This window comes from Sceloporus undulatus, chromosome 10 (assembly GCF_019175285.1).
Source record: "Sceloporus undulatus isolate JIND9_A2432 ecotype Alabama chromosome 10, SceUnd_v1.1, whole genome shotgun sequence".
In the NCBI taxonomy this organism is placed as follows: Eukaryota; Metazoa; Chordata; class Lepidosauria; order Squamata; family Phrynosomatidae; genus Sceloporus; species Sceloporus undulatus.
In genome coordinates, this window is record NC_056531.1 from 11,163,022 (window position 1) to 11,233,341 (window position 70,320).

The 70,320-nt window shown below is 43.4% G+C and overlaps 5 protein-coding genes across 5 annotated transcripts; 3 read left to right on the forward strand and 2 right to left on the reverse strand.

Annotated features, from left to right (window-relative positions):
• The first annotated feature begins 6,475 nt into the window (after positions 1-6,475).
• Positions 6,476-8,727, forward strand: CLDN5 (claudin 5). The gene has a single exon (XM_042441332.1). It carries the CDS (start codon positions 6,585-6,587, stop codon positions 7,239-7,241), a length of 657 nt encoding a protein of 218 aa, XP_042297266.1. The 5' UTR covers positions 6,476-6,584; the 3' UTR covers positions 7,242-8,727.
• An 18,005-nt stretch (positions 8,728-26,732) lies between these two features.
• On the reverse strand, positions 26,733-46,478 carry CDC45 (cell division cycle 45). Its single transcript, XM_042442199.1, has 18 exons — positions 46,343-46,478; positions 44,936-44,995; positions 43,881-43,973; positions 42,905-43,042; positions 42,091-42,231; positions 40,894-40,949; positions 40,108-40,156; positions 39,637-39,698; positions 38,900-38,950; positions 37,068-37,187; positions 36,125-36,256; positions 32,709-32,807; positions 31,523-31,684; positions 30,974-31,112; positions 30,137-30,220; positions 28,830-28,948; positions 27,916-27,992; positions 26,733-27,143 (listed from the first exon to the last, which is right to left on the reverse strand). Exons 1-18 carry the CDS (start codon positions 46,391-46,393, stop codon positions 27,079-27,081), a joined length of 1,698 nt encoding a protein of 565 aa, XP_042298133.1. The 5' UTR covers positions 46,394-46,478; the 3' UTR covers positions 26,733-27,078.
• A 720-nt stretch (positions 46,479-47,198) lies between these two features.
• Positions 47,199-60,087, forward strand: UFD1 (ubiquitin recognition factor in ER associated degradation 1). The gene is made up of 12 exons (XM_042442067.1): positions 47,199-47,554; positions 49,585-49,717; positions 50,941-50,973; positions 52,019-52,140; positions 53,405-53,535; positions 54,290-54,362; positions 54,657-54,725; positions 54,908-54,973; positions 56,099-56,146; positions 57,279-57,367; positions 57,982-58,063; positions 59,284-60,087. Exons 1-12 carry the CDS (start codon positions 47,552-47,554, stop codon positions 59,356-59,358), a joined length of 924 nt encoding a protein of 307 aa, XP_042298001.1. The 5' UTR covers positions 47,199-47,551; the 3' UTR covers positions 59,359-60,087.
• A 1,461-nt stretch (positions 60,088-61,548) lies between these two features.
• On the forward strand, positions 61,549-63,870 carry C10H22orf39 (chromosome 10 C22orf39 homolog). The gene is made up of 3 exons (XM_042442041.1): positions 61,549-61,788; positions 62,877-63,044; positions 63,593-63,870. The coding sequence occupies exons 1-3, from the start codon at positions 61,564-61,566 to the stop codon at positions 63,716-63,718; spliced, it is 519 nt and encodes a 172-aa protein (XP_042297975.1). The 5' UTR covers positions 61,549-61,563; the 3' UTR covers positions 63,719-63,870.
• A 1,073-nt stretch (positions 63,871-64,943) lies between these two features.
• MRPL40 (mitochondrial ribosomal protein L40) lies at positions 64,944-70,152 on the reverse strand. The gene is made up of 4 exons (XM_042442040.1): positions 70,025-70,152; positions 69,141-69,224; positions 67,463-67,618; positions 64,944-66,379 (listed from the first exon to the last, which is right to left on the reverse strand). The coding sequence occupies exons 1-4, from the start codon at positions 70,066-70,068 to the stop codon at positions 66,070-66,072; spliced, it is 594 nt and encodes a 197-aa protein (XP_042297974.1). The 5' UTR covers positions 70,069-70,152; the 3' UTR covers positions 64,944-66,069.
• Positions 70,153-70,320: the final 168 nt, after the last annotated feature.

Genomic DNA, 70,320 nt, shown 5'->3' on the forward strand with positions numbered 1-70,320 from the left:
ATACTACAGGTATACCTTAGAGCGCATCTACACTGTAGAAATAATGCAGTTTGACACCACTTTTAAGTGCTGTCACTCCATCCTAAGGGGTCCTGGGATTTGTAGCTTTACAACATCCTGAGCCTCCTCTACCAAAGAGGGCAGGTGCCTCACAAAACCTACAAATGCCAGGATTCTGTAGGATGGGATCGAGAGCAAGTTCCCCTCTCCAAGGATCTTAAAACTCAGGCTGGCTCATATGAGAAGATGCAGTCTCTCGGGTCGTCTGTATAGACTAGAGCTTTATGGGTCATGATAAGTACTTTGCATTTCACTCAGAAACAAACCAGGAGTGAAGTAGTTGTTTGAACAAAGAAGTTATATTATCCTTTTAACTGACCCCAGTCAGGATCTGGCTGCAGCATTTTAGACTTGTTTTACCCATGATCGTAATCCATCATATCTTCCAACACCCTTCCTCTGTTGTGGATCTTTCCGAACTCTTCCAAGTTTTCCTTTGCTCTGCTTTTTTTCCCCTTGCTAAGAGGGTTTTAGCAATAAACAAAGATTACTCATGGGCAGAGGAATCCTATGCTCAGATTATGCCCAGGAGAAGAGAGATACACCCTGATGGAATGACTGCCACATTTTGTATCTTCCCAAGCAATGAATGGGCATCTAGTAGGTAGGCATCCAGCCAGTGCTTGGAACAGTGACTTTTTCAGGATGACAACTGCCAGAATCTAGCCAGCCAGAAAGTCTAGTTGAGGGATTGTGGGAGTTGTGGCCCCCAAATTCTCCCACTGTTCTCTAGAATAAGCACAAAGTTCTCAGGAAGAAAGGTCCCAAGCAAAACAAAGCAAAAGCCAAATTCAAGTTCTAGGCAAGGCAAGGCCAGGCAAAGTTCACATTCCAGGCGAGGCCAGGCCAGGCAAAGTGAAGTTCACCTTCCAGGTAGTACCCTGGAGAGCTCAGTTGGACAGACAGACGCAAACATACAGGTTTCTAAAAGCAGTTCTGAATGATTCATCAGCCAAAGCCAGATTGAGCCTTCCATGGAGCTTTGGGTCAATCTAGGCTGCTAGCCCTGCATCTGCTGGGAGAAAAGTCTTCTGATTAAGAGACATTAGGCTGCTTCCGCATTGCAGAAATAATCCAGTCACTGCCATGACTCTGTGCTATGGAATTCTGGGTTTTGTAATTTTGTGAGATAGCATTCTCCCTCAAAGAGCTCAGGTGCTACAACAAACGATATTTCCATGGCATTAAGCCATGGCAGTTAAAGTGGGGTCAGACTGGACTATTTCTGCAGTGTAGATGCAGCCATCGCTGTGTTAGTCTGGAATATCCAAATGCAAAGGGATCTTGCAGCACCTTCGAGAGAGACTAACTGGACAACTCTCACCCAGTTAGTCTCCAAGGTGATGCAAAATCTCTTTATCTTCTGCTCAAAGTAGCTTTACCTGCCTCAGCAGCTCCCATTCCCAATGAGGACACTGAGATGGCCATGGGTTTACTGGAGCTTCGGGACCAGACTTGCCACAATGCAGAATGAGCACAGGTTGACACCACATTAACTGCCTTGGCTCTATGCTACGGGATCCTGGGATTTGTAGTTTTATGTGAGCCACTTATGTTGAATTATCAGTGCTATTTCTGGATATATAGATTAGCGGAGCCCTACTGACTGGCTCGCTGTTGTCATTGTTGGTAAAAGAAAATGAATGTGAAGGACAGACAAATGTGTAGTTCAGCTTTATCCTTCGGCATTTGTTCTTTTTGGCACTGGCCAGACAGGAGTTGGGGGCTGGGTAATCCATTATAACTTTGCTCCTTAAGGAGAAAGCAGACTTCCTCATCCGTCTTAGCAAAGGGAGTGGGTGGGAGTTTCTCCGATTGTTCCTTGGACCAGAGCAGACCCACAAGACACAATTGCCCCTCCTCAATGCAGGAAGCCTCAGCCAGCCTCCGGATGTGGGCCTTTCTGCCTCAAGACACTCATGGCAAGGGAAAAGAAAAAGCCAAGGCTGCCATCCTCCCAGAGTGAAAATACAGGTGTTTGGACATAAGACTGGACAGGCATTGTAATGCAAAAGAAAAGGAAACACCAAGTCCAGTGATCAGGCCTCTAGCCTTTCTTTTACAAAACAAGATTTTTTGCAATCAGTTCTCCAAAATCCCAGCCAATATGACCAAGGGTCAGGAACACTGAGAGTTGAAAACCCCAACATCTGGAAGAGCAGAGTTCAAGAAGGTCTAGAGAACTAGATATGCACAGCTAACTCCATTCCTTTATATAAGCAGCAGTCAGATTCAGGCCTGAACCCTAGTGGTTATTATTTATTTATTTATTTATTTAATATTTATATTTATTCTCAGTGAGACTCACAAAATCAGTTATTAAATGGTAAGTCAACACACAGCTTCATCCATTCAATGGGTTGATTCAGTGGGTCTCTTCTAGCTGGAACTAGCCCTGTCCAAGATCCTGAAACTGCTTTGGCGATAGGAGCCAGGACCTTGGATAGCTCCTTTAACATCCAATCTAAAACCTGGAGCAGATTCACCACCCCACTGACATGGAAGCTACTAGCCACCGCTGCCTCTAGAGGGTATTGGATTGCAACTCCCAGTATCCTCTCCATAGGCTATGCTGACTACGGCTGCTGGCACTTGCACTGCAATATTTGAAGATCCTCAACACCCACCCCACTGTCCACATTTCCCTTTTCCCTTCTCTTTCTCTACTTTTCAAGTAGACTGTAAACCAGTTGAACTCTGACTTACAGGTCTTCACTTGGGCTGTGTAATTCATAATAGGCATTGAAACCTAACAAACAAAGAGCCAGGTGCCTCTTTAATGCCGTGTTTCCCTTTCACCATTTTGTTCCTTCCTTGAGAGTCAATGGGGATTAGGTGTTCTGAAAACAGCCCTTTCCTCCAGTCTGTTGCTGCTACTCAGCTTCTATGCCATGGTCAATGAGAAAAAGGGGAGCAGAGGACTGACATCTTGTTGAATAACAAAGAGTTGCTTCTTACCTGCTTTATTAAGGGCTGGATATTTTTTTCTCTTTTTCAAAAATATTGCTGTTGGCTCACTCCAGCAACATCTGTTTGGTGTATCAGCAATCGTCGCTATTACTCTCAGAGGAGAAACTGTTATTCACTATGAGCTTAGCTGAGTTATTTATGCCAAATGTTGCCTCATCACCTTCCCCTGTTCTAGGCCCGTTCACACTATGAAAAGTAATCCAGGATGAATCCAGGTTTAATTCTTATGGTTCGCATAATCCCAAATGTACTCAATGCACTTTTTGAAAGGGGAGGGGGGCGTCTGGCAAAACCCCCACTTAACCTGAGATGTTCAGTACCGGGGTCCCCCCCAAGTTTTCCTGAAAGATCCAAACCATTGGCAATGTGAATGAACTTCCGAATCGATTTGGATGGCTCAGAGGGATCTTTCACACTTACTATTTTGAATGAAGAGATTCACATCTCTGTGCTGATCCAGAACCGATTCAGAATCAGTTCAGTGTCCCCACTATGTTTACTGTGATCAAATCTTTCTGTGCCATTTGCCACTGTATTGATTGAAAATGGAGGCGCCTCCATTTCCAGGAACGACGCATCGATTTGGTAGCGTACTTACACTACCAATAATGCAGATTGTTACAGCTCTTTAACACTCACACTACCAAAGATGCGGATCCATTTGGCACTGGACTGCTAAGGGGTCCAGTGCCAAATGTACTGGTTCAAGTGAGCTTTTCAGCTGCCGCCCCCTCCTCCCCGCAAACTGCATCGATTGCGGTTGTGGTGATTGTGAACATCATGGAAATAAACCCAGTTTCAAACCAGTTTATTTTGGTAATGTAAATGGCCCCTCTATCATTTCTTCGAGTGGTGACGGCTCCATTTTAACCCAAAACGATGGCATAGCACTAGGGTTAAAAGGAAGAGCAACATTAATAACCTAAGATAAGTGACATTAACAAGCTAAGATATGCGGACAGTGACACCATAATATTAGCAGAAGGCTTTCAGGAATTGGAACAGTGAATAAGGAAGGTCAGAGATGAAAGTGCAAAGGCAGATCTGATGGTGAACATAAAGAAAACAAAAAGAATGACCACAGAAGAAATGCACAAATTCAATCCAGACTATGAGGAAATGGAAATGGTTAAATAATTCCCATATTTAGGATCAAACATTGACCAGAATGGAGACTGCAGTCAAGAAATAAGACTAAGAATGGGAAGGGCAGCTATGAAATAACTGGAAAAGATCCGGAAGAGCAAAGAGCGCTCAAGTCAGAAACGTAATTGTATTCCCAATGACCATGTACGGATGTGAGAGCTGGACAGTGAAGGACGCAGACGGAAAGAAATTCAACTTCTTCTAAATGTGGTGCTGGAGAAGAGGACTTAGGATCCCATGGACAGCCAAGAAGACAAACAAATGAGTTCTTGAACAGATCAGACCAGGGCTCTCCTTGGAAGCAAAAGAGGATCAAGTTGAGACTATCGTACTTTGGCCACATCATGAGAAGGTATGGTTTACTAGAAAAAACACTAATGCTAGGAAAGGTAAAAGGTAGAAGGAAGAAAGGAAGACTACAAACCAGTTGGATAGACTCGATCAGGGGAGTTATGGGCAAGGACTTATTGCGGGGTCTGGGCAGGGCAGTGGAAGATAGTAGGAATTCTTGGAGATGTCTCATCCACCGGGTCGCCATGAGTCGGAACCGATTCGAGGGCAGCTAACAACAACAAAATGAAGAGATTTGTGAACACAAAACAAAATGGGAACAACAAGGCTGTTATGCATCCGCATTTCCTCGGGACAAAAAAATGAGTGTGAATGTCCCCTTGGATATTGTCTTGATTTCTCATGAACCTCAATCCTTTCAGATAAAGACCCTTGGCAACCCTATTGTTCCATTCAGGGTATGTGCCTGCCTGATGCTCATCGTTTCATTTGCTTTCAAGATCAATGTGTTGTCTCTCTGGACCCTGTCCACCCATCGAAGCCAGAAACAATGCCATTGTCACCCTACATTTCCCAGGATCCCCTAGCACTGGGCCAGGGCAGTTCAAGCAGTCTCAAACAGGATGATTTCTCCAGTGTCTTTTGGACCAAAGTCACTTTAGGCTGCATCCGTACCACAGAATGAATGCAGTTGGGAGGCTGCTTTAACTGCCATGGCTGGAGGCTATGGAATTATGAGGACTGGAGTTTTGTGAGACGTTTCGCCTTCTCTGTCAGACAGCTCTGGCACCACAGCAAACTGCAAATCCCAGAATTCCACAGTATGGAGCCATGGCAGTTAAAGTGGTGACAAAGTGGATTATTTTTGCAGAGCGGAAAATTATTATTATTATTATTATTATTATTATTATTATTATTATTATTAATATCCCGCCTCTCCGTCTGGATCGACGCAGCCAATGTCTGACTGAGGCTGTGGCCATGCAGCAGAAATAATCCAGATGAACCCTACTTTCACTGCCACAGCTCAGTGCTCTGGGATTTGTAGTTTTGTGAGAATCATAGAACCACAGGGTTGGAAGGGACCCCCAAGGGCCATCCAGTCCAACCCCCTGCTGCCATGTAGGAACTCACAATCAAAGTACCCCTGACAGATGGCCATCCATCCTCTGCTTCAAGGCCTCCAGAGAAGGCTGGATAGTTTATTGCTTCGTCCAAAGACCCTTGCAAACAAAACATCCAACTTTCCATACAATTACAATTACAGAATCAGCCTGAAAACCTTACAATCCGAAGTCACTCACTAAATTCTATAGGTACCTGAGCTTAAGAGACATGCCTCGCATTATAACTCAGACCACACTGTTAGTAAGAACAAAGAAAGAGAGCTTATTAACCCTAAAGCATATTCTAGACTCGTCTCCCCAGTTAAGATGGGCTCCAAGACTTTTCTTCTTCCAAAGAGGGAAAGGTCGCCCCTTCCAAATCCCAGGATCCTATCGCCTGGAGCCCTGGCTGTTAAAGCGGGGCCAAAGCGGGTTATCTCTGCCGTGCGGATGCAGCCTAAGAAGTGACAAGAGGGGCTCCAGGGGGCTCCAAGGTCCTTTTACAACCTCTGGAGGTCCTCCTTTTCCCCGATCCACCTGTCGCGAATCCTTTCCGTTCGCCTAGGCTGCATCCGCACTGGAGAAATAAGCCGATGAGATCCGCTCTGGGCCCACAACAAACTCCACCTCCCAGAATTCCAGAGCCTTGAGCCAGAAGAGAGTTAAAGCGGTGCCGAACCGGGTTATTTCCCCAGTGCGGATGCAGCCTGAGTCACTCACTAGCCCCCTTTCTGCGCGCCTTCCTTCTTTCCCCCGCTGCCCTGCGCCCGGGCCGGCTCCCATTGGCTCCGCGGGAGAAAGCGGGAGCCAATCAGCCTGCGGTGCGAGAGTGGGCGTGGCCAGCGGAGGCATAGATAAGGACCCACCCGTCGAACGTTCAGCTCAGACAGTCGGAGGCAGAGACACAGCGCAGCATCATCTGAAGCCAAGGTCACCTGCATCCTTCCATCCTTAGTCCTTTGCAGCCTTGCCCTTTGTTTCTGGAGGCGTCGTTGGCAGAGACCCCAAAGGATGGCATCAGCGGCTTTGCAGATCCTGGGCTTGACCCTCTGCGTTCTGGGCTGGGCCGGGGCCATCCTGGTGGCCGGCTTGCCCATGTGGCAAGTGTCTGCCTTCATCGAGAGCAACATCGTGGTGGCCCAGACCACCTGGGAGGGCCTCTGGATGGCCTGCGTGGTCCAGAGCACCGGGCAGATGCAGTGCAAGGTCTACGACTCCATCCTGGCCCTCAGCCCTGAGATGCAAGCCGGGCGCACCCTGATGGTCATCGGGGCCCTGCTGGGGCTGGTGGCCCTGATGGTGACGGTGGTGGGCGCCCAGTGCACCAACTGCGTCCGGGTGGGCAAAGTCAAGGACTGGGTTGCTGGGGTCGGTGGGGCCCTCTTCCTCGTCTGTGGCCTCCTGGTCCTGGTGCCCCCCAGCTGGTTTGCCAACATCATCATTAGCAACTTCTATGACCCAAGCGTCCAGGCGTCGCAGAAGCGGGAGATGGGAGCGGCGCTCTATCTCGGCTGGGCGGCCGCTGTCCTCCTCCTCCTCGGTGGTGGCCTCATCTGCTGCTCTTCGGCCCGCCAAGGGGAGGTCTCCACCTTCCCTGTCAAGTATTCAGCCCCGCGGCGGCCTACCGCCACCTCCAACGGCGAGTATGACAAGAAGAACTACGTCTGAGGGACGGTGGGACGCCACGCCACTGGACGGGGACCTCCTGAGAGAGAGAGACTGAAAGACTGGGGAGGGGGGTCCATATGCCACAGGAAGGGAGACTCCTTTCGCGGCCCTCCAGGTGCCCAGAAAGATGCCAGCTCAGCCCAGGGCCAAAGGTCAACCCTCTCCTTGCTCTCTTTTTCGCCATTTCTGTGCCTTTCGGAAACTCTCTTGGGGATAAAAAAAAGAAGAAGAAGAAACTCCTGGAACTTTAGGACTCTGTAGGGCTTATTTGGGGACTTATCCTCGTCCTCATCCAACGATTCGCTGCATTACGTCTTAACTGGAAGCCTCAGGGGATCTCACACACACACATCTGTGGGTTGGGGTTTTTTTTTCCATCTCTTAAATCCTATGTAAATTGACGGTATGTAAATTGTAGTAGTCCCCACCTAACGGTTCCTTGCTTTGCTTCCTAACTAGAAAGAAGCGTTGGGGAAGTCTCCCCATCTACTTCTTTTAAATTCAAGACCCACTGAGAGCTGGAACCTGGCACAGTGCTAATCCTCATTGTGGCATTCCGATTGCTTCTTCATTGAAAGGAGCACGGTGAGGGTCATATGCACACATATCTATTGTACTTTTAAATGAAGTTTGCTCTCTCGGTTTTATTTTTTAAGAAACCCCAGACCGCTGAGCGGAATGGGATTTTCCGCTCAACTTTGGCAAAAATTGTGAAGTCGAAGGCTTTCGATTGGCAATAGCCAATTGCAAACCTACTTATGACTCCAATTGGCAAAAATTGGTCACCGTTCCTATTATGACTATAAATGAGGCACTTAGTTGGAAGAAATCGCAGCTAGATTTTTCATCTTTGACATCAGCTTCTCTCGGACCGCCACCTTTTTTATTTGCTTGGAGTATTTCTGCGGTCCCAGCGTGTTTCGCTTTGGACCAGCTGGAAAGTCAGTGGGGAGTCTGTCAGAGTTTTAAATAAGCCACTTGCAGATCTCAGCCTCTCTGTGGCCGAACTGTAGGGTAAGAGTCCCTTCCTATAAATTTATCTTCATAAAATGTGTGTTTTCTAAAGATCTAGCTCTTCATAGCAGTGTGAGATAATGGAGATAACTGGCATACTTGGTTTTTATTTTCAGAATGACCATTTCAGTATTAACGTTGTGACCCCCCAATAAAATCTGCCCCAGCTCTAAAAACTGGTTGAGGAAACCATGTTTCAGATTATTAAGATGTTCAACCTACAACTTAGCCTTTTGGGGGCGGGAAGGGTGGGTCAAACATGGTTCATTTCAATGGCTTTGGTGCAGGATAGGTACTGGACTGAACATAATTGCATACCATAATGTAATCTCTCTGTGGTTTTCACCTGTGTTTTCAAATCAAAGACCTTTGTACATTTGATATTATTGATTTATTTATAAACAGCTGCCTGTCCATTTTCCTTTTTTAAAAAAAAAACTGATAAGATTTGAGTAAAAAAAATCCTGATTTGCTCAGGTAGCAAAAAATGAACCAAGTGTCTCTGTGCTTGATTTGGTTTTGCTCTTGATGCTTTTTCCAACTGTATTTGGAATCTGCATTTGCAGCCATCTGCTTTCTCTAGGTCTGTCTGTTGTCTGTCTATCTAAATGGATCTTGCTGCACCTTGCAAAATTGAATACGCTGCTTATGGCAAAATAGTTTCTTTCAGGAGACTGAGCTGACAAGAGCCTCTTTTTTTTGGCATCCGTTTGCTGGGCTTGCTCTGGACCCTGGAAACTTAGCATGACCTCAGCACTCCTTTGTTTCTTTCCATGCTGTATCCAAAGTATTTGTTTGGTTTCAAAGGCTCCAGCGGTTGCTTGGTGGTGCAAGGCAACTAGCTAAACCCCCGAGAAGAAAGGATGGCGGGGTGGGGAACAGAGCCTCATGCTCAGATTGGCATTGCTGCCCTCCTTGGTCTCTTTGGGACACAGCTTGGCACCTCTTTGACTCACATACTTTTGTTCCCTCGCCCATTCAGTGCCAGGGGCAGAAATCTTCAAAAAAGCAGGTGGGTTTCTCCAACCAAGGCCAAATCCCCAACGGACACTGGATTCTCGAAATGTGCCTGCCTGCCAGTAAATCCTTCTTTGATGTAAGTAAGGTTTTCTGGAATTAAAAGCCTGTCGCTTTGGGGCCAGTCTTCTGCAGTAGCAAAACAAACTCTCCAAAGTGTTTGCAATGGCAGAATGGTGACGGTGTAGACTTAGGAACACACACAGATCAGTGCTCCTTGAGTGGTTGTCTAATAATGTGGATGGGGGTGGCAAGGATGGAAAAGATTCAGGGTGCTGGAAGGCTTTTAAAAAGATACCTGGTATACAGTTAGGCTGCATCTGCACTGGAGAAATAATCCAGTTTGAGAGCACTTTAACTGCCATGGCTGAATGCTAGGGAATTCTGGTCATGGTAGTTTGTTGTGGCACCCTAGGAACACAGGATACTACTTTATACTGAAAACTAGTGTAAGGTTTGGCTAGTCTGTCAAGTCCACTATTCTCAGCCTGGACTGGCATCAGAGCTGCATGGCAGAATTCCTGCCCTACCTGGAGACGCCTAGTATTCCCTGGTGATCTCCCAGCCATGCCCAACACACCTTAGCATCTGAAATTGGTTGAAGTTGGCTATGTTCAGTCTGATCTGGTTGTGCCCTACTCTTAGGCAACACAATGTCTAAAGCCAGCCCTGCAAATACTACCATCCTGGGAGAAGCCACTGGTCTCCCTCCAGATGTTATTGAACTACATCCAGTGGTTCCCAAACTTTGGTCCTCCAGGTGTTGGCCAAGTTGGCTGGAGCTTCTGGGAGTTGAAGTCCCAAACAGCTGGAGGACCAAAGTTTGGGAACCACGAGGCTGATAGGTGCTGCAGTCTGCCAAAGCGTGCTGTCCACAGTGATGGCGGAAACCTATCCCATAAGACATTGGTTCATCTTCTGAGGTGTCACAAGACTTTTGGGTTGCTTTTGTTACACTAGGGTAGCACAGCTAGCCCTTGGGGAATTGTCTTCTTCTGCTGGAATGCAGCGGCAGCAACAAAAAGAAAAGAAAGAAAATAGTAATCATAAAAGGTGCCCTAGGGAAGGAAGGAAAGATAACACAGATCAGCAGTCCCCTCCTGCTCTATAACTTCACCATTCTGAACAAAGTCTATAGAGCCCATGAGTTGCACACAAAAGGCAACTGGGGACCCCTTTACACTCCACTGTTATTGTACTATGATTCCACTGCAACTGCTGTGGTTGCATCCTAAGGAATCCACTATTGTCCTAAGGAATCCACTAACTTTATTAATGGAGTTTTTAATGCCATTCAGCATCTCTCTATACCCCCAATGGTTTCATCTTCATTCTATTTTAAACTCCTTGGGGATTTGTGTTTGGCAAAATGTTAAATATAGAGCCCTCAATCCAGTATACACTAGCTTGAAAGAATCCTATTCAGAACCAGCTCTAGCATTAGACAGAGGGTGCATCTATACTATATACCTAAGGCAGTTTGACACCTCTTGGACTGCTCTGGCTCCATCCTACAGAACCCTGGTATTTGTAGCTTGGTGAGGCACCAGCCCACTTTGGCAGAGGAGACAAAAGACCTTGTGAAACTACACATCTCAGAATTCCATAGGTTGACGCTCCAGCACTTAAAGCGGTCACAAGCCTGCATTATTTCTGCAGCGTAGATGCATCCAGGGTGAGGCAATTGCTTCAGCAGCAGTGGTAACCTCTAAATCTAACTCTTGGTCCCAGCTGGAGCAGACCCACTGAATCAATTCCTGAATGGGAAAGTTATTGAACAGTCTACTCTAGTTGAGACTGACAATTGCATTTAGAGCTATGGAAATCGTAAACCTATGTTTATGGGGTTTTTTTAGGGGGGTAAGTGGACTTGCAAACGAACAACAGAGTGGATTTTGAGACAGTAGGCATCCTCTCCTTTATTTCTTGAGCTCCTCTCTGACACTGTCTCCTCCCTTTACCTCACAGTAGCCTAAATACCATAAAGGCACTAGATCCCATCTGTTCTTGGAAGTTAAGCAGGGTCAGCCCTGGTTAGTACTTGGGTGGGAGAGGTGGGAGACTGACAAGAAATCTCTGGTGCTGTAGGTTATATTTAAGAAGGAGAGAACTGACAAAACTGTCACACTGGAAAATGAATGCAGCTGGACACCACTTTAACTGTCATGGCTCCATCTGATGGAATCCTGGGATTTGTAGTTTCTGGGGGGCCCAGAGCTCTCTAACAAAGAAAGCTATAAATCCCTCACAAATCCCAGAATCCCATCGCGTGGAGCCATGGCAGTTAAACCGGTGTCAGACTGCACTACCTCTGTAAGTGCAAATGCATCCTAAAGGTGCATCTGCTCTGACGAAATAATGCCATTTGACACCACGGTAAAAATGTGTAGTTTCCCAAGGTCTTTAACTCACTCTACCAAAGTGTGCTGATGCCTCATAAATCTTCAAATCCCGAGATTCCATAGGATGGAGCTGCGGCACCTAAAGTGGTGTCAAATGGCATTATTCCTACTGTGTAGATGTCCCCGTAGTATTCTTTGCAGACGTAAACCCAATGAAATGACACATAATTCTGATGTGACTAACCCCAAAGCCAATGATCTCATTGTGGTTCCCTTTCCGCTCCTAATCCCAGTCATATGCTCACACTCTTACTGTATCCTGGATTTAAAAGTGAAATATTTTCAGTTTCACAAGTGGAACATGGGAAGGGAAAAAAAGTATCTATGAATCATTCGTATTTTTTTAAACAGTCTTTAAAAGTCCCATATTAAGGCAGACCTTTTGAGATGGGGAAAGAAGAGTATCCTAAATCTCCTTGCAACGGGTCACTTGGATTATCGCTCTTGCAAACTCTCCATATCATAAGAAGAAAAGATTAGAGAAAGTCATTCGCGCGTCAGCAAAATAACATCTTAGACATAATAATAATAATAATAATAATAATAATAATAATAATAATAATAATAATAATAATTTTTATTTTTACCCCGCCTTTCCATAAAAAATGATCAAAAAATGACTTGTAACTTCTTGTGGATTTGTAACTTCTTGGACTGGATGTTCCTCCACTCCAGCCCAACGTTGAAAAGGGTTGATGGTTTCCAGAGTAGGGATAGGTGAGACTTTCAGTTCAGCTCATTTTTTATAAGACTGCACCACTATTTGCAGATACAGTACTGGGATGGAAAAAAGGGGGATTGTTTCAGTTTGTAAATCCAAAATTTAGGAGAAACCAATGCTAACTAGTATTCCCATCCCCATTTGGGAGAGTTACCTGTATGAATAAATCTGAATAAATCAGACAGAGGATGGTTATTAATAGATGGCAGATTTTAATGTTGAATTGATGGTGTCTGTAAAGTGCCATGTAAATCTTATGGTGCTATATAAAATAATAATAATAATAATAATAATAATAATAATAATAATAATAATAATAATAATAATAATAATAATAGGAAGACACTATGGACAGCAACAAAATGTTGCAGCGTAGACACTTCTGGTTAGACTCATAAGCCTGCCAACCAACTGTGTCCTTTTACAAGACTTTCCATTCCATTTCCCCGTTCTCCCAGTTTTCTCTCTTTCCCGTCAGTCAGATTGGATCAGTTTTTTATGGACTCTGAGCATGTATTGAACTATTTTTGCCTTTCCACCCTCTGCTCCTTTAACAGGTTTCCAAAAAGGGGTACTTTTGGAAACATTGGGATGCTCTTAAACCTGCTTCCAAACAACTAATGTAGCCTTTTTTGCTACATTATTTGTTCTATTAACTATAAGGTTTTTAGATATAGACATATGGATACAAAGGCAGTGTCAACAAAGCAATAAAAACAATGACAAAACTAAGACATAAGGACCCACGTTCACAGTTTGTTGTTAGTATAGGCGAAGATCCTTTGGTCCTCCAGCTTTTGGAACTTCAAATCCCAGAAGCACTAGTCATCATAATTGGTAAGAGATCCTGGGAGCTATAATCCAAAAACTTGGCAGCCCAAAGCTTCTCCAACCTTGGAATAGGATATACAAGACGGGGGGGGGGGGGGGGGACAAATTCAACACAATGGCCACTATCCTATAACAAGTTTGCATAGTGTAAGTCTCCATGTATGCCATTGCACCTCAATTGTGCTGCTTAGTCCTTGTACTGAATGGAAAAGTTGCACCACCAAATCTAATGTGCATGTCAGGGCATTACTATGGTGGCATGGGGGTGCGGACCACACCGGGTGACACTTTGGAGGACACCCAGCGGGGCAGTCACTCCCATCCAGGGTGACCAGATGTCATAACTGCAAAGGAGACAAAGGCACTGCAAAATGGAGGACATTCCAGAAAAACATTAGCTGTTTGTTTTATACAGTCAGCCCCCCATATCCACAAATTCTTTATCCATGGATCCAGGCACCCACGGCTTGAAAATGTTCCAAAAATATATATGTTCCAGAAAAGAAATCTTGATTTTGCCATTTTATATAAGGGTCACAATTTTACTATGCCATTGTATTTAACGGGACTTGAATATCCATGGATTTTTGTATCCGGGTGGGGTTTTGTTGTCTTGGAACCAAACCCCAGAAGGTACCAAGAGCTCACTGTATAACAGAGGTGACCTAACATGGCACCTGGGCTATGTGCCAGGCAGACTCGGAGGTTACAGCATGGGTTATCCCACTTGGGTTGCCACCAGCCCTAGTGATGCCTGAACTGAACATGAGCATCAGTGAATGATACCCAACTCCTTCCACAAGAGGAATTTATATATCAACAGGATTCCATCCAATAGCTTAAATCCTATCATTAACTCCAACGAGAAAAGGCCCACTGAATCAGTGGGGTTCATCTATATGTTGACTCACCATTCAACAATTTATTCAATGGGTCTACTCTGTTTGGGATTAAGGAATAGGATCGAGGCCAATTTGCCCATACCTTGTTGTATATATAGGCTATTTGCCTTGCATTGGCGCTGCAGAAATAATCCAGTTTGACACCGCTATAATTGCCATGGCTCCATCCTGGGATTTGAAGTTTGCTGCTGCATCAGAGCTCAGGCTCAATAGCTCACAACACTGAAAAAGGTCCAGTGTCCCATAGCATTGAGCCATGGCAGTCAAAGCGGTGTCAGACCGCATTATTTCTGCAGTGCAGATTTAGCCTTTGACAGGACAGGTGCGATATCTCACAAAACTACCAACCCCAAAATTTTATAGCATGGTGCCATGGGGGGGGGGGGGTTTACAGCCGTATCAAACTGGATTATTTCTAAAGTCCAGATGCCACCATCATTGTAGATATATGGTAGGAGCCCTTTGTGAACTCCTGATTCCCTATGGAGAGAGATGTTGCAGCACCTTTGAGACGAACTGAAAGAAAGAAGTTGGCAGCATGAGCTTTCCTAGACTTTCATCTACTTCCGCAGATGCTTTTGGTGGAGTGGAAGCCAGGGACAGACACATATATGTCTTTGGGTATGGAAAAGTTTGGGTATGGAAACTCCAGTTTGAATGACTAACAGACTAACATGGCTATAACTTTGAATTTCTGATTCCCTGTTTTGCTGTTGTTTCTAAGAGATGCAGATCCTTCAAGAGGGAACAGCAATCCTTTGCTTCCCCCCATCGCCAACTCGAAGGAGGACTAGATGAAAGCCTGCTTCAGTTTATTTCTGCTCCACAAAAATATTTCATATTCTGGTTGGTCTGTCCCGCCCCAGAAGACCCAGCAAACAGCATTCAAACCTGCCTGGATAATGAAGGGGAAACACACTAGTCGGCAGGCCAAGGGAAAAGGAAACCGTGGGTCATGTTTGGGGCAGGATGTTTAAGGGAGCATTTCCCTTTCCTGCACACAGATGTATTTGCCATACATCTGCTGTATGGAATATGCCACAGCCCCCTGAATCAGTGAGTAATTATTCCCTCGGGGTGGGTTTCCTCTAATGCAACCTATAGGCCCTGACAATGAGATCATAAATACACACAACGCACACATCTTGCGGCACACACACAGCACACACATCTTGCAGCACCTTCAGGATTTGCAAAATAGGCACAAGCACACTTAATCAGATGCATGAAAGAATCGGACCCTCTTTTGCCATTATTTTATCCTCACTGGCCATTACGCTTTCCTGAACTGCAACCTGTTTCATCAGATGCATGAAATCTGACCCTCTTTTGCTATTATTTATCTTCATTTGCCATTACACTTTCATGAACTGCAGCCTGTTTCATCAGATGTATGGAATCTTACCCTGTTTTGCCATTATTTACCCTCGCTTGCCATTTTTGTGAACCGCTGCCTGTTTCATCAGATGCATGAAAGCTGAACCTCTTTTGCCATTATTTATCCTCACTTGCCTGTATCATCCCTTTTACTTTTTCCTGCATTTGCCTTTTATTAAAAAAAAACCCTGAAGTTCCTTCTCCCTTGGGATGGATCCACACTACACAACTGTAGCAGTTTGATAATGCTTTAACTATCACAGCTCCATTCTACAGGATCCTGGGATTTGTAGTGTGCTGTGTTACCTCAAATTCTCCGCTCAAGCGCTCAAATTCTGCAAGTCAACAGAGTGCGTTAGAGCTCTCTAGTGTGTGTGCACATGCACGTGTTGTGTGCCTTCAAGTCATTTCGACTTATGGTGACTCTAAGGCCACCCTATGCTGGGGTTTTCTTGGTAAGATTTGTTCAGAGGAGGTTTGCCATGGCCTTCTCCTGAAGCTGAGAACATGTGACTTGCCCACCGTCACCAGTGGGTTTCATGGTCAGGCAGGATTCAAACCCTAATCTCCAGAGACATAGTCCTGGTTCATGTGCACAAAGAAACCCAAGTGGATCAAAGAGACAGGGAAGCGTGACATGCTGTAATGCTAAAATGTCGCAAGACAATGCCAGCAGCTGGGCCGATTCACCGGAAAGCCACATTTGGCACTGAAGGGAAAATTGGGCTCAGGTAGCCAAGCAACCTCATAGCCGTCTTCCCAGTTGCCATGGGGAGTTTTCTGAATTTCACTCCTGCCTAAAATTGTAATGCCCTTGTAACGGAAAACTGGAGTAAGGAGTAGAAGGGTGCCAGGCTGTGGGAAAGTTACTTTGGGAAAGTTGCTCCAAGAAATCCTTCCGCCAGCGTTGGTGGGGAAATTCAATTAATTGCAATCCAAAAAAAGGGGGGAACTTTTGTTGCTGCTGCTGTTAAAAAGGATCAGTGGCAGGAATCAATGTGAATCTACTGCAAATCCTCCAGAGAACTAGGGGCAGATCCTGACTTACCACCTGTCCACCCCTTGTGTAAATGCCACAACTATTTGGAGAGTGTAAGAGAAAGAAAATAAAGATGGTTGTCCTGAGCCTGATCTTGTCTTGTAGTGGCAGTCTTCAGTTCAGAAACACAGGTTTCAGGACGGTTCAGAACACTTGATCCAGAAACAGAAGTTTCCCGAAATAAAAAAATTTCTCTGCCCAGCATCGCCACCAGTACTGCATAACCCATCACCCGGCATTATAACGCGTATACAATACGTGTGGCTAGCAAACACGGGAGGACCTCAGAGGCTTATGGATGCCCTTGGGATGTTTGGATTATAACTCCCATCGTCCCTGGCCCTGGGCCAAGCTAGTTGGGGCTGGTTGGCGTCTTGGTCCCAAACATCTGGAGGGCACCAGGTTAGAGAAAAGAAATGTAAACACATCCAGAATACACTACAGAGAGCCCGATCTTGGCAGGGAAATAATAGCAGGAAGCATGGCAAGAAGAAATCAGTTTAATCATTTGACAAGCCTTGCTGGTTCGTTTCAGTCTTCTCTTCGGAGATAACGGCTTGGTTTATTTGTGTTACGAAATGAAAGATTGCTATTGTTGTCATCATAATGAGACTATAGCTTGGCGGATAAGGGTAAAGGTTATTTCTGGCAAACGCAACAGATACCCTACGTCTGCTAAAAGAGGGGGACCTTCAGACAAGGCCTTGACCAAGTTCAAGCAGCGGGGATGTCGAGGTTGGAGTGTTAAGGTGCGTCTACACTGTAGAAATGATGCCGTTTGACACCACTTGAAGTATCATGGCTCCTTCAAATGGAATCCTGAGGTTTGTAGTTTTACAAAGTCTTTAGCCTCCCTGGCCTACGAGGGCCGGGGCCTCGACAAACTACAGATTCTAAGATTCTGCAGTATGGAGTCGTGGGAGTGAAAGTGGTGTCGAACTGCATTATTTCTACAGTGCAGAGGTACTTTCAGAATGGAACTTGGCTAACATGCAACAAACAGCCTTCTACAACCTGAGGAAAACATCTCTGGAGCAGCAGAAAACAAGCTTGCTCCATCCTCTATGTGACACCCCTTCAAATACTTAAACAAGGTTATCATACCCCTCTTAACCTTCTCTTCTCCAGGCTAAACATACCCAGCTCCCTAAGTCTCTGCTTCATAGGGCGTTATGGTTCCCAGACCCTTTACCATTTTGGTGGCCCTCCTCTGGACATGCTCCAGCTTCTCAACATCCTTTTTGAACTGTGGTGCCCAGGACTGGACACAGGATTCCAGGTGAGGCCTGACCAAAGCACCATTCCTTCCCTCAGTCTAGACACTATACTTCTATTGATGCAGCCTAGAATCACATTGGCCTTTTTAGCTGCCACATCACACTTGACTCATGTTCAACTTGTGGTCTATTAGGACCCCTAGATCCCTTTTACATCTTGTTAAGCCAGGTGTCCCCCATCCTATATCTATGCATTTAATTTTTTCTGCCGAACTGCAGTACCTTACATTTCTCCCAGTTGAAATTCATTTTGTGAGTTTGGGCCCAGCGTTCTAAGAGCTCTTCAGCAGTAGAACGGACTCCCATAGGTGGTGGACTTTTCAACATTGGACGTCCTTCAACAGATTAAAGGGCCACCCCTCAGGCGTGCTTTAGTGGTGGATCCTTCCACTGGTGGAGGGTTGGAATAGATGGCCCATGGAACATCTTCCAACTCTATGGCTTTACGCAACTGTGCTTGAATGAGCTCTGCAGCTTTTGTGAACCAGATGCTACCTTGGTTATTTTCTGCTACAATCTGTGATAGATCAAGATTTCCAGAGTAGATGGGAAATGCCATTTCTGGTGGCTTAGGGTGCCTCTGCACTGTAAAAAGAATGCTGCTTGACACCACTTTAACTGCCATGGCTCTATCCTACGGAATCATTGGATTTGTGGTTTGGTAAGGCACCAGCCCTCTTTGGCAGAGAAGGCTTGGGAAACTACAGATCCCAGGATTTCATCAGATGGAGCGACAGCACTTAAAGTGTTGTCAAACTGCATTCTTTCTACAGTGTAGATGCATCCAGAATTGCCACCGTACTCTTGGTGATGTGTCTATTACTTCTCATTTTTTCTCTTCATTATTTTTTCCTTCCTTCCTTCCTTCCTTCCTTCCTTTTCTTTTCTGCTTTCTTTTCTTTCTTTCTTTCTTTCTTTCTTTTTTTGTGCTTTCAATCCAACGAAAGCAAACCAAGGGCTCTCTGTCTCCGTTAATTCCTTCCACCTCGATGGCAGGTGTCTCTGATTTTTCTCTTGACCGGTTGTGAGCTACTGACTAAAAGAAAATGAATTCCGGGGAGTTAAATAGTGGAAAGGAACTTTTCATGTTGTAAATAGGGAGAGGTATTTGGTGGTGCTGCTGCTTTTTTAAAATAGGGATACAACATGATGGCATATGGCCTAGGACTTGGGGAGATCAGGGTTTGAATCTTTGCTGCATTATGGAAACCCGCTGCGTGACCTTGGAGAAGTCAACACTCTCTCAGCCCCCTGAATGAATCTTGCGATGAAAAATCCCCGGATAGGATTGCCATAAGTCGGAGTCGACTTGAAGGCACAGAAAAACAACAGGATTTGATCCTGTGCAAGTTAGGGGTGCACATCTAGGCAAGCTTTCGAGAGCTCCAGGCCCCCTTTTCAGGCCTGGTGTTACATAAAGCAAGCCAGAGAGGAAAAGGGAGAGGAGCTTAGAAATGACTTGAGCTTCAAGTCAGATCATAGTCTGCTTGTTGTCTCTTCCGATAGGCTCATCAGGTATTAGGTTTTCCTCCAAAATGCCCCTAGGCTCTCTGGGTAGAGGAAAAGCAATAAAAAGCAATTAACTTGGGATTCTCCATTTTGGAAAACATCAAAAACAAAAACAAAAAAAAACAGGCTCCCCTGAAAACTCTTCTTTTTAAAAAAGTCAGGAAAGGAAAGGGGAAAGTCTCAAATATGCTGTAACTGGCAAAAAAAATGTTTGGATCTTGGAGAACAAAGCCCTCAGACTGGATTAACCTGCTGTCCACTTAAAATGCCCCTTAAAAGCAGGAGTATCTTTACAAGCACAGTTTTTACACCAAACTTCTGGAGCCCATATTAAGCTCCTGACGTCCCAGTTGCCTGTGTTCCTTAGAATCACAGAACCTTAGATTTTTAATTGGAAGGGATTCCAAGGGCCACCTAGACCAGCCCTTTCGATGCAGTCATATGCAATGAAAGCACTCCCAAAAGACAGCCATTCAACTTCTGTTTAAAGACCTCCAAAGGAGGGGCTGAAAGACCCTAAAGGCACCAGATCCCATCTGATCTTGGAAGCTAAGCAGGGTCAGCCTTGGATGGGAGACCACCAACAAAAACCAGGTGCTGAAGGCTTTATTTCAGATAGAGGAACTGGCAAAACCACCTCTGAGGATTCCTTGCCTAAGAAAACCCATGGGTTGCCATACATTGACAAGTGGCTTGAAATCCATGGGTTGCCATAAGTCGACAAGTGGCTTGAAGGCACATGGACACACAAAGTAGAGAGATCTTACAGCACCTCTGAGACTACTGGAAAGAAAGAAGTTGGCAGCATGAGCTTTCCTAGACTTCCTCAGATGCTTTTGGTACACACTGATTCTACAGACTAACACGGCTATATCTTTGAATTCTACCAAATGGACACACAAAGAGTTTCCCTCTCTCCAAGGCAGTCTATGCCACTGTCAAACAACATGTACGCTCAAGATGTTTTCCTAATATTTAGATAGAATCTCTTCTCTTGTCATTTGAATCCCTTGGTTTGTCTCATAGTCTCCGGAGCAGCAGAAAACAAGCTTGCCTTGTCCTCTGCATGGCGTTGCTCCAGGTATTTAAAGATGACTATCATGTCACCTAAGAAAACCAGCATGGTGTAGTATTGGCTTGAGCATTGGACTATGAAATATAAGTTTTATGTCTTGTTGTATATGTTTTATGTCTGATGTTGATATGTGGATATATATGTTGGATTAAATGGCAATAAAAACATATTTTTTAAAAAAGGACTATGACTCCGGAGATCAGAATTCAAAGATATAGCCGTGTTATTCTGTAGAATCAGTACTCAGAGAGATCTTGTAGCACCTTTGAGACTTACTGAAAGAAAGAAATTGGCAGCATGAGCTTTTGTAGACTTAAGATTACTTCCTCAGATGCATCTGAAGTAGTAGACTGAAGTCTAGGAAAACTCATGCTGCTAATTTCTTTCTTTCAGTGAGTCTCAAAGGTGCTACAAGATCTCTCTGAAGCTCAGAGTCAGCCATCGAAACCCACTGGGGGACCTTGGACGCGTCACACACGTTGCCACAAGCTGAAAGGACTTGAAGGCACCTCTCCATCTTCTCATCCCCAAGTCTAAACAGACCCAACTCCTTAAATTGTTTCTCATAAGGCATGGTTTCCAGACCTATGACCATTCCGGTTGCCCTCCTCTGAACCCATTCCAGTTTATCAATATCTTTCTTGAACTGGGCACAATATTCTAGCTAAGGTCTCACCAAAGCAGAACAGAGTGGCACTTCCCTTGGTATGGCCATCATATTGCTGTTGGTTAAGCCATTGGCTTTTGGGGGCCACCTTATTTAGAGAACTGGAAACTTCACACTCTACACTCTTCACACAATACTGTAAAAACAATATTCCGCCCCACCCGTCCCCAGAAAGGATTTCCAATAATCTGCTCTTTGCCTCCCTTCTTTGACCGTGCCAAACTACAAGCGGTAATGATGGAACCCAACCACTTTGCAAATGACTGGAGTTCAGTCGGCAACCAAGGAAAAGGTTTCCCCCCGCCTTGATAAATTTGCATTGTCTTCCTCGCACTTAATGCTTCTTAATGTTTCCTGTTGGCAAATGTTGAATTCTGGAATGCCAGAAGTTTTGAAGACAAATCTCTAGTTGAACGTTCCACTCTGGAATCAACACTTTGACTGGATTCCAAGCATAATTCTTGGGAAGCCTGAAATTGGTGGCAAACTTGTATGATAAAAAAAGAACAACACTGGAGGGGTTTAATAATGATTGGGAACCATTGATTATTTTTCTAAAAATGGAAAAGGGTGAATTTATGAATATTACGTTAGAAAGATGAGAATGATAGATTAATGATTAATAGGATTTTATAGTGTGTTTTACTTGTTTTAGTGTTATTTTGAACTGGCCTAAGGGCTAATCAATAAACATGTCTATTCTATTAAAGCTATATAATAGATATAGAAAGCTTGTACTGTATAGGTATTAGGGATAGGTATTAAGCATCATTTCAGAACACTTATAATATATTATAGATGATTTACGTAAACTTTATGTAAACGTACAGGAATATGGAGTCAGTTGATTATGAATTTATTGAATGATAGAACAATTTATTGAATGATAGATGATATAACAGATTAGAAGAGATAAGGAGGTCAATATCATCCTATCACAATGTCACCAGTTATTGAAGATATTTGTTTTTAACTGTTTTTGAAATTAATAAGAACTATTTAATTAAAATTCAGCCTTTTCATGGAAAATAGTCGACATTCTCAGGTCATAGGCGGTGGCAGAAAAAACTAAAGCCACTAAATGTGGCAAAAATGAGCATTTGGGGCCAAAAAAAAATCCCAATTTCTTGGACCCCCAGCAGCCACAGAAAGGACCCATCCCGATGTAGATGCTAGAAGAGTCTACTGACAATGGAGGCTTTCCCTCACATTTAGTACACAATCCACAATGTGTGGAAGAAAATATCTTCAGTCTGAAAATCTTCCAAGCCTTAAGCCTGGGAAGGGAAACAGTTGCCCCCCTTGATGTTTGGGAGTTCAACTCCCAGAAGCCACTGCCAGGATGGCCAGTGGTAAGGGACTGTGGGAGTTTTAGTCCAAAACATCTGGAAAGTCTACAACAAAGGTACTGTATTCCACCCTTGTCTTAAAACAGAGGTTGGCATTATGTGGCCCTCCAGATGTTGTTAAAGGAGACCGCCTAGCAATGTCAGTTCAGGCTGCTAGGAGTTGTAGTCCAACAACATCTAGAGGGCCATACAATCCTTCTGCATGTCTTAAAGACTTCTTTGGATGAAGAGCAGAAGTGGAATTAGCATTACACCTGAAATGACTCTTTCCCATGCACCACCATGTTCAGTTTTTCACAACCTAGGCAACTGGACACTGTCTCTCAAGCAACGGTTTGGATTTCCCTGGTTTTTCTAGGCTGCAAAGTTCCACGTGCTTTGCTGGGACATGGCTTTGTGCAACACGGAGTCTTCTTCCTTGGAGGTCTTTAAACAGAGGCTGGATGGCCATCTGTTGGGGATGCTTTGATTTGGATTTCCTGCATGGCAGGGAGTTGGACTGGATGGCCCTTGCGGTCTCTTCCAACTCTATGATTCTATGACAGAATGCCACCACATCCACGTAGTAAAAGAGGTTGTGGTTCCTCTCTGCAAGTCACTCAGGATTTACGTTGGCAGGTCTCTGTTATCTGTGAAGCCAATATATAAACAGTGCAGTCATTCTATAGAAAGACATGCACACTCTCCAGACTATGGTAGAGATTAGAGAAGAAGCCAGAAATCCTTTATTCGTAACCTACCCGGCATCTGATAAGAATGCACAAAAACACTATAAAGGATTTCATCCTTGTCCAGCAAGGAACCAAAATCCACTTCTGAGATTTTTCTTTTTAAAAAATCAGTCAACCAAAGACCCACTTAAAAACATTTTTCCTAAAGATAAATGACTATTAACTAATGGTGTTTAAAACATTTTTGTCCTCCCTTTTGAGGCCAAGCAGAAACAGAAATGGAAGTTTTAGGAAGGAACATTTTTCAAAGTGCTATTCAGCCCCAAAGAGAGAAATATGATGGCCATATTTTCAGTTTTTCTTTTCATCCAATTAGTCATTATAATTTCGGGGAACTGAGATAAATCTTTCTTGATAAGAAAATCCAAATAATAAAAGCCAGATGGTTTAAGGTGGCGTTTTGAGATCAACTGCCATTCTTTTTGAAGATTGAGTGGAGAATTTAAACATAATAGATTGGGTTTATTTAAATTTATTCTTAGGCCAGCAAACTGGTTGAAGAGTTTAAGAATTTTAAGTACTGGGGAAGAGAATGAAAGGGATTTTAAAAAATCAATGGGATTTGCCTAAACGTTGACTCACCATTCTGGGTTGAGTCAATGGGTCATTACTTGAGTCAGGACTAACCACAGGATTAGGCCAATGTTTTTAGAAGTATTTTTATTGTATGGTGCTTTGGGGGCCCCGGTAGGCAGAATAATGTTCATCAGTAATTTTAAACCAAGACATATTAAGACAGGCCAAAATAAAGCTGCTTCAGGTTCCTTTGGAGGTACACTGCTTAAATGACACATGCAATTTAAGAGGCCAGAAGGTGTGCCAAATCTGCGCTACAGTCCTTAGGACTGGAGCATGGCTTTGGCATGGCTTTTGGCCTCTTAGGACGCATGCATCATTTAAACAGCATACCTCCAAATGACCCAAAGCAGCTTTATTTTGGCCTGTCTGTTCAGGCCCATTTTCTCCAGTTTATTGGAATTGGATCAGTGGCTGGCATAGGCACAAATCTGCTTGTGCCAATGGGATTACTCACATCTCCCATCCTGCAAAAGTGATTCTCTGGAAAGGCTGGGGATGCAGAGATGGGGTGCTGCTATGACTATGTATACTCACACATGTGTACGTAATCTGTGAAAATCCCATAGAAAGGGCCAGATCATCAAGGGTTCAATTGGTTCCATAGTTCCAGACCCATCACCGGCTTGGCACCTATGCTAAAAGAAATCATTCTCTTCATCTTCCTCCCTTGCCTCCCAATCTCCCAGTGTTTCTCTTACTTTTCATATTAGTCAGCCCTCCTTATCCACAGATTTTTTAATCCACGGATTCAAGCATCCACAGCTTGAAAATACTCCCAAAAAGTATAAATTCCAAATAGCAAACTTTGATTTTCCATTTGATATAAGGTTGTCATTTTGCTCTGCCGTTATATTTAATGGGACTTGAGTGTCCATGGATTTTGTTATCCACGGGGGATCCTGGAACCAAACCCCAGCAGATAACAAGGACCCACTGTATGTGTGTATCTTGAGTAACTGAGGAGCACATGCGCTTTCGAGGACTCCAGTTCGCTTCAACAGATGTGAGAAAGTGACAAGCGCATAGTTGCTGTCTGACTCGCCCAAATTGGTGAGTTAAAAAGGGGTTCAGGTGTGACCATTTTTGTGCTGCTGTCCCTGGTGCTGTGCAATGTATTTTGCTTGTAGATCTCTTTTCTATGCAACCCTGGCTAGATCCATGGGGCACAAAGAGGGCCCTATTTTAGGAACTAGATCTCCTTAATCTAGCCAGTCTTTGGTTAGAAACATTTTGTATACACCGCACGCAAAGCGCTTGTCCGATTTCCATACCTGTTTAGCAACAGTTTAATTTAGTCTGACCGATCACCTCACCACGTTTTGTGAAAAGATTTAGTTGAATGTCTGTGCAGCAGAGGCTTGTTTCTTAGCTTTTGGCCTCCTTCTACCCCACCCTGCCTTGAAATCCTAACTTGACTGCAAATAATTAAGAATCTGACACTGTGTTATTACAGTAAACAAATATTATGCTGGTTAAAAATATCTTGCCGCGCCACTCTAATCCCTTGGGAATGTCTCTTTGCTTTCAGACACTGCAGTGTGGAATGCAGAGACATAATAGGGCCTAAGCTGATTTGTTCCTGCCTTAACTATTTTATTTTAAAAATGCCAGCAGCAGCCAAAACTCACCATGTGAACCTGCAACTATAAAGCACACTAATCTTTCCACAAAGGAGAGGTTAGAACATTCAACCTGCCTCCTGGGGAGCTGAGCCGGCAGAAATCAAGGTACTGCTTTTTATATTTCAACGGACGTACCTAACAAGATGCTTCACGCTAGCTCTGTGAAACATCTTTCACTAAACTTCCCTAAACTTCCGCTAGAGGGCTCAGATATTCAAGTACTGTATCCTACTATCTTCTTCACCTAAATGCTAAGCAGCTAAGGAAGGAATCTATTAAAAGGATAACCTATTGAGTTCACACACACACACACACACACACATATATATATATATATATATGGGGTACATTGTGTTGTGCCACATAGCAATACCTTTGTTGCATTCTTTCCTGATCTCTCCCTCTTCATTGGGCAAGGCGTTACAAAAAATAGGGGTGGAGGTGGGTGGGATGGCTGATGTGAATCTCATATTATGAAGACTGCTTGGTCAGAATCTTACAATGACGCAGAGGATCAGAGTACACTTAAATGGATTAGGCTGTACCGTGGTCCCTCCACATTCGCTGAGATCAGGGGTGAAGGACCCCTGTGAATGTGAAATAATCACAAATAAAAAAAAAATCCCACTATTCTTTTCGCCTAAGAGAAACACCTCTCTAGGAATCTCCAGGTCCTCCAGTGCAACCCTGTTGTCAACTTCTTCCAGAAGCTGATCATGGAATGTTGCTGTAGGACCTACAAATGCCTAGAAAAGTGCTTTCTTTAGGAACATTTAGGTTCTCCAGCACAGCTCTCTGGTCAAATTCTGGCATAGTTGTGCTGGAGGACCCAGAGATTCCTAGAGAGAACATATCAATCAAACACCAAATAATCAAATCCATAAACGTGAAAGCTACAAATGTGGAGGACCAACTGTTCTACAAGGGCAAGCAACAGGTCAGGGGTCATTTTCATGGCCCCCGAACCTACTGTGGACCCCACTCCTGGCAAAAGTGCCTCCTCCCAAAACTGGAAGTGACCAGACTCTGGCTTTAATCCTTCGTCTCCACAAAGGCACTTTTTTGAAGTAAGGCCTTGCAGTTACAAAATGGTCAGTCCTGGAGGCTTGCAGTTTTTTCTGTGTTTTGATGGATTGTTTTTCATAGCAGCAGGGTTGGGGGTCATCCTGCAACCACTATATGGGTAGATGTGAACTGTACAGGTGTATTGCCCACCCCACTCAACTCGATTACATTAGGGTTTCAGGTTACGCATGAAACTGCTGGAATAAAGTGATACAGAATGGCCGCCTGCTCTCATTTGTGAAGCTATGTATTCCATAGGACATGAGATCCTAATCGCATAAAATGACTCTGATTCATTTCATTGGTGCTACCTGGACAGGGCTATCCTGGAATAAAAAATTTATTTGATTAAAATTTTCCGTTACAAAACTTGGATTGGCTGCAACTCCCATAATTATAAAACAGGTCTATACAAAATCTATACAAAAGTAGGGCAGACATAAAACAACCGCTGACATTTACACATTTCATATACACAAGGTAAAATTCACAGATTAAAAGGTATCACAACCCTACAAGGAGGAGAGAAAAACTTTTTAAATATAAGAAAACCAAGTACACAATGCGCAATAAATTCTAACTGGTTCTAAAATGTTGAAAATAAAAAAACAAAACAAAATAAAAAATTTAAAAATCCATATCTTCAGCACCAGATTGCCATCAGGACAAAAGAGAGATAAGTGCATCCAGGAATTTGCTCCTGTCTTCCATTTTCAATTCAATTACTAAAGCAATAAAAGAAGTAACTGTTAGAGTCAATGTTGGAGGGATAACATCTTACCACAGTACAACTGGCATGCTTGCCACATCTGCACACCAGGTCATAAAGAGACAGTTGCATCAATAGATTTTTGTGGGTTTTTCGGGCTATGTGGCCATGTTCTAGACCGTTTCATCAATCAGTTGTCTGGCAGTACTCTGCATTTTTAAGTCAGATTTAGAAATTAAAAGCTGTCTATACAAACTTGTTTATCCCTGCAGACACATCATTCCTGTCCTATCATCCAGCTAGAGTAAATGTCCCAACTGAAAAGCACTTCAGCTGAAGGAATACCACACCATACATAATGGTTTCTTACTTGCAAAGTAATGACATGGTCTTGTTATCAAGTGTTATATTCCTCTACTGGCTAGATTGGAAGAATCCAAAGGCATAGTTGTCAAATGCACAGTTTGGGGTTACTCTTGTAACAAGAGTCTTCTTTGTGCACAATTCATGTTGAAAGAGCATGTCTTGTTGCATCTGAACTTCAGTGCATCATGCTGGACCCTTAGCCCCTGATCTGTCTTGCAAATGTCAGTGATACCAGACAGGTGCAGGAGCTCCTTTTCAAATATTTGCACACACAGAAAAATATTGAAATTTGCATCCAGCAGTTTCTAATATATTCCTCTCTTTAAAAAAAACAAAAACCAAGCATATAAGATACATGGAACAATTTCAAAGTTGCTGAAATACATACAAAATATACGGAAAAGTGCACTAATTTTACTTACTAGACATTTCAAAATGGTTGTGTAAAGTCCGAGAATTAGTGTTCTCTGCAGCTTTTTCAAATGCTCTTCCAAAAAAGCTAGAGGGAATGTATACACAGAAGCCTTTTTAGTTTTTCCCTAGAGAGAAGAGCCGGGCAAAATGCAGCCCTGCCTCACTCCCAAACCCCAGGAGCAGTTTCATCTTCGCAACAATCTTTCCAGGTAGGTTAGGCTAAAAGAGTGATTGGTCCAAGGCCAGCCAGAGAATTTTACAGCAAAGCAAGGACTGGGACTTGGGTCTCTTTGGTTCAAGTCCACTCCAGCTACTATACCAGACTAGTACTCAACATGAGTGCAAAATACTGTATATACACAACTATAAGTCGACCTCATATATAAGTCGAGGGCAGGTTTTGGGGACAAAATTATAGATTTTGATATGACCCATGGATATGTTGAGGGTAAAACATAGGGGCATATAATGAAGGATGTAAAGGATGAAGCAAAGGAAAACAATGACAAAGAACTTACAAAATTCCAGCAGGCATCACTATTTGTAGTCATACTAAAGGCGAATGGATGAGAGAGTAGAGGGGGGTCGGTGCTTCCAGCTCAGACTAAACTCTTGCCTTTCACCATATATTTCTATGTAATATGAGTTAAAATACAGTACTTACATTGACGCATGGATAGGTCGACTCAGGTTTTTTGGGCCAATTTTTAAACCTAAATTTCTAGACTTATGCATGAGTATATACAGTAAGTATATAGCCTTTGCTTATTTCATTCCAACTGCAGCCTTTTGAGTACTGTCTCACACAGGCACGCCCGCACACATATTCTTTAAACAAGCATTGCTCATACTAGACAAGAGCATTCAGTTTACCCAGCATCTTATCTAAAGGGATTGACAAAAACCAAAACAGAAACCTTACTTCTTTTTGTCAGAGCTTTCAGTGTGAGGTGGAATCCCCACCATGATCACCGTCCCTTGCTCCAGATCCATGGGTGCTGCCATAACCATTGGCAGAAGTTTGCAGCGCTTGTTTTTTGTCTGGAGGCCAGAAAATATCTTGATTATACAAAGCTCAAAGACAGAACCATAACACTTTAGCCCTGTTGTTTGAAGTACTCAGGAAGAGCGAATTTGGGGATTAAAGGTATCTAAAAAAGGATTAAGGATCAAGCCTTCTTCAGACCTTTTGTTTACTTTCTAGGCAGGATTCTCCAGACAACAACTTTCTTTCCAGGAATTAAATGCATCAACATGTTCAAGAAGTAAATGTACTTTATGGCACTATTACAGTAAGTTCCAGACTTTATTTCCCCCAATTAAAAAAAAGTGAACAAACTCAGAGTGACTTAAAGCAATGATAATAGATTAACTTTCTTAAAATAAAATCTGTAAGATTCTCAAAAATAAAAACACAATCTTCACCCTGGCGGATGAAATACACAACGAAGGACCTGAATATTGAAGCAAGGGGTGACTTGCAGGATTGCTTTATGTTATAGCAACCTCTGTGAGGTCTGGAGAATACTTTTTGCACCCCCCAAATCTAGGATGTGTGTGTGAATTGCCATTTAAATATGAGCTCCTTGGCATTAAAAAAACAAAAAGATAGCTAGACATGGCTGCATTTTATCCATCTCGCTTTATATTCTCAAGGAATGATATGGAAACCTATTCCCTTTTGTATATTTGTAACGATTCTTCCCCTTCTGAAAGGAAGAGATGTGATAAAACACATGATGCATGGAAATAAAACTGGCTTGTATTATTACTCTTCCAGGACTAAATGTTTTTCTTAAATAGTTGTGAACATGCTGTTGTTGTTGTTTTTAAATATAAATCAGATTGGGGAAGTGGAAATTTCTAAGATCATATCAATAGGGAGGGATATCCCCTCTGTGCCTGCTGTCACCTTTACAATGAAGCTTTACCTTCTCTATTCTGTTCCAGAGGAAATCTATGGAAGTGCTATTTTCATTCAGACAAAACCCACAAGGACCAAGCTGAAGCAATTTGCATTTTAAAAAGCATATTAAATGCAAAGACATATTCAGCACCACATCTTCTTTGGTACTAGTACCACCATATGTCTCACTTCATTATGAAGCTCACAGCAAAGTCACATATTAAGATGATAAGATGGTGCTATTTAACAAATGAAAACCCTCTTGGTGATCATACCTATTTGAATTAAGCATACATAAATGTAGAAATGGTAAACATACTTACAGAACAAATAAAGGACCTCAGTAAGTATTTACTAAGGAGACGTAAGGACACTGGCCTAGAGAACAATTTCACGTCCGGGGTGCCCTTGAAACAAAGATACCATTACTTATTTCTAAGTTGAAAAGGGGGAGTCAGTGTGGTGTAGCGGTTTCAGCATTGGACTATGACTCTGGAAATCAGGGTTCGATTCCCCACTTGGCCATGGAAACCCACTGGGCAAGTGGCACACTCTCAGTCCCAGAAAAGGAGGCCTTACAGATCTTCTTAGGTAAGCCAGTAAAAAGCCTGACTGCTTGTGTAACTGGCCAGTTAAGCAAGCATCAACCCCCCAAAGACTCCAGCCTAATATTTACAATGACTAGCAGTTCTATGTGCAAGTTGAGTCAAATCTTAGAATTAAAAAAAAAAAAAATCCAAATAGGACAAGATTTCTGGGTTCCAAAGACAATGTACCAGAGAGCTAAAAGATAGGGTTGGTTTAAAAGAATTGTGAAGAGGCTTCTCAAATTTCCAGTCTCTCTACATTTCTTTTTAACCATCCCTACTATCTGATCTAAGGCTGCACCCGCATTCAGAAATAATCCAATATGACACCACTTTAACAGCCATGGAATCATGGGATTTGTAGTTTGTTGTGGCACCAGAGTCTCTGACAGAGAAGGCTAAATGTCTCACAAAATTACAATTCCCAGAATTCCATAGCACTGAGCCATGGCAGTTAAAGTGGGTGTACAGCTAAACGGTTCAGACTTTAAATTACAGGCATGGTCTGTCATGGCAAATGAAGAGTGTTAAAGTATAATACAGAACTAAGAAATAAGTTCAAATAAAATTTACCTCCATGAGGTAGCAGTAAAGAAAAGGTCCCTGATTGATTACAAGATTTGTACAGATGCAGCTGGCTACAGTCTGCTGAATGGCACAGAGTTGCTTTTTCGCGAGCTCCAGCCCTTGATGCAACTTGTCCAGGTTACTCCTGAAGCAAGGGGAAAATAAGGAAGCTATTTTAATGGAGAAGAAAATAATTCATCTTATCCCAAAGACTTCCTACATGTTACCAATATCTGATGATCAATATTTACATTGTAAAATAAAAGACACACGTATGAAAAATGAGTACAGTCGGCCCTTCTTATACACGGATTTTTTATACACGGATTTAAGCATACACGGTTTGAAAATGTTCCAAAAAAGTATAAATTTACCTTGATTTTCCATTTTTTATAAGGGACACCATTTTGCTATGTCATTATATGTAATGGGACTTGAGCATACACGGATTTTGTTATACACGGGGGATCTTGGAACCAAACCCCAGCGTATAACAAGGGTCCACTGTACTCCAACAGCAATCAAATGAATATGGGGAAAACACATGTACATTACCTGGAAAGACTATCCAAAGCCTTGATAAAGTTATCGGTTGCACTTTCATCCTTCTCCACATTCTCCATTAAAGCAGCGACCGCATATACGACATCGCTGGCTAAAAACTTATGTTTAAAACCAAAATGGATGCTGAAGGTTTGTACTCTTAAATCTTTCATGCTGTAAAACAAAATTAAGCCAGAAGTAGTAACCTAAAGAATTTTTGTTTTCTCTTGTGCTATATACCAGGATGTTAGCTAAAGTAACTGAGAATTTCTAACATCTGCAGTCCTGTACATGTACACTCAAGTAAATGAGTTAATACAACTGCATCCCATGTAGGTAGATTTATGTTCAAAAGGCAACTCTTATTTTGAGTGATCCAGCTACAAACAAAACATCTAGCTATCATTCTCATTTAGCACATTTCACTGCTTTCCTTCTATTAGTTTTACCAGTTTTCTATACCTTTGTTTACATATAAAGTTAACATTCACAACTTTAACCTTCCTTACCAAAGCAGCTCCTGGTGATATGCAGAACATGAGCATCTCTCCCAAATTGTCTCCTTGTACCATTTTCTTCTTCCCACTGTTATTTTGGAAAGCTTGCCATTCCACTCTTTTTTCTGCATTCTTAGGCTTTCTGCCTCCCTTCCCCTCTCAAAAACTAAAGTAGTTCAGGTAGCTGCAACTGGAAATGTTTGCCTTTTCCACTGACATATCAAGACTTCTGAACCAAAGGTTTCCTCTAAGTGTGTTACAACATGTATAATATCCTTATGTAGTGCTTTTCTAAAGCACTCAACATGATCCACATCTATTGCTTCAACAATCACCAACTCAGCCTAGTAAGGTCTGTGTTATTCTCACTGTATTGCAGATATGCTGCAATGAGCATAATGGGACCAATAACATTTATGTAAAGTAATGAGCAGCAAAGTCATATGGTACAAGAGACCTGTTAAATGTCCAATGGCTATATGTAAATACTTAGACCTGTTCAGTAGTTGTTCTCAATCTTGGGCCCTTCAGAAGCCCCAGCTAGAAATGCCAATAGCTAGAGTCTGAGAACTGAGATCCAAAACGTCTGGAGGGCTAAAGGCTAAGAATCATACGTTTAGATTACTGAGGATGGGTTTCTGCTTCACTTCAGCATCTTCTAAGAACATCAGACATGCAAATAGATAAGAAAGGTGATTAACCCAAATTTATTTGCAGATTCTTCTATCATCTCCCGTAGGTTCTCTTTCAAGGAAATGTCCATAGAATTGAACTTCTGTTTTACTTGCTTCAAAGGTAATCTAAAAATGAAAAATACAATCAAGGGGAATAATGTGCATGTGGAATATTGGCAGGAATTTTTTTTTTTTTACCAGTCTGCCTGTCACCCAAACCCACATCACTGACAGTCTCTTTATGTTCATCACTCAATAACTACTGCTAATTTTTAAGGGCAATACTCATCAAAGGAAGGAAAAATGCCATAGGCAGGAATCCTCTAAAAGGCTTATGGTGGTGTTGCCCCCAATTATACCAGCTTAAATACATTTAAAGACATTGTGGAAGGAGGTATGCTGCATCCCTTTTAATACCTTTATCGGTCTGATGGCTCCTGGGCGCATCTCTGTGGCTAATCCATGGGGAGTGAAACTGCATTTAGGATTCTCCAGCACATTTGATGACATTTTGGAAGAGATAAGCAATCATCCCGCAGACTACCAGTTACCCTCTACTAGTGCAGCTATTGGACACTAGTGTTATTCTGAGTCAGATCCCTGCTGACTAGCTAGACTTGGGGTGGCTCACCAGAATTTTAGAAAGGATTTTCCCAAGCTAAAACCTGGGACCAGCTGCCTGCAAGGCATTGGTGGAGAACCAAGCACTGAAAGCAAATGCTTACCTCCCCACAACAACCTTGTTCCTACCCCTTGTTGTAGTTTTGGTGGTGTGCCTTCACATCGTATCCAACCCACAGTGACCCTAAGGCAACTATCATGGGATTTTCTTGGCAAGATTTGTTCAGAAGGGAGTTTACCTTTGCTTCCCTTTGAGGCTGAGAATGTGACTAACCCAAGGTCACCCAATGGGTTTCCATGGCCAAACGGGGATTTGAATCCTCATCTCCCACAGTCCAATGCTCAAACCACTTGAGACTACCATGGTCACCTTAGTCGATGATCTCCGTCTGGGCATCAACAGGGGAAGTGTGACCCTGCTGGTGCTCTTGGACCTCTCAGCAGCCTTCGATACCATTGACCACGGTATCCTTCTGGAATGCCTGAGAGAGTTGGATATTGGAGGCACTGCACTGCAGTAGTTCCGGTCCTACCTCTCGGGCAGGTTCCAGATGGTGTGGCTTGGGGACAGTTGTTCGACCAAGAGGGAGCTCAAATCGGGCGTCCCTCAAGGCGTGATTCTGTCCCCCATGCTGTTTAACATTTACATGAAGCCGCTGGGTGAGATCATCCGGAGACATGGGGCGGGGTGTTATCAGTACGCTGATGACACCCAAATATATTTCTCTATGTCTCGGACTGAAGCAGTGACTAAGGATGGCATCTCTCCTCTGAATGCCTGTCTTGGGGTGGTAATGGACTGGATGAGGGAAAACTGACTCAAGCTGAATCCAGGTAAGACGGAGGTACTCGCTATAGGAACCCCGAATCCAGGAATGGAGTTGTGTCAGTCAGTTCTGGATGGGGTCACACTTCCCCTGAAGGATTCTGTTCGCAGGTTGGGGGTGCTCCTTGACTTGTCGCTCCAACTGACAGCTCAGGTGGATGCGACAGTCAAGAGCGCTTGCCTTCAGCTTCGTCTGATACACCAACTGCGCCCCTTCTTGGAGCCGAGGGACTTGGAAACAGTAGTACATGCACTGGTAACCTCTCGACTGGACTTCTGTAATGCGCTCTACTTGGGGCTACCCTTGTGCCAAGTTCAGAAACTTCAGTTGGTACAAAATATGGCAGACAGATTGATCACGGGAACTTCTAGGAATGACCGTATAACACCGGTCTTGAAGTCCCTGCATTGGCTGCCTATTAGTTTCCAGGCAAAGTACAAGGTGTTGGTGATTACCTTTAAAGCCCTACATGGCTTGGGCCCAGAATACTTGAGGGAACGCCTTCTTCATTATTGTCTGCTCCGCACACTAAGGTTCTCTGGAAGAAATCTACTACAGCCAAACAAATCTAGGCTAACATCAGTTTCCCAGAGGGCCTTCTCTACTACTGCTCCTAAACTATGTAACGACCTGTCGGAGGAGATCCGTCACATTTCCACTCTGACAGCTTTTAAGAAAGCACTCAAGATGGATCTCTTCCAGCAGGCCTTTCCAACTTAGTTCCCTTCCCCAGATATAGAGATATTGTCCCCTCATTTGTCTATTCTTCCCCGCCTATGTTTCTGCCGTTTTAAAAATGTTTTTAATGTTTTTTATACTATTATTGTTTAATTCTGTTTTAGTACTGAGAATGGGGGGGGGGGTAGGTCTAGGGTTTGATTTTTTAACTCTATTGTAATTGATGTATTTTATTGTTGTAACCCATCCGGATTCTTTGTGATTGGGCGGGCTATAAATAAATCTTTATTATTACATTATATTATAATTATATACCACACCAGCTTTTGTTTCTACCCCTTATAGCCCATTATATCACCAAACTGGTTGTTCACTGTTCCAGCTCCACTACTCTAAGCCAGACAAAGATCTCCTGCCCCTTTTCCATTTTGTAACATTTTGGCTGGTTGTACTGAAAGTGCTACCCAACTATGGATTTAGTAATTTCAGTTTTGGACCATCACGGCTCTCTTTGCTTTACCTGCTTCCTAAAGTGATGCTCCCTTTTTCTAGTGTTGCCTCTTATGCACAGCATGGCATATAAGAGCATCTATATGCTGCCTCCTATTCATTTATTTCAAAACCTCCCTAATAAGCCACCTTTTCCATGAAGCCATTGACTCCTAGCACCAAACTCTTTGGCAGGAATAGGCAACTGTGTCTTTTATGTGATTTAATTAACTTATATGTCTTATATCTTGCTTTTCTCCCAGGAATGATATTGAAGACAACATCTGAGATTCAAGGTGGCTTTTGCTGTGCTGGCTAATGCTGATTGGAGTTGGTTCCAATAATATCTAGAAAGCCACAGTTGTCAAACCCATTCTACACTGAACAAGGTTAAACGTGTGCAACAGAGTCCTACCCTGCAGCCTCATCTTGAAGATGTGCCAGCAGAGTATGAGCTCTGCAAGGTTCTATCAAGCTGGTAAAGCTTTGAACATGGCCCCTTTGGAAGGCTGCATATCTGCCATTCAAGGATCAGGGTAACTAAGTATGAACAAAGTCATAACTGGAAGGCTATCCACTGCAAATCTGAATGTAACACAGTGGAATACTTGCTGCCAAGCAGGGGAACTGCATGCACTATAAAATCATGGCTCTTTAAAGTAGGTGTGACTGAATTAAATCCATAACCTCCTGCTCACTCCCACTTTCCTCTCCACTATTTGTTACCTTCCCTATAACAAACCCCTTGGGATGCAGAATTATCCTCTTGTATTTTGAGATGTGACTTGATGGTACACACACATATGTACACTCTTCTCATTAACTCACCCCATATCAGCCAGGAATTCCTGCAGTTTCTTCTGGCCTTGCACAGACCAAAGCTTGAAGCTAGCAGAAGTGTAAGAAGTATTGCAGAGGCTTTCATACAGAGACCAGTGCTGGTAGAGTGCAAGGCACAAGCTGAGGCCAGAATTAGGAAAAATAACTACAATGGGTTGGATCAGTAAGCTATTATAGTCAAGATAAAAATGACCTTCTTCTCTTTTTCACAGTTTTAAAAATAATATACTGTAAATCGAAGACTGTAACAGAACAGTATCCTGTATAAGAGATTACCGTATATAATGTCTATACTTCTGGAAACTCTGAATCATTTGCTATTTCTTTTATAGTCATAGCGTTGATAGTCTTTCACTTTCTTACAACAGCTATCCTATGGTTTGAACCCCCCCCCCCTTTTTTTTTTTAATATAGGGAACTGGGGCAGAGAGGTGGGAATTCAAGGGCACTCAGAGAACCTGTGGCTGAACTAAAATTTGAACCAGTTTTATAGATCCAGTTGCAATACTCCAGATCATTCTAACCTTATTCTCAAACATGAGGGCTGCCCCAGTTAGTTACAATTCACTAGAATGTGAATGAAAGACTACCTTCCTCCATGGTGTCTTAACCCCAACGCACCATTTTCGGTGAATTTTGGACCAAGTTTGAACACTATTTGAGCATATATTGTTATCCACCTTTGGCATTTTAGTGAGAAAAACAGGTAAATAAATAAAAAAAGGACCATGTATGAAAACATGACAGTCTTCTCTGCACCTGGGAATGCAAGGGGAAGAGGGAAGGATCCCAAAAAACGGGGGGGTTTCTTTGGAGTGAACCCATTATGCCTGAACTGGGCCAGTGACTGAAAACAATGCAATGTTAACTACTACAAACCATTCTCACAAGTCATGACAATTGTTTTACCCGTAATCATTCAGAAGGATACTCATATTCAAATGCTATTCTCATACAGTCAATGGAAAGAGAGTTCTCTTCATCCCCATTGCGATGGTTGTGCCGGGATACATGACGCTGTAGGGTTCCAATATCTGTTACATACTTCATTCTTTTGATAAAGAAAAAAAGATTACATTTGCTTCAGTTTCTTTTCCTCAGAACTCTATTACCCATTCAAATGTCATTTAGGAAAGGTTGGCAAAAAGTTGCAGTAGTTGCAAAAGATTGCTAAAGATTGTACACCATTGGCAGGTTTTATGTTGTTTTATGATTTTGTAAAGCTTACGGCACTATATAATATATATATATATATATATATATATATATATAGGCTTCTGACTCCAAATAGTTTGACATAGGCTGCATCCACACTGCAGAAATAATCCACTCTGACATCACTACATGTTTTGGCTCAATGTTATGGGGTTCTGGGAACTGCAGTTTGTTGTGGCACCAGAGCTTTCTGAAAGAGAAGGCTAAATGTCTCACAAAACTATGGCCTGTTACAGACTGCCAAAATAAAGCTGCTTCGGGTCTCTTTGGAGGTATGCTATTTAAATGATGCTTGGGTCCTAAGAGTCTGGAGGTCGCGCCAAAGCCACACTCCATTCCTAAGCACTGGAGTGCAGCTTTGGTGCAGCTTTTGGATTCTTAGGATGCATGCATCATTTAAACAGCATACCTCCAAAGAGACCCGAAGCAGCTTTATTTTGGCAGTCTGTAACAGACCTATAATTCCCAGAAAACTGTAGCATTGAGTGATGGGAGGCAATACAAAAATACTTTCAATCAAGCAGTCAATCAAAATCAAGATATATCCTACATGCTTCCCCAGCCATGCTTTAGCATGTTCGTTTGTTAGTAAAATGAATGCCAAAAAAGTCCTTTGGGGTAAGGAAGGAATGTACTCTACTATCCCTTAATAACATGTTCGGTCTCAGCAAACACCATAAATATTAAACAGCTGGCACTCCACATTTGCGGCTTTGATAATTTGCTTAATATGTTTTGTTTAATATGTTCTCTCTAGGAATTTCTATATCCTCCAGTGCAATTCTGCTGGAAGTTGACCATAGTTTTCTGGAGAACCTAGATGTTCCTAGAGAAAACACTGTTCTGGGGATTTGTGGGTCCTCCAGCATGATTTTATGATCAACGTCTGGCAAATGTTGATGACAGAGTTGCACTGGAGGACCTGGAGATTCCTAAAGAGGTGTTCTCTCAGGTAAAAAGAATAGTATTTTGTTATTTGTGGCTTTTCCACATTCACAGGGGTCCTTCACTCCTAACTCCAGTGAATGTGGAGGGACCACTGTATTCACCTACAGCTACATCAGTCACCCATAGCTCTCTCAGTGAATAGAGTTGTCCCAGTTCATTTTAGCACTGGGGGTGGCCCTGCACAGAAAACTAACACATTACTTCCCAAATCTGTTCTGATTTTACTGTAATAGTGAATACAGTGCGCCTTTCCTTTACACGGAGGATCCGTTCCGGACTCCCCTGCATAAAGCAAATTCCGTGTATGCTCAAGCCCTATTTAAATGAATGGGGCTCATGCACATGGTGGCGCAGGCACGCCATGGGCGCACGCCCCATTAGTACCTATGGGACGTGCCGCCCCTTCCTCCCTGCGCAGCTTTCAGCGTACTGTATGCTGAAAGCCGCGTATGACGTGTGCGCACTGTACTAATATGCCGGATCAGCTATAATAGTTCTCACTTACTTCAAATATCTATGTCCTATCATTTTGTGCCATCATCCAAGATGTGTAAGAAATTAAAAACATAATTTAAAATTGGTGATTTGTTGCTCACTTACTGAGTAATTTTGTCTTGGACCCACTGATCTGTTAGTCCAACAATAGCCCACCTAAAAAAAAAATGAGGGAGAAGCAGACATTTGTGAATAATCTCTGTCCAAACTGCATAGTGTACAAACATCTAAAGGGTATCAAATAAATACTTATTTGAACTAATTCAAATAATATTATTTTAGTTATACAAAGTTACGCCTGTGAAACATTTCCTTCCACTTTCCAACTATATAGGAAGTTGATTTATCCCAAGTTAGACCAGCTAGGTCCTCCCAAGTCTCAGTTCTGCTGAGCAGGATTCTTTTAACTGAAAACGTACTTTTAAGCTGGAACCTTCAGTAAGTAAAGTACATAAACTACCACATGGGAATGAATAATATTTACTGGTGGTGCCTCAAGAACATTTTCTTTTAGATGTACGTAATAAATGAATCAGAAGAGGAAACAAAAACTTTGAACTCCTTCTCACATCAATGGCAGAGGAGAGGAGAGAAGTGGCTGCATGTGTGCCCAAGGCTCATAAACATCAAAATAACCATGGCTTGTTACAATGTTCAAATATCTGACATAGTCATATCCTACAAATCTTTAAGTAGCTGTTAGTGCAACAAGTCCAAGGTGGCAGGAACAAAGAAACCCTGATGGTTTTTGTTTTTTTCTTGCAGTACAGTAATGGATTTTCTATCTGGGTTAGAACAGGGATGAAGTCAACAACATTGCTATTGCAAACAAGGCTACATACCACAACATATCATTCAAATCTTTGGACATGAGCCATGCCAGGTCAAACAGCATCATGGCAGACTGCAAGAGAAAAGAAAGAAATCATTAATGGACTATTTTGCAATGAAAACATTTTAGCACTCCAGCAGGGCCAATGCTTGCTACTAGTCCTATCAAGAGTGCCACAGTCTAGTTCAATCTCAGTTGTGTCTGTTACTTCAGAGGGGCAAAGCCATATCTATGGACTCCAAAGGAGGCTAAGCCATCTCCCCCACTGTAGTCTTTCATTTTGGAATATATGTGCATATATATGCATCTCCCAAGCTGTGGATGGTTGAATCTGTGGATAAAGAACCGATGGATATGGAGGGCCAATGGTAATAAGTCTAAGTATCAGTTGAAGCATTCTAAGGGTTTCCTTACATGATACAATAATGCTTTCCCTTGAAGAAAGTTATTTCACAATTTGAGACTAAGACTAAATACTTACTGAAGTTCCATGGTATTCATACTGCTCATAGTCAAAAAGGATTTCTTGCCTGAAGAAAAGAAAAGAAAAGAAATCATTCCTTTCCCACAACTATTATATATGCAAGACTGAATTAAAAGGTCTTTAAACTGTTTCTGAAATCAAGTGAAAAAGAAACCCAGACCAGCCTGAAGCACTTCAATGTATGTGGAGAATGCCTACATGCAAAATCAGCCCTATTTATTTTAGTTGAAACAGTGGCTTCATATTTATCATGGTAGAAGACATATGTGCTGTCTCCACTGAAATGGCCAGGCCAGGCATTCCAGGGGGAGAAAACTTCATGTGTAGAGATCCTGTACTCATTGAGAACTTTTAGGAATGGAACAAGGAATACAAATGAAGAGGTACAAGCAGGTTGAAAAGGGTTTCTCTTTGGTCAAAACAGAAGATGCTCATAAGTATTTATCACAGAAGAGTACTATTCCATATACTGATGAAGTTTCACCTTAGGGTATGATCTGACATACATAACTAGAAGCAAATTCCATTGAAATAAATGATATATTTCTGGGAAAAATGATTGGGTTCTTTCCATGCCAATATCTTATCAGTTGATTAATACCTTAAGCACCTTGGAGAGGCAAATTTCAACCTCTGAGATGTTAAGAAGTTGTGTGTTCAAAATACACAAACTGGATTGGGTTCTTACAGATGATGCACAAACCAGATGTATATTGGAGAACTTGCAATCTTAGCTTTACAGTGATAAAGAACTGAGGAAGTGAACAGAATTTGGAAACATACCTGCGTGCCTCCCATTCCCTTCTTTGTCGCCTTTTCATGGTTCTTTCTACAATTTCCTATACAGAGATAAAGGGGCAAAATCATAGTAGAGAGCATAATACAGTATTGAAACAATGAAGGAAATTTTAAATATTTTGAACACAAACTACTTTAAATATAGTTCTTCATAATCAATTTGTACTCAAAATATTTTGAATACAAAGAACATCATGACAAGCAATAATCTTCTGTAGTCAGCAAGAATGAAATATAGGCATACCTCAGTTTAAGAAAGCTCCTTTTTACGAAATCTATTTATGTATGCCCACTCCTCCCCTTTCCCTCATCCTCTGTCTAGCTGTAAAGTTTTAGCAGCAGCCGCATTGAGAGCATGGTGAAGGAGGGTTGGAGCAACAGATTTTCAGTGTCAGGTTGCAGCAACATGTCTGTAGTAAACATTGCAATAAGGCTTAAAGGAAAGTGTGATTTTGCTCTAGATAATCCTACTGTAGTGATGTGTTCCTGCTTAGAACAGGCCAGATAAACAGTAGCTCCCTCCAGAATCCCTTACAGGGTAGGCATGAAATGCAAAAGGGGGAGAACAGATAAACCTGTCTTACCAGCTTCTCCCAGTATGTTTTTTAAGCACATGGATCTGTATGTTTGGTCACCAAAACAGAAATCATAAGAAAGGTGGAGGCTGGTGAATGGAAACTATGCCCCTGGATGCATTTTGGAAGAAGCTGTCAAGTGGTCTCTAGAAGGTTAAAAATGTTTTTGTTCACTTATGTAAGGTTTGCCTGACTTGGTTGGTTCATTTCACATGTGTTCGTTTGGAAGATAATGTATGATGAAATATATTGAATAGCTCTTCTTTTTGTGGTTCAGAAACCTCACCCTATTCAATGTTATTTCTGCCTCCGGTACCAAAGTTACTGTTAAAGAGATAATGCCCAGGAACACATCTACGTTGTCAACTGAGGTGTCCCTGTAAAAGGTATAAAGCAGCATTTTTCAAGGTTCTGAAAGTCTCCTTCCGAATTGTAACTCATTGAAAGCTGTGCAACTTGAAACAAGAATAAATCAAGAAATAATCAGTTGGGGAACTGCATATAATCAACAAAGTTAATACTAAATTACAAAAAGGTTGTAGTTTTTAACGTGATGGGGAAAAGCCTTTAATCTTTATGTTATATTTAAACTCAGTTGTGATCTAACCTCTTCAAATCGCCTTCGCTTTCCTGAAGGCTCTGATCCATCACTTTCATTCCCAGAATCCTGGTCCTCTTCCTCATCCCTGAAGATATCATCATAAGCTGGAATTTCAAGGTCATCATCTTGCTTAACCAGCAGTTTGATCTAGCAAAATAAAACATTTGATTAAGTGAAGCATTTTTAAAACAATTTAATTTTTTTAAAAAGATTACCGAAGAAGAGCTAGTGTGGTGTAGTGATTGATGGAGGGGATGCAAAGCGGAAAGTAGTTGTTACAACGTTTTAAACAGAGGCTGTACAGTCACACATCAGGGGTGCTGCAGTAGCGGATTTTGACTAGATGTTCTTGATCTTGACTAGATGGTCTTTGTTTGGACTACCTGAACTTTGATGTAATTCCAGCTCTTGGGATGGCTACTTCTCTAGCTCATTATAATTGTGTTTAAAAGTATTGCTAAAGGATTGGTGAATGGTAGGGTTCTAGTCACCTCCAGAGGTACTACATTTTATGAAGCTTTCCCTCCTTTTCTGTCTTTTCACCAGAAACCTGAAAAGCTCCTGGTGCACGGACAATGCCAATGGAAGTAAAGATCATATAGGTAAAAGCCTGAAACAAGCTTGCTTACATGGTTAGAAATGCTGGTGTCAGATCTCTGAAATCCGTAGGAGAGTACATGGAATTTAACTCAGGCCAGTTGAGCAGGAGAGTCAAAGTTTGGAAAAACTTCTGTTTTGAACAATTCCTAGAATTACTCAGGCAGTATGGCCAACAGATGTGAATGGATCAGTTGTTCACATTGTCGAAAACAGAATTTACCTGCGTCTCATTGTAAACGTTAACTACGTTGATAGGTCTGTGAGTGTCACAAACGAAGAATATGGCGTCTTCCTCGGGCTGAAGAACATCTAGCAGGTCAATGTTGGCACCACAATTTATCAGGACGAAATACTGGAACTGTAACCAAATAGGTGTGATAATATAAATATACCAAAAAGACTTGGATTTTGTGAAGTGCTATTCCACTTCCGAAATATTAATACTTCTTCATGCCTTATTACGACTAATTCTAAAGCCCTAATTCTATACACTCATCCCCCCACATTTGCAAGCATTAGGGGTGAAGGACCCCCACGAATATGGAAAAACCGCAAATAACAAAAGCACTAAGTTTTTACCTGAGAAAACACCTCTCTAGGAATCTCTAGGTCCTCCAGTGTAACTCTGGTCAACATCTGCCAGACATTGACCATAGAATTGTGTTGGAGGGGCTACAAATGCCTAGTGGAGTGTTCTCTCTAGGAATCTCTAGGTTCTTCAATGCAACTTTTGGTTCATATTGATCACAGAATTGCGCTGGAGGACCTAGGTATTCCTAGAGAGAACAAATAATCAAATCTGCAAAAGTCAAAGCCACAAATGTGGAGGGACAGGTGTATATTTCCTTCAAGAAATCATGACTAAGTACCAGAAACCACACTTTACAAACTGCTGCCTTAAGGCCTGGGGAGACACTGCCAGTCAGAGTAGAGAATACTGAGCTAGATTAATCAAAGGCCTGACTTTATATATATCACCTTCCCTTATTCCATACTACCAGTTTCAATTGTGTTTCTAACTCTAGATAGGATTGGGCTTTGTAACTAATTTAATGGTAATTAATAATCATATATAGAATAATTTGGGATTTAAGTGCCACTTAATTTAGTAGGTCTTAATTCTGTGGAAATATGCGTAATTCCATACTGCAGCTCATTAGAAATTAAATAGCTGTTTTTCAAAAGAAGGCTTTTACCTGATCTTTGTGTTCAAGAAATGCTGTTTCAAGTTCTTGCCATCCAGAGACTGGGACAAGTGTGTACTGCACATGATCACAGTGGAATAGAGCCTAAAACAATGAAAGTTACATTTCAGAGGAAGAAAAAGTACTATTAACAGCCCTGGCATAGCAGAGCAGTATATGGGCTTTTGCTCGACAGTAATTTCTGAGTAAATATTTATCACATCCTGTCATAGAAAAGTAAATATGGATTTACTGAAGGACAGGCCCAGAAATCCAAGCAACCTAAAATACTTGAGTGCTATAAATAAGATACAATGTTTAGCAACATATTCCTCATGCCCCAACATAAAGATGAACTTAGGCTGCATCTGCACGACAGAAATAATCCAGTTTGACACCACATTAACTGCCATGGCTCAATGCTAAAGAATTGTGGGATTGGTAGTTTGTTGTGGCATCAAAGCTCTGCTGTGTGGATGCAGCCAAAGAGTCACAAAATAATACAAGACTGGAAAAGAGTCACAGCTTAATAAAAACATTCTTTTCCTGGTTACTTATCAAAATTTCAACTGAGCCATGAAAGGACCGAATTTGCCCCTCCTTGTAAAGTTGTCATATTCAAAGATCTCTGTGAAACATTTTTTTCATGGTTTTTTGTGGGTTTTTGGGGTTCTGTGTCCATGTTCTAGAAGAGTTTATTCCTGACATTTCACCAGCAGCTGTGGCTGGCATCTGCAGAGAATGCTGGCATGGAAGAGAGTGGGTATACAGTATATATATATATACTGTATATATAAAGTGGCCATACATATACATACTGTGTCCCACTCTCTACCATACCAGTATTCTCTGCAGATGCCAACCACAGATGCTGGTGAAATGTCAGGAATAAACTCTTCTAGAACATGGACACATAGCCTGCAAAACCCACAAAAAACTATGGATGCCGGCCATGAAAGCCTTCGACTTCACATTTCTTTCATAGCCTGGGCTGTCTTCTCATCTCTCTACTAATTCTTTTTAAAACCTTTCCAATATTTTGCTTGTTGCACACTTTCAGGACTTACTTGGAGTATTTTACATGCGCACAAGGCATCAACATCTGCAGCAACAAGGAGCAGCACACGCTACAAAAAAAAGGAGAAACATTTGAGTTTGCATGTATGGGAACACCACACTGCAGAAGGAGGATCAGCAACCACCCAAACCAAACCATAGTTAAAGAAGGAAGGGGTCAAGGCGAAGGCAATGGAGTGGAGGGTAAGCTATAGCCCCTTGAGATGTTGTTGGACTCCAATTCCCATCAAGTACAGCTAGTGGTTAGGGAGCTATAGGTCAAAATCCCATGGAAAGCCATGTTTCTGGAGCAGAACAAAGTAAGCTGTGAAGGATATTTTACTCAATGAATACAAACATTCCTTGAAAGTATTTTAGGAAGCTTCTCTATCATCTTTTCAATTATATCAACAGGGCTATCATATCACCTCTTAACCTTCTTTTCTCCAGGCTAAACATACCCAGCTCCCTAAGTGGTTCCTCGTAGGGCAAGGTTTCCAGACCCTTCACCATTTTTGTCACCCTCCTTTGGACACATGGCTCCAGTTTCTCCACATCCTTTTTAAATTGTGGTGTCCAGAACTGGACACAATATTCCAGGTGGGGCCTGACCAGAGCAGAATACAGTGGCACTATTACTTCCCTTGATCTAGACACTATACTACTTCTGTTGATGCAGCCTAAAATAGCATTGGCCTTGTTAGCTGCCGCATCGCACTGTTGACTCATGTTCAACTTGTGGTCTATTTGGACTCCTAGATCCCTTTCACATGTTGTCTCCTTAAGCCAGGTGTCCCCCATCCTATATCTGTGCATTTCATTTTTCTGCCCTAAGTGCAGTACCTTGCATTTCTCCCTGTTGAAGCTCATTTTGTTTAGAGCTCCCCATGCCAGCCCTTCCCTCCAGGCAAGCCATTCCTTCCACTGCAAACAGACAGGGCTTTTGTTTCTCATTTCCAAGGGATGGCTGCCAGGTCTCACCAGTCCCCCCCAACTTGGCCAACAGTAAGGGGCCTATGCTCCCAAACCCACTGCCGAAATAACCCAGTTGGAGACCGCTTTCCCTGCCCTGGCTCGAGGCTAGGAAGTGTAGTTCTGGGAGACGCATTGAGCCTCCTCCGTCAGAGAGCTCTGGGGCCACAATCAACTACAATACCCAGGATTCCCTAGCCTTGAGCCAAGGCAGTGAAAGCGGTCTCGAACTGGGTTGCCTCTGCAGGGGTGTTGTCGTTGCAAATATCTGGCAAGCCAAGGAGCCTTAGGCCTTGGCTCTGGCGCCCCAACAAGCGACCCTTCCCAGAATCCCGTAACACTGAGCGGTGGCACTTCAAGCGAGGCCAAACCGGATTATTCCTGCCGTGTGGCTGCAGCCAACGACAGCAAACCAAGTCGGAAAGGCAGCCTGAGGGAAGACTGACCTGGCTGAGCACCACTTCGTAGAAGTCTTTGCGAAAGTCTGTCAGGAACATGGCGGGAGAGGAGCAATGGCGGCTGGCGGAAAGACCCCGGGCCCTAATCTCTCATCCCCGCTCAAAGACTGGCGCCAAATCCTCCCCTTTCCCCATTGGCCGTCCCGCTTCGAGCTTCGCCCAATGGCCTTCTCCTCCATCCCATTCCACGCCTCTCCCCGCCGCTTTGGGAAAGCTTTATTGGACGAGCCTTTCGCGGCCCCGCCCTCCCCTCTGCCTCCACCAATCAGAACGACGGGTTTGCCGAAGCCTCCCTTGGTCTTGTTTATGAAGCGAGGCACCGGAGCGCAAAGGGGCTTCCTAGTTCTCAGCGAAAACTCAGGGTTGGGCTGTGATCCTAGGCTCCATAGAAGGAGGCTAATTCTCTCGCGAAAACTACAAAGCCCAGGATCCCATGGGGCTGAGCCACGGCTCTCACGTCTAACCAGAGCCGGAAATGAGGACCTTTGTGTAGTTCGTTGCTTCTCATTGGTCGGGGGGCGGAGCTAAAGGCGAATTTTCTTTGGAAACAGGGCAGCCTGTTTGGATTCAGCTTTGAGGCGGAAATAAATTTATTATTATTATTATTATTATTATTATCATCATCATCATCATCATCATCATCATCATCGGTCAAGCGGGAAGGCTCAACAAAGCCCCCCTGAGGGGAAGTTTCCCATTTTCGTTCTATTCCTCTCAGGCGGAAGCATCCTCGTCTCCGCCTCTCTCCGGGAGCTTCATTGGACGAGCCCTTGGCGGCCCCTCCCTCCCTCTCTGCCTCCACCAATCAGCACGAGGAATTCTGCGAGGCGGCCTCTCTCGGGCTTGTTTACGAGGCCTTGGAGCGCAAAGGCTTCACAGCATTTTGCTAAGCCGGAGCGTTCGAGGTGCACTCTGGGAAGGGTAGTTTTTAGGCACACCTCGCCTGCAGCCTTTTCCGCCGGGGAAGCTTGTTCTCTCTTCCCCAAAAGCCCGCCCAAAGTGAGGGGGCTGAAGGAGAGCCGCTTTGGAACCCAAGAGGGGCGCCACAGGAGGCGGGGAAGCTGAGCGGAGGGGCGGCTTCCGCTTTCCGCTTCCTGTCGGGGAGGAGAAGGGGTCTGTGCGTGTGTGTGGACGGCGCTGAAGCGGCTTGGGAGCGCTTCGGAGCTGAAGGAAGGGAGAAAGGAGGCCGGCGGCGCCATGGTAAGGGGCCTCCGGGCGGCCTCGGGGCCGGGAGGGCGATTGTCTTGAGTGACAATGGCGGGTGACGACGAGGCCGGGCCCCGGAGGAGGAGAGCCAGCCTTCCCGCCGTTTCAGGCTCCGAGGGGCCTCAAGGCAGCCGCTGGAGCAGGCCTGGCTCGGTAAAGAGGGGGAAAGCGCCGAGTCATCCTCCTTCCCTGGAGGAAAGCCTGCCGCCGAGCGCTCTCTGGCGCCCTCGCCCTTGGAGAACCGGGTTTGGAGCCTCCTCGGTCGCAAAGGGGGGGGGGGAGGCTCGGCAAACTACACATCCCAGGGCTCTGTAGGACGGAGCCATCCATGGTCATGAAAGAGGGGTCGAACTGCATGGCTCCTTCGAAGCTAGAGCTGCGTGAGTCTGTGGAATCGGTCTGGAGAGAGAGAAAGAGAGAGGGGCCTTGGAGTCTCGCTGAAAGGAAGAAGGTGGCGGCAGGAGCCTCTCCAGGCTTCAGTCTCTTTCCTCGGGTGCATTTGGGTCTGAGGAGCTCCCAGGGATTTGGACTAAAGGCACCTAGGGAAGGAGACCCACGTCTGCAACAGCTGCTGCTGCCAACACCTTCCTTCCAGTGAGCCTCAAAGGGGCTCTAAGAGCTCCATAGCTTCCATCGACCTCGATGTACTTCCTCAGATACATTTGGAGGAAGTGGGGCTGACGCCCAGGGAAGCTCCTGCTGCCAAGTTCTCTCTTCCAGTGAGTCCCAAAGGGGCTCCAAGGCCTCTCTACAGACTGCTTCCACAGACTCACAGGGCTATGGCTTTGAAAGGGAGAAGTTGGCAGCAGGAGCTTCCCTAGACTTCAGTCTGCTTCCTCAGATGCCTTTGGAAGGAGACTGAAGCCCAAGGAAGCTCCTGCTGCCAACTTCTTCCTTCCAGTGTGTCTCAAGGGGGCTCCAAGATCCCTGCAGACTCATTCTACAGATTAACACAGCTAGAGCTTTGAATCCGACCTCTAAGATTCTGTGTGGAGAGCTCTTGGAGCCCCTTTGAGACTCAATGGGAGAAAGGAGTTGGCAGCAGGAGCTTTCCTAGAATGTACCAAATGCACCTGAGGTAGGAGACTGAAGCCTAGGGAAGCTCCTGCTGCCAACTCCTTTCTTTCCGTGAGTCTCTCTGCAGACTGATTCCACAGACTAACATGGTTATAGCTTTGAATTCTTTCTTTCAGTGAGTCCCAAAGGCGTTGTATGATCTCTCTACAGACTGATTCCACAGACTCACACGGCTATGGCTTTGAAAGGAAGCAGTTGGCAGCAGGAGCTTCCCTAGAGTCAAGTCTCCTTCCTCAGATGCTTTTGGTGAGGAAGGAGACTGAAGCCTAGGGAAGCTCCTGCTGCCAACATCTTTCTTTCAGTGAGTCTCAGAGGGACTACAACACCCATCTACAGACCGTGTTATTTCTTGGTGGTGGGGTGTGCCCTCAATTCATTCCTGACTTAATGGCAACCGTATCCTGGGGATTTCTTGGCAAGTTTCTTCAGAGGGGGTTTGACATTGATGTCCTCTGAGGCTGAGAGAGTGTGACTCGCCCAAGTTTCCATGGCCAAGCTGGGATTCAAACCCAAGTCCTAGTCCAACACTCAGACCACTTACACCAGGTTGGCATTGCTTCTATAATGTGCATAATGATTTAATGATTTGGAGAGAAGAGTCCACATCCGTGCTTCCAGCAGCCAACAGGTATCATACCTGAAAAGTATAAATTCCAAATATCAGACCTTGATTTTCCATTTCATGTAAGGGTCCCCATTTTGCTATGCCATTATATTTACTGGGACTGGCACATCCACAGATTTCATTATCCATAAGGGGTCCTGGAACCAAACCCCAGCAGATAACATGGACCCACTGTGTAAGTGTTGGGGTGTTTTGGTTAGTGTTGTTGTTGTGTTGTCATTGTTTTGCTTTATGATTTGTTAACCGTAATAAGGGCTTGTTGTTTCATATTTTGTGTAATTTCATTGAATGCATTGTCATATAATGATTTGTTTCTCCCTAGTTTTCTTTCAACATGTTTGATCATCCAATTCCCCGGGTCTTCCAGAACCGCTTCTCAACTCAATATCGCTGTTTCTCGGTGTCAATGCTCGCTGGGCCTAATGACAGATCAGATGTGGAGAAAGGCGGGAAGAGTATGTGTTCATTTTTGTTTCTTTGGAATGATCCCATGCATATTCTTCTCTTATGGTACTGAAAATAACAATAAGCTGCAAAGCAGTTTTGTAGTTGCTTTAAAAAAACATCTTTTTGGTAATTTTGGGAAGGGGGAGTGGGCTGAAAGATAGATAGATACATACAGAACCATCACCACCACCCCTCAAAAAACCCACAATCCATATATATGCCAAGAGAAACTAAATGAAGCAGGAGAAAGTCAGTTGGAACCTCTGGTGCACAGGGGAAGAAGCTGGGATGGTAGGTTGCAGCATTTAGGTGGAAATGGTCCAAAACACACTGCAGAAATAATCCAGTTTGAGACTGCTTTAATTGCCCTGGCTCAGTGCTAGAGACTCCTGGGAATTGTAGTTGGTTGTGGCACTAGAGCACTCTGACAGACAAGGCTAAGCGTCTCATAAAACTAAAGTTCCAGAATTTTCTAGCATTGAGCCAGGGCACTTAAAGTGGTCTCAAACTGGATTATTTCTGCACCTATAGCAGCCCCTTGTTGAATCATTTTCCCTTGTCTCATAAAGAGTCCAGACTATCTGAAGAACTGTATTTTCCCATATGACCCTGCTCAGGCTATGGATTCTTTCGAAGGAGGTCCTCCTCTTGGTCCTCCACTGACAGAAGCACACTCTGTGGGGATATGAGAAAGGGCTTTCTTGGTGGCTGCTCTCAGGCTCTAGAACTTCCTTCAGAAGGGGGCTAAATTGCCCCAATTCCCTTTTGTCCATCTGCTAAAATTGTGTATTAACTCTGTAACTTCCTGAGCTTTTATCTATACCTCATGTTTTGAGCTGCCAAGTTCCAGTTTGGAGGGGAAGATTAAATATAAATAAAATAAATAAAACTCTTGACTATGGATTTGTATGTTTCCTACTCCTCTTCTACATCATTGGGGATGCGGGGAGCGTAGCAGGGCAAGGGAACTTGTTGGTGGACTCCAGTTCCCACCTGCCTGGTTGGGATTATGGAATCCATAGCTTTGGGTGTAGATAATTTTTTAGGCACTGAATACATTTCACTGCAGGCTACAGTAGGGGAGGGGTTTGGGGAGTGTGGGAAAATTGATGCTTCTCTTAACTTGCAGTTATGTCCTAAGACATTTTAAAATGTTCTGTGTTGGAACTATGTTTGCTTCCCATACACCTCAACTTACTCTAACTTTCTTGTTGGTGTTTTGTTTTTGTAGTAATTATGCCACCCTCTGCTTTGGATCAGCTCAGTGAGTAACTTCTGTTCAACCTTTTTGTGATGTGTATGGTCTGATTGGTTATTCTGTTACTGCATAGGTTTGTAGCAAGGCAGGATTGGTATTTTACTGGTAGTGTTGCTACACTGATGCTGGGGAGGTTTTGTCTCTCCAGATGGTTTGGGCATCAGCTTCCATGGTCTCTTCTGACTGGCCATGCTGGCTTGTACTTCTGAAAGTCCAAAACATCCAGAGGGTAAAATATTCCCTTTATATTACAGAAGTGGTAACTGGTTGTAAATGACAAGTGGACTGTGGGGTGCATAAATTAAGTACTGTAAAATAACAGGACTGCTAGCTTTTTAAAAATATATAATATACAGTGGGCTCATGATATCCACAGGTTTGGTTTTAGGATACCCTGTGGATCCCAAAATCCATGGATGTTCAAGTCCTGTTAAATACGATGGCAGAGTAAAATCTTCTCCTTTATATAAAATGGCAAATCAAAGTTTGCTTTTTGGAATTTATATATATTTTTGTGCGCAGTATTTTCAATCCATGCATGCTTGAATCAGTGGATAAAGATCTGGATATGGAGGACCGACTTTATATGTAGAAAACAAAACTGAGTCTGTCTTGGTCAGGAACTGAAATCTTTGCCGTTCCAGGTGTTATTGGATGCTAGGTCCCATCATCCCTGAACTTTGGCCATATGGGCTGGGGCTGATAAATGTTGGTGAATACAGGAATGGAAAATATTGTCTGTTGGTATGCATCAGGTTCCATTCTTAGGGGGCTTTAGAAAAGTTCTTAAGAGACACATATTCTTTCATTATCTCTTGATCAAATATTTATTGCATTATACTGACCTTATATTTTACTTTTAGCTGTTTATTAATGGGCCTGCTGGTTCATACATTAGTTGTTGCATTATTTTGACTTGTGTTTAGATCAGTTTTTTGAACCTGTCTTCAATGGAATTTTCTCTTTAAAACTTGCATAAGACCGCTAGCCTAGATCTTCTTAAGGGATGCTGATCTAACAGTGTGGTTGTTCCCCCTCCTGTTCTCTCTAGGCCGACTTAATATCACCTATCCTATGCTATTTAAACTGACCAATAAAAATTCAGACCGTATGACTCACTGTGGTGTGCTTGAGTTTGTGGCTGATGAAGGCATTTGCTACCTTCCGCACTGGGTAAGTGGACACTTTTGTTCTTTTAAACCTGCAGAGAGGACTGGGCTAATATTTTTGTGGAGGGTTGAGTGTTCTTTGTGTTTTTGCTGGAGGTTTTGGGAGTGTGTGTCTCATTTTAAACTGAGGGTGCTCAGCTCAAACCATTGCAAGGGTTCTTAAAAGTGGACCACCCCTTTAAAGATCAACTGCAGTTGTATCTAATCTCTTGCTCTTACTAGTGCCCCTGGTGGTCTCTCACCAGACCAAATCCATGCCTGGTTATCTTCAGTGACAGTATCCTAGACTCCCTCAGTTCTTTCTTAAAATGGGTTTAAAAGCCTCAGAATTCTTACATGGCATTTGAGCAAAGCAGATGGCACATCTGGTACAGTACCCTTACGCTTCCAGTGTAAATTTCAACCCCTCTGCTTTGCTGCCAGCAGGAGAAGGGGGCACTTGTGGGCAATGGTTGGCACCAATGGGGAACTTTCTCCCAATCAAACCATTGCATCATACTCGCTTAAATCTTTACTGACGTTTGAGTGTGAAGGTTTATGACTAGATAATACTTCTTTGGGTCAATTTGTACCATAAATGTTCTCTCCTAACTAAATTACATTAAGCCTTCACAAAAACAAATGCAAATGCAATACTCAGTGACATATGTGTGGGACAACAGAAATTACAGAGTAGTGATCAACCACTGAATTACTTTCTTGGAACCCTTTTTTTTCCTGGGCCAGAATATTTGATTCTTCTATTCGGTTTCTCAGTCTTGTCATCAAATGCTGTGCATTCAGTTTGCTTACTACTGATGACAGAGAAATTAATTTATAAGTTGCAGTGTCAATTTTGTCTCCTTTCCAAAATATTGGAAGTACTGTCTCTTTATTCCATCCTTTGAGCAAATGACCTCTCTCATTGTATGCTGTAAACAGGGGCGCTAATAGTTCAGACCACCAACCAAGAGAATACTTCAGGAATGCTGGAGGAATGTAATCATTGCCTTTGTATTCTAAAAGTGGATTATCAACTGCTCCCCCAACTTCTGGGGAAACAGATACCTAGCTAATATTGGATTCCTGATTATTATTTCAGGTCTATTTGCATTAAATATTTTGCCCAAACCTCTCTTCTCTGTTGCTTGCATGACAGCCCCAAATTGCTTGGTGGCTATCTTTTTTTCTTTGCTTGCTTAAATTTTAAACATTCAGTGTTGCATCTGGCTTGGCTCTCAGTCTCCCAAGGAAGAGCTTGAATGCATGTCATTGTGTCTGTTTTGCAGATGATGCAGAATCTGCTTCTGGAGGAAGGAGGCCTAGTGCAGGTAGAGAGTGTAAACCTTCAGGTGGCCACGTACTCAAAATTTCAGCCACAGAGTCCTGACTTCCTTGACATCACCAACCCCAAAGCTGTGTATCCTTTTCTTCAAGCTTCTGTAGGAGGAGTGGGGTGGTTTGCTTCAGTGTTCTTATAATGACAAATAGAACCAGTTCAGGGAGAAGACAAGTCAAATCTGCAGGTCTCTCAGCAAATAAAGTTGACTAACCATTATGAGTATGCACTACCAGTGATGTGAAAGGCATTTTGCCTCTCAATACCAGTTGCTAGAGAATATGTGTAGGACGGAGTTATTGCCCTGATGCCCTGTTTGTGCACTTACCACCAGTTACATACATGCTGCCGTGGGAACAGAATAGGCAGGTCTTGGATCTGATCCACCAAAGAATTTTGTCTGTTCTTGCTGATGGAGTGGGCCCTGCTTTCCATATTTCCCTCTGTTGCAGTCAGATCAAATGGTTGCTACCAGCTGACAGTTAAGAGATGGAGGAACCTAGTGGAACTCAGTAGGTTTAAAATCAGCAAGTGACCTCAGTCCAAAACACACTGCAGAAATAACCCAATTTAAGACTGCTTTAACTGCCCTGGCTCACTGCTAGGGGATCCTGGGCGTTGTAGTTTTGTGAGACATTTAGCCTTCTCTGTCAGAGAGCTTTGGAGATCACAATAAATTATAATTCCCAGAATTCCCTAGCACTTAAGCCAGGGCAATTAAAGTAGTCTCAAACTGGATTATTTCTGCATTCTGTTTTGAACCCTGGTTCCAGAAGTGAAGTGTCACCTCAGTCTTGGAAATTCAACTTCTGTTTCAATTTAACATCCACTAAAGATTGGAAAATGCACTCAGAAATTTTGCGTGCTTGACCACTGGAGATGTTATTGCCATCAACTACAATGAGAAGGTAAGACATGCTGTTTAAACTATAAAAAGTAGGTTACATGTGGGTGGCCTATGGGGGAATAATTTGAAATCATGAACTGGCTTCCATTCTGCTTATATTTATGGTGAATTCTAAAATTAGATTTATGATGGTACTATGAGCAAGACTGTCTTCCATTTAAGGAGATTTGCACTGATTAATAGTGTCCAATTTAATCAAAAGTACTGGAATATGGGGGCAGTAAGAACAGTTCCAAGGCATGGTCACTAAAACTGCTCTAGAAGTGGTGATATCTTTTTGCTTTTCTTGTTCTAGATTTATGAGCTTCGAGTCATGGAAACCAAACCGGACAAAGCAGTGTCAATCATCGAGTGTGATATGAATGTAAGTTAGGGATGGATGTTTCATTTTCTGCTTAAATTCTGTTTGTGGGAAAAGATAAACCACCTTGGAAGTAGTTATTGACAACCAATCTGTAGATGTTGCATGTTACAAATAGGGGAAGTGGCAGGTACTTAAGTTTCTTGCTGTTACCTGATTATAAGTTTTGCATTGTATTGGCGCAGGTAGATTTTGATGCACCATTGGGTTACAAAGAACCGGAAAGACAGGTGCAGCATGAGGAATCAACAGTAAGTTGCCTTTCGTTGTGTATTTCCTTGACTGATTCTCTGACCTTTCCCCAAATCACTTGAAAAAAGCAGTGAATTATATAAACACCTTGTTAGGAAGTTTCTTGCTTAGGGGAATTTTAATTAGCTCAAATATAGCCGAGAGGAGGTCCTAACAAAACCACGTGCCGGAATCGGGTCCCAACAGTGTATACCAGAGGTTGCCAGCAAGCCCCAACAGAAAGAGACACTGATACCAACTAGGTCCAATTAAAAGGGTAATGTTTATTAAAGCACAGGGAAAATCACACAGCAAAAGGGGAGCATGCACACACACATGCATTCAGTGCTACAGCAGGGGATGGGTGAGTTAGGGAGATAGGTCTGAGAAAGAGAGGCACCACTAGGGAATACTACCTTAGAAGTCTTATCCGGGAAGTCTGATGAAGCTTGGATGGACAGTGAATCATGGCTGCAGGAGCGGGGGAAGAGGGCTGCGGGAGCTAAGAGCAGAGTTCAAACTGGTGTGGACCAGCTTGCAACCTGGTGATAGCACAAGGAGGGTCCAAAAACCTGGCATTCTTATAGTGCGAAATGTATCTGGAGGCTAGGGAGACTTGCTGGACAAAGGTGTTGATTGCTTGGGCTTTGTTAAGCCAAGAGCAAGTAATGTGTTGTACAGTGCATTTAGGTCTGGACACAATTCAGAGGGGCATCCGACTTGATTACTAAGTCATTAAGCTGATCACTGGCTCATCAGGTGTGAGGCCAAGTCTATTGTCTTACTTGGGTAAGCAGTGATGATTCTGGTTTGGCGACTCCCAAACTTCCTGAGGAGAGTTTCCAATTCCATGTTTTTCTAGGGACTCTGCCTTTGCAAGGCAAGTTGCCTACGTGGCCTCCTCACCTTTGGCTTAATGGCGGGTCTTTTATGAGGTCAGTCAGGGGTCATAGTACAGACCACATGTACCCAAAATTTTATTAGAACCAAACTTGATAACAACCTGTCCAGGAGGACCAAAGACTGGTGAAAAAAATACCCTGCCAAAGTTAATTCTTGTGGGGAACTTTCTGGCCCTTTATTGTATAGTGCCCTGTGGAGCCATGATAAGATGCATGAATATCTTTTCCTCTTTTGCTTTTCAGGATGTTGAAGCAGATCACAGCGGCTATGTGAGTGACCTGGGATTCCGTGTAAGTCTCTTGTTTAGCTGACAATAATGCAAATGAAGGACAATTATATATTCATTTAATACTGCATGTGTTTCTTGCAAAGTACTAGCCTTGAAAAAGAATTTGAAACAAGTGAGAACTGCAACAGAAGGTTGCATTGTGGCGTATTCTTTGCCCTGTTCCACTGCTTCTCAGTTTTATTTTTAAAATCCCAACTAATAGTAATTCATTACTCAGTCTTTGTTTGTGGCTCCCCCTCATCCAGCATCATAAATATTTATTCTGCTAGAAACCTTAGCGTTCCTCTCATTCTGCATTTATGAGTGAGGATTTTTGGCTGCCTAAGGACTGGTGCCTATGTGTGAATACTGGAGATAGAGGTACACCTCAGTTAACAAAATACATGTGGTTTTGAGCATTATCACTTTAAAAGAAAATTTGGTACCAGAAACAGAAATAACATGGAAAGAATATGGATGGGCTCCTGCACCACAAAAAAAGAAAAGCATTTCAACTTGTTTTAGCAATTTTTTCAATCCAATACAGTGGTCCCTCCACATTTGCTGGGGTTAGGGTTGAAGGACCCCTGTGAATGTGGAAAAACAGCAAGTATTCCATTATATTTTTAATAGTGGTTGGGGCTTTGGGGGAACTGATGGAGAGCTTCCTTGGCAACAAAAGTGGGGCTCTGTGGCTCCATGTGACCCTGTTTGCCCACTGCTGAGTTACAGCACAGCACATACTGGTATGTGTCATGTACTATAAGACTTTAGTATATTGAAAATTAATATGAACCATTTCTTGACAAAATACAGGAAAAACCGTGATCTAAAGGAGGGGTGGGCAACATAGCTTTTCAGATATTGTGGATTGCAGCTGTCATCTCAGACCATTGCCTAGGCTGATGAGAACTGCAGTTCAACAGCATCTGGAGAGCTATAGGTTTTCACCCCACTATAAAGTATCCTGTCAAAAGATGAACATTGGTAGTTTTTTCTGGGCTTTGGGAAGACCTTGGATAAATGGAACTTGGACTGATCAATCAGATATAAAAACAAATTTGGAAAACCATTTAGTTTTTACTGGAACAGTGACTTATTGATAATGTAGAAATTACACACACTCTCTTTTTCTCTCTCTTTTATGCCCATAGGCATTTTCAGGATCTGGGAACAGGTTGGATGGGAAAAAGAAAGGCGTTGAGCCAAGCCCTTCCCCAATTAAACCAGGAGACATTCGAAGGTTAGTTTATCCAAAGCAATTCTTTGTTTATACCCGGCCAGACTCACTTAGATTTGACAGTGAAGTTCTGGGTTAGATGGAATCATGAGCTTCAATAACAGTTTCGTCTGAAAAGTGTAATGTGATTTTGGCGTTTTGAGATTGAATGTTTAAAACAGCTTATCCATGATGAATCAGTGAGTGTGATAGTTCCATTTTCCATAGGAGGCAAGCAAAAGGGATGCCTCAGCCGAATTCTACAAACGTTATCAATCCTTACTATTTTAATTTTAACCCTAATAGGGTTTCCATAAGTTGGAAAGGCACACATGAAATGGCAGTTGCCCTAAAATGGTGATAACCTTCTTTTTATACATAAACTTAATAGTCCAGCACCTCTGAAGCCTTCCAGGTTCAGGAAAGCTCAAGTATAGACAGCAGCCCTTTAAACTTACGCTTAAGTGTTAATACACTTACACTCTCTTGGGTCCAAAGATTTCAGCCTTCCAGCTCTCCCTTATATGCATAAAAATGATTATTTGCCATGGGCAAAGGGTTAGACAGGGCCTTAAAGCAGAACACTGGCGCCTATATATTTTTAATAACTAAATAACTGTCAGCAATCTCTTCTGCAGAGGAATTCCTAATTATGACTTCAAGATTGGCAAGATCACATTCATCAGGAATTCACGACCACTGATCAAAAAAATCGAAGAGGTGAGTACAGTTGTACCTTGATCCTTTTAGCGTGGAATTTTGTGGATGGAATTATCCGTCTCTCTAAGGGCTTGGTGTACTGACAAACTGACATGAACAGTCTTGGAGAAATTCTTGTGCTTTATGCTGTGAGTTCAGTTCAATTAGGAAAAAGTAGCAAAAGATTCTTACTATCATATATATATATATATACACACACACACTTTGCACCTCCATTTTATGCTGTCACTGATGGCTTCATACCTGCTGATCTTACTGTTTCATTAATACTTTGTTACGTAGGTACACTGGAAGCTGCATTAGACAGACTATTTGCCAGATCATTTTTCCATCTACCACAGTTTTAACTACTTCTCTCTATATTTTAAATATATAAACATAGCTCATTGCAGTTGCTAATTACATTGTTTAACCGTTGGCTAAAATAAATGCTACTGTATATATTCTTATAAAGCTATTTACAGTTTTCATTTTTGTATGCATAAGTCCCTGGGACAAAATAAGGCCTCAACAGATGAATTTTTGCCGCTTTAGTGCTTTCTTTTTTTGTGTGAGATACAGTGGTGCCTCGGGTTACGAAAGTAATTCGTTCCGCGGCCGCTTTCGTAACCCGAAAAGCCTTCGTAAGCCGAATTGCCATAGGCGCTAATGGGGAAAAGCCGCGATTCCGTGCGAAAAAGCCGAAAAAAGCACCAAAAGTTTTTTCGTAACCCGAAAAAACATTCGTAACCCGGAACAATAATTCCCTATGGGATTTTTTCGTATCCCGAAAATTTCGTAACCTGGGTATTTCGTATCCCGAGGTACCACTGTATACAGAATTTTGTTTTGAAAATAAAAATGATCCCGAGGCCAAAAATAGGCCGAGAGATCTCTTGACTTTTCCTCCCTCCAGCTTTGACCCACTATTGTTGACAGAGTGGAATTAAAACAGTGTCTTATAGTATATTTTAAAGAAAACTAGTTGAAGGAAGCAAACATCTTTGTAACACAACTAAGTAGCTTGATTTGATGCCATTTTGGGGTCTTGTTACATTGGAATTGAGTGTGGGATAGAAGACAGTTCTGTAAAGTAATTGTGTAACAGGGTGTTTTTGTATAGATCTGGATGTTAAACATGTTCCAAGATAGGAAGTAGTGACTGACATGGAACAGATCTGTGTAATTGCATGCAAAAACAAACCCCTCATAGAATTATGCTTTCTATACCTTTTTTTCAGGATGATTCTGGTAGCCGCTTCATTGCTTTTTCTGGAGAAGGCCAGTCACTGCGCAAGAAAGGAAGGAAACCATAAATCCCGACTCCTTTGGCTGAGAGACAATAAAATAACACTGCAGCATTTCTGGCCTTTTAAAACTTTCTTTCTTGGGGTTCCCCCCCCCCCTTATTTTTTGGGGGGAGAGAGAAGAGAGACTCCTGCTCAAACAGCACCCCAAGAATGTTGTCTTCCTATTCTGTATTTTCAAGGTAACTTGGTGGTTCAGAAATTTGTACTTAGTAGAAAACGAAGCTGCAGGTCTGTGCTGACACAGACTTCTTGGAGAAACCCAAGAAACAGAGCTAAGTAAAATGTTTCCCTGCTTAAGAACAGTTGATCTAATTTTTCAGTCTCTTTGTAGGGCTATCCTTATAATTGTGCAAAGTTAGCAAATTGTCTCAGTCAGCAAATGCTGAGGGGGCAGTGCTATGTCTTGTAGTCCCTTGAACACTTTGCCTGCCCCTTTTCTTTGGATGCCTAACACTATTTGTAAGTGCTCACCTGCAAGATTTGAGTTACTGCAGTGGTAGAAATTTCAGGACTGAAGGAAATGTTGGTGCTGGGGGGCAGAATTCTTATGGGGCAATGGCCTTAGAGCTACATCCCTGCAGGGTTTTTTTCTGGTAGCAAGGACTGAAGTGGTATAAAATTAGTGGCTTTACATGGATATGAGGAATTGTCAATTGGCGAGCCTTAGGAGAATGGTCTTGGTGGTGAGTTTTCTTGCATTCCTTAGTCGATAATAAAGGCTTTCAGATCCATGTATTCCTTGGCAAGTTGGTTCCTCTCTATACAGCTCTGAAAAGTAATGGACAAGTCATGCTCTGTCTTCAAAACGGACGGTTTACTATAGATTATATCACATTGTGAAGTCAAAGTCTTGCATAGTTTTTCGTGATTTTTTTTGGGCTGTGGCCATGTTCTAGAAGAGTTTCTTCCTGACGTTTCACCAACATCTGTTCTGTTCTACGCTGTCAAGCTCACATATAGATGGATACAAGAGTAAATCGAGTCTGGTCTCTGACTAGACACCAAAATGACTGACCTGAGGTCCTTTGGATATACCATGGCTAGACATGATTCACTGGAAAAGATTATAATGCCTGGTGAAGCAGAAGGCAGGAGCAAAGAAGACCACATCACAGATGGATGCTCTCCTTCAAGGAAATCACAGCTGCCCTGGGTCTGCAAGACCTAAGCAGGGCTATTCATAACAACATCTCTTGAAGGTCTCTCATTCATTTCTTCTTTGTCTTCAACGTATGATAACCCTCTGATGGGGATTGACTTGGGAAGATTCATTCCAAAGTGGTTGGTCCTTGCCTTTGAGCTGAGAGAGTGTGACTTGTCCAGGCTCATCCAGGGAGTTCCCATGGCCAAGACGGGGTTGAAATTCTGGTCTCCCAAAACCCATCGCCAACATCCAAACCATGCTGGCTTCTCTCTTATCCGTAAGGTTGCCATAAATTGAAGTTAGCTGGATGGCATGGAACAGTATGTACAGTACTTCTCAGTAGAGTGTTCTCTTGTTGGTTTTGCAGGTCTTTGGATAAGTGAAAAGAAACCATTCCCTGACTGTGTGTCTGTGCCTTCAAGAGCTGTGGTCTAAAACAGCGGTTCCAAGACTTTGGTTCTCCAGATGTTTTGGACTTCAGCTCCCAGAATTCCTAACTGTTGGCTGGGGCTTCTGGGAGCTGAAGTCCGGAAACCTGGAGGACCAAAGTTTGGGAACCACTGGTCTAAAACACTCCCTTCTTATTATAAATTGCTCTGGCAATGGATAAGTAAATGAAAGAATAGGAGCCAGTGTGCCTAGTGGTTTGAGTATTGGACTCTGGAGACCAGGGTCTGATTCCCTGTTCAGCCATGAAGGGTGCCCTGGGGCAAGTCACACTCTCTCAGCTCCTGAAAGCCCTGGGATAGGTTTGGATAGGGTAAGTCAGAAACTACCTGAAGGCACACAACGACTAGGCAGTTGCTTGAGCGCCTTCCCTTCACTGTTATTTCGAAGTACTTGTCAGAGTTCCTGCAGGGCAGAAGGGGGTTAGACTGGATGGCCCTTGTGCTCTCTTCCAACTCTAGGATGCTATGATTCTACTCACACGAAAGTGCATCCACACCATTGATCTCCAAACCGCACTTTAAGGGGATTTTGGACTTCAGCTCCCAGAATCCCAGGCTATTGGCCAATATGGCTGAGGCTTCTGGGAGCTGGAGTCCAACATCTTTCTTAAACGTCGAATGGGGACGCGAAGTCGACGGGCGGCAACGCGGAGACTGGGCCCTTTGGCACGCTCCGCCCCTTTCGGCCGGCTTCTCCCGCCCCGTTGTGACGCAGCGCGTCCCCGCTCCGGAAGCGTCGAGGGGCGGGGTCGTGGCGAAGCTCCGCCTCTGAGAGGCGGCTCTCGACCAATGACAGGCGCCGGGGGCGGAGGAGCCAGTATGGCCGCTGAGGGGAGCTGGCGGGTGAGGGGCCGTGTGTGAAGCCCGCCTTGAGTTGGCCTTTGAATGCATAGGTTTTTTACAGTGTGGGAAGCCTTGAGGCTTGGATAGGGCGGCTCTCCTTGGGAGCTGAGGGACGGGAGGCTTGGAGGGCGGGAAAGGAGGGGAAATGTGGCTCTGGGCGCTTCGTTCGCCTGGGGAACTCACTGCCACAAGGGCCTCAGACCCCTTGGAGCCGACAGAACTACCGAGGAGGAGGAGGAGGAGGCTCCGAATAGCTCCAAACTAGTCGTGGCGGGCTGTAGGCCGCCTCCACACGGCAGAATTAACCCGGTTTGGCACCCCTTTTAACTGCCATGGCTCCTTCCTAGCCAATCCTGGGATGTGTAGTTTGGGTAAGGACCTAGGCTGCCTCTGCACTGCAGAATTAATCCAGTTTGGCACCCCTTTAACTACCATGGCTCCATCCCGCAGAGTCCTGGGAGTTGTAGTTCAGTGAAAGACCAAGGCTGCCTGTACATTGCAGTTTGGCATCCCTTTAACTGCCATGGCTCCTTCCTAGCCAATCCTGGCATTTGTACCAGAGCTCTCTGACAAAGAAGGCGCAGTATCTCACGAAACTACAGTTCCCAGAATTCCCTAGCATTAGACCAGGGCAATTGAAGCAGTCTCAAACTGGATGATTTCCACAGTGTGTTTTGGACCTGTCTGCTAAGGCTTCCTCCTCACTGGAGCCATAATCCACTTTGATGCCCCGTTAACTGCCACGCCTCAAGGCTGTGGAATCCTGGGAACTGTAGTTGGTTGCGACGCCAGGGCGGCGCTCTGCAATTCCCAGAATTCCGTAGCCTGGAACCGTGGCAGTTAAAGTGGCGTTAAACCCGGGGTGAGCAGATGTCGTAAAACCAGAAAGGAGGAGAAGGCGCCACAAAATGTAGAGAGCGTTGCAGGAAAATGTAGGATGTCACCAAATTAAAGCTCAGAACCCTAATACAAATTCATGCTTCTGAGTCAGACTCAAAATGGAGGACGTTTGGGGATTTCTTCTGACACTGCAGTATTTTGACTGGTACTAAGTGCTTGCTCTCTCTATTTGCCCATGTCTTTGGCAGCCCCCGCGAGCCTGTGAGGCCTACTGGGATGAATGGAAACACTGCAAGAGCATCCTGAACCTGTTCCACCATTATTATACCTATGGGGAGGCACCCTCCTGTGCCCAGTGGAAGAGAGACTACAAGAACTGCTGCGAGTGGGAGAAAAGGAAAAGCGTGGCGGCAAAGGTATTGCAGGGCAACTTCAGTTTCCTAAGGCTTCGGCCTTTGGTAAGGAAACAAACATACTGAAAGGTCAAAAACATAAAAGCCACGCCTGTCAGGGTCTATCTTTAAACCAGCAGAGTAGCAGAAAGGTGCCTTTGGCTAGCTGTGCTTCCCTAAGAACTGAGATTGACTCAAAAACAACACAAGCAGCTTGTAGTTCAAGCAAAAGTTTACTAATGGCTTTAATCTATATATACGTAGCAGCTGTATCCTAACCTAGCGAGTGAATACAATAACATCCAAACAATGATACTTTTATTGGGCCAACCAAAATGCACAACTGCATATTGCAAGTAATATTAGAATTCACAGTGGTTTTTATTGGTTCCTGTTTGTCAGTGTTGTGAGTGGGCTTCAGTCCCAGGTCTTGGGAGAAAAGTGGGATATAAATGAAAGAACTCGAAAAAAATTGTCATATTCTCAGGTGCCTTCATGTTATACCACGCCCAGATCTCATTCTGGAAACGGTATCTTACCATTGAGTTAATCATTGATTTGGTCTTTTTTAGGAAGCCCTCTGTAAAAGTGAAAGAGACCGGGTTGCAGAGAAAGAGAAACATACTCCAGTGTGGACCCTGAGGAAAAGCCCTCCGGTGGATTGGTATTTGCCCCTTGATGAAGACAAACCAAAGTGAGATATTTTGTGACTTGTGTGTGATGCCTCCTCAAGTATCCTGAAACTGTGCTGTATTGGACAGTTCCTAGGCATAAATCCATGCTCCCATAAATCATATACCTCATTTTAGTTATGGCAGATTTGTTTTTCAATATATGTATCTGTTCCATATATCTGTGTGTGGTATGTTAATATATTTGGAGGTGGGACTTGTAGGAATATTTCCGTTTACTGCAAGGCTTTGCAAACCCCCACCCTGCCTTGTTCACCTGATCCCAAAATAGTTCTAAAAATTCATTTAGCCATAGCTGAGCCATAACCAGCTGAAACTCTGGTAAGAGCTCAGTTTCCATACATATTGCAACATGGTCAGAAGCACCTGTCTGCTGGTGATTTGTATGGAGACTCCAGATCAACTAAAGTAGTCTTTCCATTTGATTCTGGGTTAATGAAATTGATACTGACAGATCAAAACTTATCCAGAGGAAAATGTGAGCTTGGCATTTTTTGAACTGGCCATTCTGGCTGTTGTTTTCGGGGAGTCATGAGGAAGTAGCAGCCTCCCAGATATTTTTGAACTCAGTTCCCATCAGTGTTATTTGATTTGGCTAATGGTGATATATGATGGAAGTAGATCACCAACCGCAGGAGGATAGCATCTTCTCAATCTCTGTGTTAGATGCTGCTAAGCATGCATCTTACCATGGGTAAATGTCCCCTTCCACCATTGTTGTACTGCAACTCCAGTCACTCTTTCCCACTGGCTGTGCTGACTGGGAATTATAGTTCTCCCTGTGTTATTGGACTGCTCATTCCCTAGTGTTTATTGAAGGGCTACCAGGAGGAAATAAGGATGCTGTCTTGCAGCTCATAGAAAAATGTGATAAACCTTGGGCTTCTTAGATGTCTATGAACTACTACCTCACCATGAGCCAGGCCAGCTACAGCTGATGCAGGACATTTTTTAAAGAAATGGTTACTGTGTGTCCATTCTCCCATTCAGAAGGTTTGTGAGTGGATGTTTCTCCCCTAGGTACAATCCTGACATTCACATTGTACTGAGAGTGTTTTTTTGTTAAAAAAAAAAAGTCAATAGAGAGCTCCAAATACAATTACAACCATCAGTATCCCAGCAATTTAGATGTTCTTGCTCCCTGCCAGAAAAGAAGAAAAATGTCTAAACCTCTTATCAAAGTTTAGTAAAATAGGTTAAAAACACAACTGATCTGGGATGACAAAGGATATGTATTTGGATACCATTTTATTTTGGGCTTACAGTAACTTGAAGGCATTAAAACAGCATTGATGATAATGTGGTTCACCGATCAAATCTTATGTGTTCACTTGTCTATTGGACTGGGGGTCCATTTGGACACACAACTATTACTTTAGAAATGTTTCAAAGTGATGGGCGCTCAGAGTTTAATATCTGGAAGGTCACATGTTGCCAACCCATTATGTGACAAAGAGGCTGTGTGAGAGGGAACCTGTAGAAGTGGAGCTGCGTGTCCCTGTATTGGCCAACAACTGGAAAAATGCCCTTCCGCTAGAGCAGGAGACACTGTGGCCCTCCAGATATTGTTTTACTTAACTCTAGCATTTCTCATCACTAGCTAAGGAAGCACAATTTCCCCACATTGGAAACTAACAGGATGAAGATGGCTCTAAAAAGAGACCCTTCAAATTGTCTAGCTCCTCCAAATGCAGGATGGAGATACATCACAGCTGCTCAGAGACCTAATGGATCTGCGCTTTCAAATGGCAAATCGGTTGTTCAGAAGCAGCGGCCACAGCCTTTCAAGAGGAGAAAGGAGTGAGTAGGTTTCTCTGTGGTAAAAACAGTGAAGTGATGATTCCATTTTGAAGACTCCATCTGTCCCCCAAAGCAGGGAAAGTAAAGCAGCCAGCTCCTTCAAAATGAGCACTCACATTCTTAGGAAACATTCTTTTCAGGTTTTATAAAAAAATGCTTCTCATATGCAGTCTCTTAGAAAATCTGTATTAGAGACGGGGCCGGGGGGGGGGGGGGGGGCAAAGAAAGCACTGAATGTAGTTTCCCAAAACATGTTCAAGGGTAATGAAACAACTAGGAATGGTTATTAGGATAACACAAGCGACCTGAATGAAATTACAAAACCCAAACAAAATGGTAGTATCCCAAATTGACATCTATGAACCAGAAAGGAAATTCTTTGTCCAGAAAGAATAGGATTACAGTGTGTAGAATATACCCTACTCTAAGATGACCCCCCCCATCAGTTCTTGTTTGCTTCAGGCATGGTTTGTCAAACAACCTCATACAGGCCATGCAACTGTGGGTGACCAGTCTGCATTCAGCATCTTCCAGCAGTCCCTTGGCAACCTTCCATGTCACTGTGTATAAACTTTTGTGATGTCATTGCACTTCCCTTCAGGAGCCTCGTAGTTAGGCAGTGGTGGCGAGTGGGTAGGCTCCTGCCTCTCAAAAGGGAATAGCCCTTCATCTCGTTGAATAGCTGCCTGATAGAGCTCCTCTGATTCGAGACGCAGTTCTTTTAATGCTTCTTCTTGGGCATCCACCAGGGACTTGATTGTATTCATCTCTGCTTTGTGCTGCTTTTGCTTATACAGAGCCCAACTCTTCAGAAGCAGTGCTCGCCTTTCACTCTCCTCAAATGATAGAGGAGAGGTGGCACGCACCCTAACAAAGAAAAAAGAAGGGGGGAAAAGGACCAATGGCAGTGTGTACTTAGAGTCAACTTGAAAGAAATGTTATAAACCCGTCTGCATTCCCGAGCTTCTCGCCTTGTTTCAGAACTGAGGTGGGGAACCTGCAGCCCTCCAGATGTTGCTGGACTGGGAGCTGGACTCCAGCAGCAACAGGAGGGCCAAAGGTGCCTCCCTTCTGTTTTAGGAGATGAAACCACGAGAGATACCATTACTTACCCAACCCAAGTAACCTAGAAAGTCTTTGGAAAAGAGGAAATGAAGTATTAGAAATGAGTTACATTTTGACAGGTCCCAGAGTTCTGGGTATTAGACTTTCTTGTCAGCCGCCACCAGGCTGAATTTCTGAACATTTGTCTCATGGACAATAAATTGGTGGGGAAAGGTTAGAATAGCTCAGGTCACAAAACATGTGCTTTTTATGCAGAAGGGCCCGGATTCAATCCCTGGCATCTCCAGGTGGGGCATGGAGATGGCTGTCTAAAACCCTGGAAAGACCTTGCTAGACAGACTATACTAAACTAAACAACACAATAATTTGACACGGACTAACAGTTTAACAAGGCAGTATTTCTGAAACACATTGGGACACAAGATGCTTACTTAGGCGCGTTACATACCGCCGAATTGCATCGGTCTCCAGCCGCTTGCAGCGTCCGGGAGCCGCAGCAGCCAAACCGTGCGGCTCCCGGACGCTCCGAGGAAGGAGCGCGGAAATTGCGCTCCTTCCTGGGCCCCGGAAAAGATGTCGTGAGGCACTAGTTGCGCACTCGCGGCACCGCTTCCAGGGTGTGATGTGCGGACGCACAGCGTCCGCTACGTCAATATGGTGGCGGCCATGTGGAACGGCCACCGCCATTTGTCATAGACTCTGTCCGTGATAGGGTAAGGGGCGTCTGGTGGTGTGTAACCAGCCTTTGTGTTCAGTTAACACCCTGCATTCCTAAGAGATTCAGCAACACTCCCTTGCAGAGCTGACTCTACAAGCACTGCTGAACGTACTTCGTAAAAACAAAATATTTCAGCTCCCTAGTTACTATGCATTCTTGATTATTACCTTGTTTGATCCATGAATCTGTATGGTGTTATAAAGTCTTCAATAGGAATCATTTCTTGTGGGGCCTTTTCCAATTTTTTTATTTTCTTCCTCATCCGGTCCCTTATAGCTAGTTCTCTCTTTGGATCCACCTTCTTCTTTTTCTTTGGTTCTGCTCTAATGGAGACAACACAATTCGAAAAGCACACTTCAAGCAACTGCATGCACACAAAATAACAACAGTTCACACTCCCACATACCAGGAATCTGAAAATCTTTATGTCCAGTATTATCATTCAGGGGAAGTAAGGATGATTAGTGCTTCAGAGGAGTTGCTTCCTCAAAACAGACAGACTAGACCTACAATATTTTACTCCATTTCTTTGGATCAACTCTGAGCCACACCACACTCTTCTGCATAGCACACTCCTCCGTGTTTGCCTGGAAATGTGTCCAATGAAGTTTACTTTCAGGCCAACAGGGGGGAAAAGGCCTTCCCAGTGGCTGCTCCCAGGAATGAAAATTTCCTTCCAAGGGAGACTAGTCTGGTTTGACCCCTACTCTCCTCCTGCTCTGTCAGCAGGCAAAAACCTTCCCATTCAAGCAGACTTTCGGCAACAGAATGCTAAGAATGGGGCATTTAAAGGGAGAGTGCTACACTTATTAATTATTATTGTTGTTATTGATGAACTTTTCAAAGCTGTTCTTAAATCAACTGTGTACTAAAATCTGTTTGTGTTTTAATGTAAATTATTGCCTTTTTATTTTGCAGTAGCTTTTTAATCATGTTGTGAGCTCTCTTGGGTCCCAGGGCTAGGGAAAAGGCAGAATAATATTAATCCAATAATAAATAAACACACGTAAGTATGGGTTTGTAGAGGTCTGTAACCTTATGATGCACCCATCTATTCAGAAGTAAAAGTCAGAGGAAAGTGAGCATAGGCCTGTTACAGACTGCCAAAATAAAGCTGCTTCGGGTCTCTTTGGAGGTATGCTATTTAAATGATGCATGGGTCTTAAGAGTCCGGAGGTTGCGCCAAAGCCACACTCCATTCCTAAGCACTGGAGTGCAGCTTTGGTGCAGCTTCCGGATTCTTAGGATGCATGCATCATTTAAATAGCATACCTCCAAAGAGAACCGAAGCAGCTTTATTTTGGCAGTCTGTAACAGGCCACAGTTTGGTCTGCAGTCTTAGTAACAACAATCTTTGCAGGTGTGGGCTTTAAACAAAACTACACAGGGAAAAACCCTTACGCAGCCAAGGCCTACTGGTTTAGTCTGCCCAGGCCACTTTTTTTTATATCAGAGAACCAATGTAAAAATAAGCAAAGCAAAGATCTGAAAACAACTTGTACGCTCAGAGGCAATACAAAGGCCATTGCAAGTATATATCAAAATCCAATGTCATTTACAGGACCAGGGAAACTTGAGTTCAACACCCTACACAGCAATGACGCTCATTTGCTGACCCTGGGCTCCTCATTCATTCTCAGCTGAACCTACCTTCTGGGCTTCCTATAGGTTAAAACAGGAAGGCAAGGAAGAGAACTTTATAGTCCCTATGTTCCTTGGAGGAAAGACACGGTCAAAATGTGACAAAAATAAGAAAATGCTAATCCCTCCCTGTCCCTGAGCGTAATTTAAGCATATGAAAAGGTACATTCTGAAGCTGCTCTAAAAATTATAACTCTCCTTTACCTCATGGGTAGAGCCGCCCTCAGTCCAAGGAGTGAAGACTGCCAGTGGTTTGCTCGATGCTGAACATTCCAGATTAACTGAGAACTAAAGAAGAATTAATTTTTAAAAATGTAAGAGGCGTAACAGAAGAAAGATGGTGACCAAAAAGGCCAAAGGCATGCTAGGTCCTTGCCAGTCCTATAGATGCAGCGGAGGCAACTGTTACCTCCTGGGAAGGTTCTCTGCCACGCTAAATTTCCTCAAATAAACACTCCAAGCCTTGCATATCTAAGACTGAGCAAAGTGTGGCCTTCCAGATGTTGGATTGCAACTGCGAGTAGTCCAGGGCCTCTGGACGGCTGCACATTCCCATCCCTAAGCTAAGGGCTACTAAAAACAGCCCTTTCCCTTACACGCGTGCTGAAAGAATTCAAAGCTATAGCCGTGTTAGTCTGTAGAATCAGTGTGTAGAGATCTTGTAGCACCTTTGAGACTAACTGAAAGAAAGAAGTTGGCAGCATGACCTTTTGTAGGCTTTAGTCTGCTTCTTCAGATGCATATAGCGGTGTGGACATGAGGAATAGACACACACACACACACATATATATATATATATATACACACCCCATTGGTATGTGAGAATGTCAAGGATTTTGAATTTGAATTGACATTTTCACATGCCAATGGCATATAAAATGTCTGGCAGATGTTGGCCACAGATTTGCATTGGAGGAGCTAAAAGACTCCTAGAGCGGTGTTCTCTCGGGTAACAACATAGTGCTTTTGTTATTTGGGGTTCTTCCACATTCACGGCTATGGCTGCATCCGCATTGCAGAAATTACATCTCTCTGTTCCTGCCTCTTACACCTATATATGTGAAAAAGGATTGGGTTTCAGGGCCTACCGAAACGAAGGGACTCCGAAGCGGAAGGCAGCCTGGGCAGCCATGCTTCGGCCCAAAGGTCTCCTCGGGAGCCCCACCGCCTCCGCCAAGCTTCCCCGCCTCGAAAGAGGGCACTTCCGGTGGAGCACCAAGGTCCGTCCCCAATTGTTGCCCTCCCGCCCCGGAGCCCCGTCACAAAGGTTCCGGGAGCCAAAGAGGCCTACTAGGCGCCTCAGGGCCACCTTCTCATGGCTACTGAGAGGACTTCTTGGCTGGAGAAATAACCCGGTTTGGCCACGCTTTAACTGTTGTCTGGC

Bases quoted from the DNA above. Each gene is read 5' to 3' on its own strand.
- CLDN5 (XM_042441332.1), top strand. From the start codon at position 6,585: ATGGCATCAGCGGCTTTGCAGATCCTGGGCTTGACCCTCTGCGTTCTG.
- CDC45 (XM_042442199.1), bottom strand. From the start codon at position 46,393: ATGTTCCTGACAGACTTTCGCAAAGACTTCTACGAAGTGGTGCTCAGC. The intron at 31,113-31,522 runs GTAATGTACATG...CCCTTGCTTCAG, and splicing joins GCTTTGGATAGTCTTTCCAG to GAGTAACCTGGACAAGTTGC. The intron at 27,993-28,829 runs GTAAGGTTTCTG...CATTCCCTCTAG, and splicing joins GAAAGCTCTGACAAAAAGAA to CTTTTTTGGAAGAGCATTTG.
- UFD1 (XM_042442067.1), top strand. The intron at 52,141-53,404 runs GTAAGTGGACAC...TCTGTTTTGCAG, and splicing joins TTTGCTACCTTCCGCACTGG to ATGATGCAGAATCTGCTTCT. The intron at 53,536-54,289 runs GTATCCTTTTCT...CATCCACTAAAG, and splicing joins ATCACCAACCCCAAAGCTGT to ATTGGAAAATGCACTCAGAA.
- C10H22orf39 (XM_042442041.1), top strand. From the start codon at position 61,564: ATGGGGACGCGAAGTCGACGGGCGGCAACGCGGAGACTGGGCCCTTTG. The intron at 61,789-62,876 runs GTGAGGGGCCGT...TGTCTTTGGCAG, and splicing joins CCGCTGAGGGGAGCTGGCGG to CCCCCGCGAGCCTGTGAGGC. The intron at 63,045-63,592 runs GTATTGCAGGGC...GGTCTTTTTTAG, and splicing joins GGAAAAGCGTGGCGGCAAAG to GAAGCCCTCTGTAAAAGTGA.
- MRPL40 (XM_042442040.1), bottom strand. From the start codon at position 70,068: ATGGCTGCCCAGGCTGCCTTCCGCTTCGGAGTCCCTTCGTTTCG. The intron at 67,619-69,140 runs GTAAAGGAGAGT...TGTCTCCATTAG, and splicing joins AGGGCGGCTCTACCCATGAG to AGCAGAACCAAAGAAAAAGA. The intron at 66,380-67,462 runs GTAATAATCAAG...TTTCTTTGTTAG, and splicing joins AGATTCATGGATCAAACAAG to GGTGCGTGCCACCTCTCCTC.